At 38.2% G+C, this 71,866-nt stretch overlaps 1 protein-coding gene and 1 pseudogene across 1 annotated transcript; both read right to left on the bottom strand.

Moving 5' to 3' along the window:
• Positions 1–13,836: 13,836 nt before the first annotated feature.
• Positions 13,837–28,244, bottom strand: LOC121967663 (protein fluG-like). The gene is made up of 18 exons (XM_042518017.1): positions 27,945–28,244; positions 26,315–26,566; positions 25,658–25,725; positions 25,427–25,542; positions 25,230–25,335; positions 24,726–24,882; positions 24,550–24,645; positions 22,661–22,709; positions 20,761–21,029; positions 19,626–19,798; positions 19,218–19,338; positions 19,094–19,146; positions 18,892–19,021; positions 16,776–16,921; positions 16,118–16,309; positions 14,996–15,228; positions 14,690–14,832; positions 13,837–14,174 (listed from the first exon to the last, which is right to left on the bottom strand). The coding sequence occupies exons 1-18, from the start codon at positions 28,110–28,112 to the stop codon at positions 14,112–14,114; spliced, it is 2,535 nt and encodes an 844-aa protein (XP_042373951.1). The 5' UTR covers positions 28,113–28,244; the 3' UTR covers positions 13,837–14,111.
• Positions 28,245–38,762: 10,518 nt separating this feature from the next.
• On the bottom strand, positions 38,763–57,760 carry LOC122055217 (annotated as a pseudogene).
• Positions 57,761–71,866: the final 14,106 nt, after the last annotated feature.

Raw genomic sequence — 71,866 nt, 5'->3', positions numbered from 1 at the left:
TGTAATATGGTAAGGGGGTATATTAATGTATTAAAAAATTTATATAAAAAAGTATTAATTTTTTTAATTTAAAATATTAAAAAAATCAAAAAATAAAAAACAAACCATATCATGCACGACACGCACAGTCATGAGTGATAGTTATATATATATATATATATATATATCCTCTATGCACATCTAATAAAATATTTTATATTAATTAATCCTAAAATTTATTATAATAAATATCCATGCATACCAACTATACAAATCCGCGAGAGCACGTTTTATCAAATCTTGAAGTTTATCAAATTGGCCATCCGGAATTTCATAATATCTAAATTTTAAATTTATGAAGGCACAACGTGATTATATTTATTAGAGAAGGCCCTTCACAATTAGAATGCCATTCATTTAAACCCTTCTATCGAATTAATCTCATTCGAAAGCTGCAGAGCGTCAAATTTATTCACCTTCCTCGTCGCCACCCATCTTGTTTTGTGGCAAGGAAACCATAATTTCATTATGTTCAGCTTAATCCTCAGCCATGCTTCCTATTTCCATAATTGCTAGCGTTATTCTTTGACTCATGGCTTGCTAAAATCACTGGACTTCCGGTCTCAGTTTCTGTCGTTGAGAGTATAGTCATACAATAATATAATATAATATAATATAAGATCCCGTTCAAAGCGTGAAGTTAAAATGTCAGAGAGGTGACGACTGTATTGACGGGTAAAGATCTCGCTCCTCTTTGTAAAATAAATTAAAGTAGGGAAGAAGTCCCTGACATTGACCCTTTAACGTTCAAATTAGAAATAAGAGAAGAGAAACTGAAAATAATAGGGATAGACATATTCTTTTATACTTTTCTTAGTAACCCTCCATCTTCCATATTAATCATCAACAGAAGACATCTTTGTCCTAGCTTCTTACATTCATGAAACTAGTATTAATCATCGACAAAAGACTATTATATCTTGGCTTCGTTGCATTTAAAGATGGAATGTTCTCTTTTATTTTTTCTTCTTATTATTAAGTATCTTAACATTTTCCTCTTTTATTATTTTATCGGTTCGTTATTAATACATGCAATGTCATATCCCAAGTCGGACGGATGGCCTGCTCGGCCCGCTCTTCTACCAACCCGGCTTACCAGACACTAGTTCATCCAGACGATCGACCGGACAGTGGTTCCTCTGATCGGCCAATGTAGCCACTTCCTGCTCGAGTCATGCGGACGAGCCTTGCATAAGCCCTTGTGTTGACCGACTTGACTTTGACTTACGCCGTGACAATTGACCCATGCCAGATAGACTCCTCCTTATTACCGCATCAATATATAATTTTAGTATAAAGTTATTATTAGATTTAGATATATCATATTCTTTTAACAACAACAATAACAACATCAATGTATTCCTAAAACTTTTTTGATTTTAATCATGTTAAAAATTTTAAAATTTGAATCTTGTATGTTCATTGATAGTTGTATAGACTTCAAAATCTAAAATTTTTAGTATAGTTGAACTTAGTAGACTCATTTAGTCCTGATTGGAATTGATTATGATGCGTCCAACTTACATTATTCGTGTGGATCATTAAATTGTCAGACTAAATAAAGTTATTTTCAGTCAGAATACAACTTGTGAGTAGGGTCCGAGCTAGGGCGGCTAAATAAGAGATGATAAATCAGGTGCAATGTCAAGTCAAGTTTTGTAGTGTTTAAATTTATTTGATAAAGTAAATAAGTCAAGTCAAATCAAATTTTAAAAAAATCAAGTCGTTAACATAATTATTTAAGTTTAACTTAATTTCTTTGTTCAATAGTGCATTCATGGCTTGAGCTTAATTTGTTTAGATAAAATAAAGCTCTCAATTTAAATTTATTTAATTTTTTAAAATTTTTATATTTTAAAAGTATTTAGTTGACTATTGAGCTTAATAATGTAAACTTATTTGTTCATTTTTAAAGTTTCTTTATTTATTTAGCATGTTAATGAGAATTTTATTGATGAATATTGTTTATGAACATGTTCATGAACATTATTCATGAACATGTTTGCGAATATTAATCAATTACAAATTGATCTTATGTATATTGAACGATCATTACAAACTCTTATCAAGTCAAACATCAAATTTGTTTATAAACATTCAATTTATTTACGGTCTTAGACGCGAGATGAAACATGGTGCACCCAAGTGGATTTTTGAAATATGGATTGGGGTAGGTTAGGAAGTAGACGACGCTAATGTCAACGGTGAGGAGGGTGGCGGCAAGGAGGAGTCTTGCTTTATGAGAATTTGGGGAAACTAATGTTGAAGCACCCGATGACATAGAGAAAAAGAATGTCGCCCACGTGGCACATTAGGATTTACCTAATCACACCATTGATGCATGTCATTCCAACATATTATTATAAATTTGAAATTTGTTATGAAATTATATAAGCAATTGCATACGACAATGAAATATTATTAACCTTTTCTTATTTTTGAAAAGAAGACATACATGAGTATTTATAGGTACATAACCATCTTGAAACTTTTGTGCTCATGCATTTACATAAATTATGAGGTTATGAGAAATGATGAGTTATGGAGCAATGAGGGAAATTATGGAGTATGGGGGGGTTTATGGGCATCTACGTACATATGTTATTTTACAACACTCCCTCTTGGATATCCATAATTAAGGAATCCACCTCCTTAAAAAAATCTTATTAGGAAAAAAACCAAGTGAGAAAAAAGAGCACGTCATTCTGTAACCGTATCATTATAAATTCATCGAAAAACATAATATGATATAATGAGAATTTACTCCCCTATTTGAAATATCATTTGAGATCTCTGTACCACCGCATTCCAATACCATGTACTAATTTCTTAAGTGTTGTAGGTAATGCTTTGGTGAATAAATCTGCCAAGTTATCGCTAGAATGAATGTGTTTAACTCTAATATCGTCATTCTTTTATAGATCGTGAGTGAAGAAGAACTTTGATGAAATATATTTAATTTTATCCCCTTTGATGTACCTTTTCTTTAATTGAGCTATACATGTCGTGTTGTCTTCATACAATATTGTTGGAATTTTCTTATTAGCAGTTAAACCACATTTTTCCTTAATATGTTGAATCATTGATCTCAACCAAACACATTCCTAACTTGCTTCATATATTGTAAGTATTTTTGAATGATTTGATGATATAGCGACTGTTTTATTTGGTAGATTACTAAGATATGGTTGTTCCACCATATGTAAATAAATAACCAGTATAAGATAGACATTTATATGGATCAAATAAATATCCTGCATCTGCATAACTAATTAACTCCAAAGTAGACATATTAGAATAAAACAAGCCTAAATCGATGGTATCTTGAAAATACCTAAATATATGTTTAATTTCATTCCACTGCCTACATGTTCGAGAAGAACTATATCTTACTAATAAATTTATAGCAAATGTTGTATCTGGTCTTGTATTATTAACAAGATACATTAATGCACCAATTGCACTTAAATATGGTACTTCATGACCAAGTAGTTCTTCACCATTTTCACTATATTGAAAAAGGTCTTTTGTTCACATCAAGCAAGCGAACAACCAATGGGGAACTTAATGGATGAGCTTTATCCATATGAAATTGTTTTAAGACCTTTAGTGTATAAGTTGATTGATGGATAAAAATTTCATCTACAAAATATTTGATTTGTAATCCAAGATAAAACTTCATCTTTTCTAGATCTTTCATCTCGAATTCTCTTTTCAAGATATCAACTATATTTAGAAGTTCTTCAAGACTTCTAATGATATTCAAATCATCAACATATACAAGGTCCATCCTTTTTTATAAAAACACATGGACATATTGGATTATTTTGATATTTGTGTTGCATCAAATAATCACTTAGATGTTTATACCGCATACATCTAAATTGCTTCAATTCATACAAAGATCTTTATAATTTAGTGAAATAAATATGTTTAAAATTTGAAGTTGATACTTCTAACATCATGAGTCCTTCAAGGATTTTCATATAAATATCATTATCAAGTTTTTCATACGAATAAGTTGTTACTACATCCATCAAACACATTTCAAGCTTTTCTTGTGCTGTCGTACAAAGAAGATATTGAAATATGATTGCATCCACTACAAGGAAATATGTTTCTTAATAATCAATACCAGGGTTTTGAGAAAAACTTTGTGCCACTAAGTGCGCTTTATATGTTACAATTCATTTTTCTCATTTTGCTTTCATGCAAAAACTCATTTGTGTTGGTGCAGCGAGACCGACAAGAGGGAGGTGAATTGCTTGTTAAAAACAAAGCAAATCTTTCTCGTTCTTTCAACTCTAGTTAGTAGCATAAGTATACTAAACAAAATAATAAAACTGAACAAAAAGTAAGAGGACAATCTATTTACTTGATTACAACCTAGGTGGTTGTTAATCCAAGGTGTTGAAGAAAGCTCCATAGAAAAACTCCTTTGTTGAAGGCGAAGTATCCTCTTACAGACGTTTACAGCTCACAGAATGACTAGGAAGTGAATACAAGACTTGTAGTTTAGTTGTTTATTTTTCCTAGGTCCAGAGGTCTTTTTATAGCTCTTGAAAAAACTTATCCAAGGCTGGAAAACGCCTTCAATAAGTTGGAAGGTGCCTCCAGCGTGGTAAATCCTATCCGTGCAAAGATAAAATTTATCTTTGCAAACGATCACTATTTGAAGGCGCCTTCAAGGGGTTGAAGGCACCTTCCATAGAGGCGCGAAGGCGCCTTCAAGGGTTGAGGGTGCCTTCCTCCCGAAAGGCGCAAGGGCGCCTTCAATACCATTGAAGGTGCCTTCAACAGCTGCTACCGAGCTCCAAACTTCTCCTTTGGCTCTTTCGCTGCTCTGTTCACTTAGGTGATTTCGGCCATTCGAAATAGGGCTCACTTGAACTCATTTTCCGACCTTCTCCTTGAGCATACTTCCTCCCCGGCTTCTTGTCCCTTAAACGTCGCACATGTCTTTCTCATCCATCAGTGTACTCTTCCGCAGCACCTCGTTCCTCGGATGTACCGAGCCCGTCGGCTCCTTTCCCGTGTCATCCTTCTCGCTAACTGCGTCTTCCGCTCGACTTCTTGTGTTCATAAGCTTCTACACACTTAGACACAATGATTAAACACAATAGGACCTAACTGAAATTGGTTGACCACATCAAAACTACCCCGGATACTTACAATTTGTACCCTATAGGGGTTACACCTTTTGATGTTTGGACTACATGTCCCAAGACCTCACATTTTGCAAGTGAGTTTAATCCCTCTTGAATTGCATCTTTTCATTTTAGCAATCATGAATACTACAACATTGTTCAATAGATTTTGGTTCTTGATCCTCATTTTCATAAACAATATCAAGTGCTACACTGTATGCAAATATATTGTCGACAACTAGTTTTGATCGATTCAATTTATTCTCCGTCCTGACATAACTTATTGAGATTTCTTTATTAATTTTCAAGTATCTAGACCTCTTTTGAGGTTTTTTCAATAGTTATGTTAGTTGTCTCTCTAGGAGACTGAGTCACTTCAAAATGAACATCTTGATTAGTTGCTCCTTTTCTTTTTCAGAGATTTTTATCTTTAAAATCAATCCGTTTACCACGCTTCAAGCGAGTAGTAGTCTCATTAATTGATTATCCAATTAGTATATCAATATGAGTCGGAGCATTAATAGCTAGTATATGTGATATAGTCAATCTTTTCAAGTCAATGAAAGCATCAGACAATTAATTTACAATATTTTACAAATGTATTATTCTTTGAACTTTAAGTTCACATTGATTTATACGAGGATCAAATTATGATAATGATGTATGTCAAGTGAATTCTTTGAAAAACTCTTTATTTTCTCCCCTAACTTTGGAAAAAATATTTCATTAAAGTGGCAGTCGACAAATTGTGTCGTAAAGACATCTTCCGTCATTAGTTCCAAATATCTTATAATTGAAGGAGAATCATATCCAACATATATTCCCCAATTTCCTTTAGGTCTCATTTTAGTGCGTTGTAGTGGACTAATTGGCACATATACCGCATATCCAAATATTCTCAAATGGGATATATTAGGCTCTTAACCAAAAGTCAATTGTAAATGAGAGAATATTTGATAACTAATTGACCTAATAAGTATAAGTTCTACTGCATGCAAAATAGCATGTCCCTAAATTAATATAGGGAGTTTAGTTCTCATAATCAATTATTTAGCTATTAATTGGAGGAGTTTAATAAATGATTCAGCTAAACCATTTTTGTGTATGAATATAAATAACAAGATGTTCACCAGCATTATCAAGGCATATTTTCTTGATAAAATATTCTAGAAATTGTGCTCCCAATCGAATTATTTGGGCGAGCAATCTCACAAACGCTAGGTTGTGAATTGATAATAAATATACATCTGACCATTTTGTAGAGGCATCAATAAGAACCATAAAAAATTTAAATGATCCACATGGTGGGTGAATAGGCCCACATATATCACCTTGTATACGTTCCAAAAATACATGAGAATCAATTCTAACTTTAGATGGTGAAGGTCACATAATAAGTTTTCCTTGAGAACAAGCTGTTAGAGTGTATACTAAAAGCCTAACTTTTTGTAAACATTTATATTTGAAATAAAAAGAATCACATTGGTCAATATCTACATTTATATGCTAAGTGTAGTTATTTAATTGATTTATATTGTAGATAACATGGTGTGTGGTGTCACACACAGAAAATCATGTTATCAATTCCTTATAAATTATAAACAATAGCTCACGACTAAGATGGAAAGGAACAAACTATTGGAATAGTTGTAGTGTAATTAAGTATTAGTTTATTTTGACTAATAAATTATACTAGTACACTCTGAGTGTATTGAGCAGGACCATTTAAGGTAAGTTCTTTTATACTGACTTAATAAAAGAACAAGACCTTAGTTATTATGGAAGTGTGTACTCTTAATCCTAATATAATAATAAGCACATATATTTAGTATTTATTTCTTTAACTTATCAAAGGGTGAGATTTAGCTCGATAAATCAATAGGCCAGATAAGTTGAGAAATGATATTACTTATAGTGTGTGTTGTTGATTATAGAAGGAAACCGTGTTCTAGTAATCTAGGTTGAGAATGTCACCAAGAGGAGCTCATAAGGATTGTCATGTTAAACCCTACAGGTGGACTTAGTTCGACATGACGATAAGGTTGAGTGGTACTACTCTTGGATTAAGAAATTAATTATGGTGAGTTGTCAGTAACTCATTTAATTAGTGGACATTCGATATCTTAAACACAGGGAGACTAACACACTCATAATAAGAAGGAGCCCATAATATAATTTGGGATTGGTGCGGTAGTGCAATAATAACTCTCTAGTGGAATGAGTTATTATTGATGAACTTGAGTTGTGTGTTCAGGGTGAACACGGGATACTTAAGCTCGTCGGGAGGCCAAAATCAATTTCTCCTCTAGGTCCCTGTCGTAGCCTCAATAAAGCCTCAAATCCACTCATGAAAAACCCATCTTGGTGTTCAAGAGGGTGCCAACCCATGGCTTGGTGATCAAGCCATAGGGGTCGACCACTTCCTTCTCAAAGGGGTCGGCCCCTTGCTTGGTGCCCAATCAAGAAGGGGGTCGCCCACATAATTCAAAGTTAAGGGGGTGTTTTGAATTTTTTAAAATCTTTTTTTGTAGATATCTTCAAGTTTTAAAAGAGATATTTTAAAATATAAAACTTTCTTTATTTGAATTAGGCCACGTGTTTTAAAAGAAAGTTTAAAAGTTTTAAAACTTTCCTTTTTTAACTATCCTCATGGTTTTAGAAAAAAAAGGAAGGGAGTTTTAAATTTGAAACTTTCTATTTTTGTAAACCATATTAAAAAAATGAAATTTTAGAAGAGAAGTTTTAAATTTTAAAACTTCATTTTAATTTTTAAAACTTTCCTTTTTTAACATCCACTTTAGGGAATTAAAAGAGGGGTTGTAAAACTTTATAAAAACTTTTCTTCATTGCTTATAAATTTTTTACAAAAATTATTTTCTTCCTTTTTAAGGGGCCGGCCACCCTTGCTTGGTGCCCAAGCAAGGGGCCGGCCAATCAATGATTGATCCAATCAATGATTGAACCAACCAAGAGGAAGGAAAAGGAAAAATAAAAGGGAAAAAGGAAAAACAAGAGGAAGATTTTAATTTTTGTAAAAATCTTTCCTTATTTGCCTTAGGCAAGTAATATAAAAGAAGGGGAGGAGAGGCCTCATGGAGCATGCTATTCTTTTCTCTCTTCTCTCTAGTCTTCTCCTAAGAGTCGACCCTTGCTTCTCTTCATGCTAGGGCCGACCACCTCTTGTGGTTGTTTTGTATGGCCGGATACAATGAGAAGGAGAAGAAGAGGAGAAGTAGGGGTTACATCTATTCTTATTCTATTGCTTGTGCTCCCTCTTGTGGTCGGTCCTCTTCCCTTTTCTTTTCCCCTTGCTATCTTTGTTCCTTGGTGGTGGTGGCGGCCGAAACTTAGAGATGGAGGAGGAGCTTTTGCGTGGTGTTCATCTTGAAGGATCGTCGCCCACACGACGTCCAAGAGGAGGCGAGGAATATGGCAAAAGATCTCGAGGTTATTAGCATACAAAGAAGAGGTATAACTAGTAATTATTTTTCGCATCATGCTAGTTCTTCTTTATATGAATTCCAAACATAAGAGACATATGATTCTAGAGTTTCGGATTTGTTTCGAAGTTGTGTTTCTTTTGTTTTATTTTTCGAATTTGTGATTCGATTGTTCTTTTCGGTTAAACCTAATGTTATTTTAGGAAATTAAATATTGAATTTCTATTAAAGGTTTTGTCGAGGCAGTGGTGAATGATCTCATACCCAAGAAGGCCTAGTGCCTCACCATGTTTGACCTGAGAGCCGATTTTAGAAATAAATATTTAATCAACTTTATAACATAGGTGGATTTGGATCAATAGTGTTAAGTTCCACTTGCGATCCAAATCTAAACCATTAAGAACAGATAAGTTAAATTTGGAATCAATAATGTTAAGTTCCGTTTGCGATTCCTAATTTAATTTCTAAAGAACACAATAGATTGTTTAGGAAAGGTTCGACACTTGTACAAAATTTTTATATAGTGGAACCGGTACGATCGTCCTAGGACCAACCAACACAAGCGGCACATGAGAATTCATTAAATTGAAGAATCTTCTGGTTCTTTAATGAGTGTCTGATTAGGTCGCAACTATCACCTACATAAATCAAAATAATAATTTCTAATCAATCGAAGCCCCTTAACCTACACTAAGGCAGTATAGTAGAGGGTTCGGGTCGTCTCTCACATGGAACCAATGGCAGGATGTTTACTTTTAGACAAAATCGAACCAAGGGAGTTTTGTTGGGGGTTGTTTTCTAAACCTAATGCAAAAAAGAAAATTCTAACTAACAAGCAAACTCATAACACAATGTCACCCTGCACTACAAGCATCACATTCTACATAATAAACATACATAAAGAAATTAATCAAATATCCTATTTAATCATTGAAGATTACCCTGCACCGCATTATCACATTACGACAAAAAAAACATCTCTCAATAGGCATAACATGAAAACATAACAAATAATACAAATATGCATAAATGAAACTAAAACCCCAGCTAATTACCGAAGATAAATCTGTCCCGCATTGTCATATTACGACACAAGAATTATTATCAATAGACAATATACGAAAATAAATGGAATCGGAAGACATATAACTAAATTATACAAGTGAACTAAACAACCTTAAACAGCAATAAAAAAAACCTAACTATGCATAATGATAAACCTGTACCAATTATTACCCTATCATACATAATCAAGAATCATGCATAAATGAAACTAACAAAGTGCAATAACAAATAATCTATTATACATAAGAACGTAACTGCAAAAATCAACATGAAAGTAAACTATGTTAACCAAACTACTCTTTCACGATCAACTCCAATCGACTACCTTCCGCCATCACACGAAGGGACTGAAGATAGAACCACTAACGCCGGTGAATAGCAACACCAAGGACTGAAACTCTAATCTACAGCTCCTAATACACGAACCACTCACAATTGACAGCGCAATTCTGGCACAAAAGAAAACAGCATAATTCTAGCACAAAAGGAAATAGCAATCTTGTTCAATTTTCACCAGAATTGATGAAGAATTGAGGTTGAATAGTGAAATGTCTGTTGGAAATTGGGATCGGTTGGATGCTTCTGCCGGAATTTGGTGTAGAACTGAGGTTGAGCTTCCTGCCAAGTGTTGATGAACTGAGGTTGCTGAGTACAGGACAACCTTCGCAACCACGTCCGCAGGGAGTCTGCAGCAGCCTCAGCGTTGGGATTCAGGGAGGAGGCTCTCCGGAGAAGAACTGGACTCACAACCAGCCGGAGAAGATAGAAGAATAGCCGGCTTCCTCTGTTAGAAGCTCCCTGCTTTCGCAACCACGTCCGAAGGAAGCCTTCGGAGGTAAGGAATGGAGAAGGGATGCCTTGCCGGAGCAGAACCACTCCGACAAGGAAGCCTTAATTTGGAGCCGCTGCACTTTGTCAAGAATCGGGAGATCAGAGGACTCACAACGGCGCCGGAGCAGAACCACTCCTCCGGGAAGTGAACCCTAATTGAGGTCGTCGCCTTCAGAGGATCCGCCGATGAAGCCGCCGTCCGTCTCCGGATTGGGGAAGATCGCGAGAAGAAAGGAAAGGGGCATCGCGAATTCAAGGAGGAAGAAACGCATAGAGTGCACAAAAATCCCGAGCCGCTCGTTACTGAACCGGATGCCCCCTTTTAACACTCCATGGAAATCAGACTAGCCTGTGAACCGGACGGAACCAACTGAACCAGAAACCACCATTTAATCTTCACTTGAGCCAAACCATTTCTTGAACCAGAAACCCTCTTTAATCTTCAATTGAATCGGATTTACTTTTAAATCCCCAATCGAACCGGACCGGTCCACTAAACTGGCATAATTGAATCAAACTGGTTCTGATTTGAACTAACACTTCAACCCAAACAAATTATGATTTAGCTTTTCTTCTTGAGACTTTAAATTTAGGCTCTTAATTTAGTCTCCTTCTTCTCCTCTAAACCTATGACGAGTGAGCCCAACCATCACTTGGATCAAACCAGTTCTCTTCTCCTCAATTATTGTCTACCTCAATTCCTGCACAATAAAATAAAATCAAATAATAATCATAATATTCATCAAATGAATAAAACTGAAATGAAGACTAATAGAGATTTGAAATTATTAAAAATGCTAAAAGTACATATTTATATGCATGAAAGTACATATTTATATGCATGAAAGGATAAAAATATCGATAAATCATACTAAAATAATACATCCAAATGATGATTATCAGTATCCATATAAATTCTTGATAATTTTTCAAAATATTATAAAACTAGGATGCCCCAACTAGTCATATCAAAGTATAAAATTATTTGAGTCAGTAAACTTTTTTCATATGCATGTTTCTTACCTAACACTAATTTTGTAATATAGTGATATTCAATATTCTCATCATGTGTCTCAATGATATCTATTTTGGTGAATATCTTTAAAACTTAGTAAATTTCTTTGAGACTTAGAAGAGAACAATGCATTATTAATAACAAATTTTGTTCCTCCAAATAATTATATATTAGCTCTTCCAGAACCTTCAATAATATTTATACTACTAGATATTGTATTAACATTACTTTTTCTCATTTCTAAATAAGAAAAATATTTTTCTTTCTAAATATAGAATGTGTTGTTGCACTATCAACCAGGTATCTCAATTATTGAATCCAAAAATCATTCTTCATTAAAACAAAAGAAGTACATAATAAGAAACAACTAAAATGTTACTAAAAAAACATAATAACAAACGAACTAATTTATTTTAAAATATTTGATCATCTTAGATATTTCCATAAATATCTTCATTTCCAATCGAATTGCCTATTCCTCCATCAGGATCCGCAAAAAAAATCAGAAACATCCAAATGCGTTATCATAAAAGGACTAAGAATTATGTTATTGCCTTGAAAGACAATATTTGTCTCTATAACTTTTGTTTTGCCCTTTAAAGAGGGTTGGTAGAGATCAGTAAGATATTTTGGCGTACGATAACTACGTGGCCAATATCCTTTCATGCTACATCTATAACATGACTTTTCTGATTTCTTTTCATCATTATCTTGTCGACTTTGAACTCTTTTACCATTGTTATTTGTCCACTTCTGATGGATATTATTGTTAACCCACTTCTGGTGAGTTATTGTGTTTCTTTTATTATAACCACCATAATTTTAATGAAATTGATCATTTCCATGTCTACGACCACGACTACGGTAAAATTTTTGTCTTGCTGTAATTTATCATTTTTACAAGTTATCTCATTCAATTTAGGGAATGGACTAGCACCAGTTGAGTAGGTCTCATGATTTTTCATCAAAAACTTATTATTTTACTCAGTTACAAGAAGACATATAATCAACTCAGAATATTTCTTCAAATTTTTCTCTTTATATTATTGTTGCAAGAGCATGCTTGATGTATGAAAGGTAGAATATGTTTTTTTTTTCAACATATCTTCATCGATAATTTTTTTACCACATAATTTTAATTTTGAGCTAGTTCTAAACATAGTCGAGTTATTTTCACTTATAGATTTAAAATATTGCAAATATAAATGAATCCATTCATAACGAGTATTTGGAAGAATAATAATTTTATAGTAATTATATCTTTCCTTCAAATTATTCAATAGCTCAAGTATATCCGTGATCATCAAATATTCGATTTGCAATCCTTCATAAAGATGGTGACGAATGAATATCATTAGTTTTTTATAATTTTGTAAAGATTCTTTATTTCCATCTTTTATATCATTGATTTTTTATAATTTTATAAAGATTCTTTATTTCCATCTTTTATGGTGTCTCTAGGATGCATAGTATCCAAATAAATCTCCATATCTACAATTCAATAATTTTTTTATGAAATGTCAAGAATCACAAATTAACTCTAATTTTAAAAGATTGGACATAGTGAAAATCTAATAACAAAAATTAAATCGTTAATAATAATTATCATGTATCATATATATTTATTAATAAATGATAAAACGTGGTATAATAAAAGATGATTTTGTAACACATTGTAAAATATTTTTGAAACATTATAAGTCATGCAAATAAGTAAATAAATAAAGTATGAAGAAACGATGAATTTAAATTCTGAATAATTTTGATGGATAAAAATAAATATAAACATATCTATACATTTTTTTGATATTACCTATAGTGAATTAAAAAAAAAAAGTAGCACTTTAGTGTTAATAACGTGTTATGAAATTATATAAGCAATTGCATGTAAAAAAAATATTATTAATCTTTTTTTTTTGTCATCTTTGAAAAGAATACATATATGATATATCATATATGAGTTTATATAGTTCTATAACCATCTTAAAATTCTCATGCTTATATATATATATATATATATATATATATATATATATATATATATATATATATATAAATTAGGTGGTTACAGGAGAAGATGTTCACCCATCGCCAATCTGTCCTGCCCATGCAGGACATCTTGTGCAGTCTACTTATCTCGCAATGTCAAAATATATATATATATATATATATATATATATATATATAAATTAGGTGGTTACAGGAGAAGATGTTCACCCATCGCCAATCTGTCCTGCCCATGCAGGACATCTTGTGCAGTCTACTTATCTCGCAATGTCAAAATATAAATAAAGAAAAGTAAAGAAAAAACCGTATTGCAATTTTACTTGATATTTATCTTCCAGTGTTTTAAAAAACAAATAGACTCCATCAAGTCAACCGCGGAAATAACATAAAGACTGCAATTAAATGTTGATATTTATTAGTGCATGACATCAAATAAAACGATTCCAACGTACATAACAACATAAAGGCGTTCCAAAAGGAAAGTTTGAGATAATTGTTTCATTGACAGAGGCCTCAAAGCTCAACGAGAGTTATCGTACATGCACTGCCGCTGGAAGAGTATGCAGACTAGTACTGGTATATAAGCTCCTTGAAGGCATCACTATTTTGAGCATAATATTTAATCTCCGCCTGTGACACCATTCAAATTCCAGCATGAGCCTTCAAGTAATGAAACGGTATACGGGCACCAGAGAAAAGAAAGGATGCACTCTAAATAAACATAAACACTCATACAGGACAGATGCACAATGTGACATGGTATGATGGTAAAGCCACTTGTTAGAGTAAGAATTATCTAATAATTGCTGTAAATTGCAACATATTAACTTGCTGCTGTCACTGAAACAGCAATGAAAATCGAGTTAGGTATTATCCATTAAGAACATGTTTTCCATAATACGGCAAGTATAACAAAACAGGTGAAGTTTGGAACTCTAAGCTGTTGGCTTTAATACGATCTTAGATTTTGATTGGGCTGCCATTATCCAAAACCTTAAATTGTCATTGACTTGATTCGTATATTTAGGACTCCACAAACTAGATCATTATCTAACTTCCCAAGAGGTGATTTTGCCAATAATAGATTCTTATATGAATTATCCCACAAGCTTTATAGTTGAAATGCTCCCTTGAAAGTTAATTACCTGACGGATAGCAGTAACAGCAGTCACAAGATTTTCACCAAGAAATTCAATCAAAACCTTGTCTTGAGAGAGTGCTTCTACAGCTTCAGATAATTTTGTTGGCAGCCTTCCAAGTTCTGAATCATGATCGGAAGGATTTGTTTCTGTACCAAAAAAAACAGTGAATAACCCTCCAATTTTGGAACAAAGAACTGCAATATGAATACAATATTTTCCTCTAACAGATACAAGAAATAGATATTAAAAGAGTCTAAGATAGAACTTGAATAAACATTAAACAGAATCAGAAGACAAATTTGATCATACCAACAGGTTCAGGCAATTTAAGCTTTCTCCGAAGGCCATCAATTCCTGCAGCAATTATAGCAGCTAGGGACAAGTACGGGTTTGCACACCCATCAAATGACTTAATTTCGAAGTTGTTAACAAGGTCAGCAGATACTCCAGGTGGGCATGCAGTCCTTATTGGAGCTTCCCTATTCTCTTTTCCCCAACAGTGGTAAGCTCCACTCCAAGTATTTGGTTGAATCCGATCATAACTACATTAATAAGGGATAAGATTTAAAAATCATGATGAAAGCAACTGAAAGACATTTCTGATGAGAAATAATGGACAGAAACAAGAGATTTATCAATAGCTTTATGCATTAAGATGAACTCCACCTCTTCTTAATATTATTTTTATATGAGACAAAACCAAGCACTTAACTGCAGCCATTAACTCTGCCCTACTAACTATTATCGAGCAGCAGCACAAAATGAGGCATCCTCCTTTTCTCTATGATCTACCTTAATTTTTCATATTTGCATCGAACATTAGAATGTGCTTAGACAATTGCCATGTGAGTTACTATAAATTGTGTTAACTCAGAGAAGTTGGCACTTCTTAAGTGCTATAGAAACATTTAAAAGATTGACATCAATATCTTTTACTTGGCACACCTCTAAATTTAGTTTACAGTAATAGTGATATAAATCTTGAAACAGAAATGGTGCTAGGAAGCAGGAACATGAACGGTACAAAAGCATACTTAAGAGAGGATCTGAATCCTAGTTTGTAGAGAATACCCAACAGAAATATAACCTACTGGAAAAGGTTCAAGCATTTTCTGTCAAAAAGCTACGCAATATCTAGTATAATTTTTCTTGGACTTAGCCTAGCTAGTAGATGAGTTAGCAGTCAGAAATTAATCACTTGACCATTGGAGTATTTTATGAGAGAAACAAAGATGGAAAGCAACAAACAATTCACACTTTGTTGTGTTGTTAGTTGGACAATAACCACACAATTCCTCACTTGAGAGCACATGCATATGATGACAGTACAAGAAAAACTTCTACAGATGAAGCAACATATTAAATAGAAAAGGAATTTGCATGAAACCCAGTGCTTAAAACCTGTATCACAATGTCATGTTGCTGATCTACCTGTTAGGAAGTGGAGCAGTAAATGCCAAAATTGAAGGAAGATGATAATAAATTCCTGCCATGAACTGTTCTCCAAGTTCTGACATTCCATGCCGAGTTTTTGATAAATTCGATCCCATAAACACATTTCTCCCACTCTCCCACAAACTTAAATGAACATGAGAGCCAGAGCCAAAGTCATCTAAGCGGTACCTATACAAAGAAATAATACAAGGTTCAGCAAATATCTCTCATATGCCATAAATATTACCTTTTCATGAAAACATTCAAATATAATTTTTACAAGAAATGAAAAAAATAGTTTGCATTTGCAAAATTCTAAAGCATAGATGTTAATACTCTATACACTAAAACATTCTGCGAAATTCACAAACTGCAATAATCTTCATGCAACAATAATAAGCAAAAGAGTTATCTCCCTCAAGAAAGCAGAAATACCACAACAATTTTTATTTTTGCAATATACAATTGGATACAGTCGATTAACTTTTCTGAGGTCATAAAAATGTTGCTCTCGATCTTACTTTCTCAGACATATTTGATGACCAACACAAAATGCTGCAACTCATTAACCTACTCATTAACAACATACCAATCTCTCTTTGAAAACAATTTCTTCAAGACTATTTGTATTTCATCTGTTAGTTTGTTAACTTACTTTGGAAGAAAGGTTGCTAGCAATCCATGTTTTCTTGCAATAGATCTAACAACTTCACGTACATAAATTAAGTTATCAGCCGCAAGATTAGCATCTTTATGCCCCAGTGATATCTCAAATTGGCCTTGTCCAGCTTCTGCATGAAGCTATCACAACAGAAGGGTTAAGAATAGTTTTGCTCCATAAAGAAACAAGAATTGTAAACTAAATCAAGAAATTAAAACAAACAAAAAAGCCAAAAATAATGATTTTATTTCAAATAAGATACATCCCTGACCAACAAATTAGGTGGAACATAATTACTTTTACCAAGTTCCATGTGAATCCATGAATTGGACATCAGTATCTGTTGGACTCAACAATCTTTTAAAGACTACAAACACTGTGATTCAAACTAACAGAGGAGACAACTGGAATGACCAAACTATCTGAGTATATTAATTGGATCTTAGCCATTCATTGAACTACTCTATGTAAACATAAAATGTAACATTATTAGTCTATGTCAACTTGAGTGTCAAATCTACCCATTAGATGGGCAATAAACTTGCTAGGTTCATGCACAAATAATATCCATGCAAGAGTTTTGAGCAACAAACATCTTTTTATATAAATATATTATCGTAATGCCATGGTTGTATTGAAGCTAAGAAGAATATAAATTAAATGGTATTCGCCACAGTAGCAAGTTATAGTTGAGACTGAACAAAAGTGCATTAACAGACAGGCCTGAATGTTTTGAGCGCAATGCAAACACAACCATAAAATTATTTTTGCTTAAACCGAATTTTTAGTTATAAATTCCACATGCAAAAAACTTAAATCTAGTGTAAGATATACACTATTAATCAATTCAACAAGATGTTATTACAGACTGTTGGTACAGGTTAAGACACTTGCACTTCTTATCTTAACAAAACTCCAAGGGGGTGTTTGGTTGGGGGTTATCGTTGATAACCTTGGTACGTTATCAACAAAAACCTTGTTTGGTTTAAGTAATGAGTGATTCCCGATAATAAGCGATTCCCGCCACATTAGCAAAGTCAGCATGCAAGCCGAAATTGCATTACTTCCGAAATCTAAGATTTTGGATGATTCCGGGATTATCAATTTTTTTTTTAATTACCCTCCACAATTCTCTCCCCTCTCTCCTCTTTGTCCGAAGCCGCCGAAAGAGAACACAATTAATTCTGTTTTCCTTCGTCTTCGACGTTGCTGCCAGAACCACCTTCGTCGTTGGCCGACGCCGCCCATCGGCCATCCGGCCCAACACCGAACAAAGCAAGGAAAATAGCTGCCTTGGTTGGAATAGCAACCTGTCTGGCAACCTTTGTTGTTCGGTTGGCGCAAGGGAGCAGCAGGTCGGCTGGAGCAACTCTTCGGTTGGAGGGAACAAGGAACTGCAACAAGATTGCTACCTCCTATGGTCGGAATAGTCCTTGACGGGAGCAAGCTTGGATGGCAAGCAAGGCTGGCCGACAGCCTTCTTTGGCCGAGGCAGCAAGCTCTGCTAGTCGTCTACACACGGTGGAGCAGTAGCCCTCTTCATTGGCCGGTGAGATCAACAACTTGATAAGTTGGCCAACAAAGTTGAGGAGGAGTAGCAGCTTCTTTAGAAAGCTTTTCTTTGGCCGACGGCTAGAAGAGGACAGCCCCTTCCTTTCCCTGGTGTCGGGTGGCGACGACAACCACGGCTGGTGTGGCTAGTCGGCGGCGATAAGAAGAAAAAGGGGAAGCCCCTTGTCCTTGCTCTATTCGGCGGTGGCAACGAAGAGGGGAAGAAGAGAAGTCACGGGAGAGAGAAGAGAGAAAAAGGTTTTTATTCAATTAAATTAATTCAAAAGGTCAAAGGGTAAATTAGTAAATGTAAAATTAAGTGGTTGCATAACCTAAGTTGAAACAAATACCTAATAGGTTATGTTTTATTCCTCATAACTTTGGTTATGTGATTACCTAGTAATCACATAACTAAGATTATGCATGATAACCTGAACCAAACACATCCTAATTGTTAAATGAATTCATTGGTAGATACGTACACAACACACATCAACAAGAATATCTTTCCTAGATAACAAGATGAGAGGGAGAAGCACTTCATGAGCTCAAATACTACCTGTTCAACTGCAATGCCCAAGGCTTCAAGAGCAGAATTGACTTCTTGCAAAATTGGAGATGCAGCATCAAATGCTGAAGTAGAACAATACCTTGTCTTGTCAAAAGGAACCCACCTTTCTTTGCCATCACTGTAATCTCTTTATTTTAAATTTCAGCAAGTATAAGCATCCATAGCTTTTCAAAGAGTTCAACAAGCATACCTCGTTACATTTTTTAGAAGATAAAATTCATTTTCAAATCCCGCATTCATTGTCTACAGGAAAAAAGATACATCAGTCAGTGTAAAAATTAGATGCTCTGTAGACTTCTAAGTTTACAGCTTACCAAGTTAAACTCATCCATCAATATTCTTGTCAATCTTCGCAGTGCATTTCTTGGACAATATTCCCAAGCTTCAGTAGCATTTATTTTCATGTCACCGAGTACCATTTCTTCTTGGTTTGCCCTAAGTAGATATTTATCAAATCTAAGAGTACATGATAGCTGATAAATTGTCATTCAAAGGACAAGGAGCTAGTTAAATGATAGAAGAGTTGGCAATGGATTGTGCCAGTGGCAAGCATGGCCCATGCAAATTGCAGTGATACGTCAGTGTACCAAGTGATTCTGCACTATTCACATCAATGACTTACTTTATAGCTAGTTTATAAAAGCAACGGAAACCAAAATGTATACCTGCTTAAGTTCAACATTGCCAAAATTTTAAGAAAATGACAGGTAAAGGTTCCATACCAAGGAATCCTATGCTTTGTTGACAGATCAGGTATAAGTCTTATCTCACCAACAGCTGTTAAGTTGGTCCCATCAGCTGGACCATCACAAAATGAGCTCATTCCCATTGATGCCATAGTCAAACCAACTCCTGTATTCTTGACGACTTCATAAAATCTACTGACTGGTATAACCTGAATATACAATATTTTTAGCATATCACAGAAATAAAATTCACGTGCTATATCTGTTTGCAGAGAAAAAAGGATTTAAACAAACTATTTGCATCCCAAGTTATTCAAGAATAAGGGTTCCTTGCTTTTTTTTAATGTACAAATATTGTAGGTTACAACATGTGCAGCAAGAAACATGTTGTCAGCTATAAAATAAATGTGAAATAATTTATATAAGGTTTTTCAATGATCAACCTCCTAGATATTGTGACCAACTTTCCTATTTGCTAGGATATTTTACCAATAGATAATGAGGAATATTTTCTCCCTAAAATCAACTATTTCTTTTTCATCTTCTTTCCTTTTGTAGGGCCAATGGGGATTGCTCATCTAATATTTCTTTTGAACACTATAAGTTGAAGTGTTAAGAGAGAAAGATGACAATCTTTTCTTAATTTCTTCCTGAAACACAACCAAAGGACTATTGAATCAACATTAAAAAAGTAGAACATACAAGGTGACCATAATCATCATCATAAAACTAGAGCATGAGGTAAACATACAAAAAAAAAATACCACAGATGATGGGTACAAGAATATTCATTACCCTGCATCAGTTTGTAACAACATTTATTAGCTAAAGTATCTAACGTCAAGCATTATCATCCTTCTCTATAAGGATAGTCTTTAAGAAAAATTAAGGTCAAATCTAAATATATGACAAGTATAAGGCAACATAAATAACCTGAAGAACTGTTAATTAGCATGAAAATGGGGGAAAGTTTTAATTTGTATCTTACAAATTAAACTAGTATATGGAAAATTGTTCATCATCATTATATAATATGCAAAAAATGTTTTTCATAAGGATTTAACATGAAGTTTGAGAAAAAAATCTTTATCTGCAAGTATCCTTTAGTTTAAAAAATCTTGGCTTTTCATTTCACTACACAAGTAATTATTTATAATTGAAAAACACTTACACGGCATCTGTGTTGAGCTGATGCATCTACCCAAATAATACGAACAAATGCAACACCATCTTTATATGGTGGAATCCTAGAAATCACATTCAGAGAAGCAACACTTTGGCTTTCAATAGAGCCAGCAACACCATTAAAGTTGTATAGCTGCAAAGAATTCCTTCTAAAGATATCCTCTATCGCTTCTAATGACTCAGAAACAGAAAGATCACCATCATCACATGATCTTGCCAGAACATTAAAAACTACTTCACGTGCCCGCTTTGAACCTAATAAATTAAAAATAGACAAGAGCTTCAAAACAAAAACAGAACATTGTAGAATATCAATGTTAAACTAATGCAATGAGAAGCAATAAGGATAACCATAAGCATGTCTATTTAGATCATACGGTGTCCACTCAACTCAACAAATTAATTAGCTATAATCATATGAAAATATGATTGCCCTAAAAAATCCAGTGCATAAGTTCAACTCTTAGTCTTTCACTGCTCAATCTTACTCCATCAAGGGTATTCAGCCCCTGATTACAGATTTTATTAAGCATTTTAATGCATGAACAATAGGCATCTGATAATAGTGCTGGAGTTAAGATTGAATTAGCACTGCTTGTTAAAAACTAAACTCTTCTATAGGATCAAGCCCAATAAAGAAAATAATCTAGTCTTCCATCTCAAGTCGCCTATAAATTGGCAATCATGTACCTAAAATTTGAAAGTAACTTGCATGAGCAACCAAGGAAACTCAGCACACAAGAAAAAGATCAAGAGCTATGAACAGGGATCTATATGACATGTGAGCAAAAGTTGAGAGAAAAAAAATTAGACAAGCCCAAGCTTTAAAATCTCATTCCAAGCAAGAGTTTAAATGGTAGACTGAAACAAGACAATTTCTAAACCTTGTCGGAATGCCAACGCATAATTCTTGTGTTGTAGATTGAAGGAGGAAAAAGATAAAGAAGAAAAAAATAAAATAAAATAAATAAGAGAAGGCAAGGTTTCAAGTATCATTCTATGCTGGAGTTTATCCCCAGCATAAACGGTACAATTATGGCACTATGTTGTGCTTATATTCAACAAAGTTTAGCATACATTGAAGCATGCTATGATGCTAATACTCTCACTTATTTTATTAACTTGCAAAAATAAGAATATAGTAGTCAACTTTGTAATTGAATTAAATTTTATCATACAATGTGACACTGATACACCACACAATTAAATATGGTAAAAGATGTTGAGATAAATTTAGATGAGTTTTACCCATTTAACCACATTTCACTTTAATTTTCTAAATAAGCTTTTGTATTATTTGCTTTTGAATAGCATTTTATTCAAGATCATGCAGAAATAATGCAGAAACTAAGTTGTTACATAACCAAATCTCAACACAGTGCCACAGGTCATGATATTTGTCCCTATGTTTCGCTCTCATTTTGGCCCTTGTTTAATCACCAACCATAGGATTGTTCTTGTCGAATTCATTGTCTTTTGCTGCACTGTCAGACTGTCTTGAAATTTAGGTCAAAGATTCAACTTAGTTTAGCTCTATAAAAATACAGGACGTTACAACATACTTTTCATGAGCTTTGGAAATAGTAGAACAAATCTCAACACAAAAAGAAATAATAACTATCGCACTAGAAATAAAGCACAAAGATACTTTTTTTGGTTCAATGTTATAAAATATACAGAAAAAAATCAAAAGTATCTGATGGTGTAAAAAAAAAGGGTGACTCATTCTAATATTTCGTAGGGGAAACTAAAATCATTATATGTTCTAACATTTCTTGATTTAATTGATACAGTAACTGTAAAACTGAATGGAAATTAAAATATTAAAACTAGGAATAGATGAATTGGGACTGACAATGATTTATATTATAAAATTCAAAGCATACCTAAAAAAAAAGTCTCCGGGAAGGCATACCCATCAGAACTGAACATCACCTACAGGTATATTTCATGTCATTCACAGGACATAGTACCCAACAATCATCAATCTATAACAATATATCAAAAGAAGGAAATTCAACAATTAACATCAGTCCCACTGAACAGTATGTACAAACACAACAATGAAATGTCATTCATGAGTTATGTTGGATAGAATGTGCAATGTATTTAGCAGTGAAAGAGTTATCAGGAGTGCAATAATTTAGTTTTAGGATTACGTCAAGAGAGAATCAACTTTAAATTTCTCTTTTTAACAATACTAGATGAACTAACGTGTCATAATCTATGTGATGATCTAGATTAAAAAAAAAAAAGAGCTTAAGTTGTTGCAAGAAACTTTAAAAATTAAAGGTTTTATGCTAAGTACCACTAATATTCGATATGTAAATAAATAAGAAAAAGGAATAGTTAAATTGGATAGACATCTGCAAGTAAGTGCTTTAGATAGCATTGATCTATCATTCAAGGAAGATATTGATGAAGATAAAATTAGTAGAATGGAGACCGAGTGATTAGAAAACCTTTATAAGAATACCATACAACTAGTTATACTTTATATGTCAATTTGCAGCTCTAGTACTAAACTATTCAACTACTCCCTTAGATTGATTTGGAAGAGTACTAGGTCTAGATTACACTAAGTAATGTTGATGTAGGGACCATGTGTTAGATTAAATCCATTTCAAAAGCTTTCCAAAAAACTTCTTCAAAAATCTTTGCTCATCCCTTGGACCTTTTCAAATTGTGATAAAAATTAGTTCTAATGCAAATGTTATTAACTTACCTACAATTTGAACATTGGTTCAATTTCAATGATGAAAACTTACTTCCATACCAAGGAACATTCAAGTCTTCCTACTTAGTTATTGGTTTGCCTAAAAGTCACACTCCCCCAACGTCTTCTTGTTCTCCCATTCATGACTCAACTCTTTGGATCAAGTGTTGTGGAAACTTGGCTAGCGATAAACCCTCAAAGAAGCATCAAGAGGTATCTAGTTCATTGAATTAATGAGGATTTCATGATATCAATAACACTTGGATTACTGTGTGTGATTTTTGACACCTTCCTCCTAAGCAACCTACAAATATGAAGCAACAACCACCTAATCCATCTATAGAAGCGATTTTGCACTTATGTACAGTGCCAAAAATCCAGATTTAGAAAGTCTCATCTCCTTACTAGATGGAATCAAGTTTCAAGTTATTGGTGGGCACGAATGATGTGAAAAAAAATAGAATATTTGAATTTTGATTTCTAATTTGAGTTATTTGGTAATAATTTGAGATAGTAGATAATTAGTCTATTTTGGTTTGTTATCTTTTATTTTACATAGTCAAACAATGACAGAGTTGTATTTCCTGATTTAGATATTTGTTTCATAGGTTTCATTAGGATTGAGCGTACAAGACATAATTTCCATGTAATTTTCAGCTTTCAATCAATAAGATTTTTTCACTTTCACTTGTTTCAGTTCATACTAACTTAGTCTCCATTCTAAATCAAATAAAAAGTGCATTATGCCATTAGGATGGATACTATTTTACCATGTAATCCAAAGCTAACAATCCATCAAAAGTGAACCAAATGAGAAAATCCCATTAACTATTAGTCATAAAGATAACAAGTTAATTTAATATCAATGCACTACTAGTTGGAACTGCAAGATTAAACTCAATGATTTTAAGCCTTGGTCAAGTGATCCTATTCTGTCATATATGGTGCCCAATGGAGTACATGATGTCACGTAGCTAAGAAAAAAAAACTTACATAGAAGCAATTATTGTAACCATTTTTAAAAAGCATGAAATTGTAACTACAAACAAGAAGACTTGCCTTCTTTATAGGTGCTAGTTCTAAAAGTTCTTTCACGGAAGCAATCATCCCTTGCACACTAAGTTTTGGCACCGCCAATCCAAAGTCAAGATAGATCTATATTGCTACAGAATTAGTAAGAGTAAATATGAATAACCCAACATTAAGATCTCCTTTACATAGATTCATAGTCAGACCTGGGAATAAACTGAAGCAAGATATGAAGCTTCTTTGGAAAATGGATACGATGCATGCAAAAGAACAATTTTCGATTTTGAAAATCTCTTGTCCTCAAGAACCTTCCGCAAGTGCAGGGGGTTGCTTAGTCGTAAATCCAAATCCTTGTCTCCAAAGCTGAAATTTGAAAATAGAGTTTTTTTTAAACAATTATGCTTCTAAGTGTAGGAATTTACTTGGTAACCATTAAAGAGATATTTAGTACAACATACAAATAAAACCTCTCAAATACATGAGCAGACAATTGACTGATATTTGATGAGTGTAGGATGTACCTAAAAGGCTAAAATATACATGAGAGAGACCGTGCACAATATCCAATACAAGATAGACAATAAATTGGTGAATTGTTTTTAATATGCACTAATCTTACAGAGCAATAGGGGTAAGAATTATAAGTGAATTTTAAAAGGACATTTAAGAGATAATGAGAAATTAAACTGTAGCAAGATTTTGCATCTTACCCTGTGTGAATTTGCATAGGTAAGTCATACGACAAAGCAACTTCCAAGCTACATGTAAATAAAAAATCTATGAAGCTCTTATTCTTGATATGGACAGGTCTGCCAGCTGAAAGCAATGGAAAATAGTAGAATCATTAACCTAAATTTCATGGTGCCATCCCAAAGACAAGAATCCAAATAACAGATACCATACCAACCATTTAAGTCTTCCAAAAGACCCTTCTCGGCATCCGATTTGCTAACCTCTGTATCTATTTCTAGACCACTTCTGTAAGCAGCAATGCTTTTCAAGGCTACAATTCTTTTGGCAACCGTAGAGTACAAGCTCAGGAAAACAGAAAAACAAATGGGGCATAGAGTAACAAACATGAAGCAGACAAGACACAGGTCAATGAAAGAACAAGATATCAAGTTCAGAAAAAAGATATAATTTCATCCTTGCTAGAAATTCTTCAATGAATGATTCAATTGTCCACTCTGATGTCCTGTGAGCATCCTGCAAAATAAAGATTGTGAAATTCCAAACCTAACTAAAATCAAGCCTAGAAAAGGCAAAGACAATAGTGAACCAATGATGTAAAAAAAAAAATTACAATATGCAATCTTGATGGTTAGGAAATATTTCTTGTGTACCATTTGCAACTTTGCATTCTATTAATATGATTGTAACTACTGGATTGCAAAACCTAAAATACAGTAAATGATCTGAAGTCTTCTCTTATTTCGGCAGTTCAATCACAGACAAGTTCATCAAAAAATAGGTAAAGGATGGATGTATTTTAATGTCCTACTAAGAAACTGTAGGTGCCAAATTAAGATTATTTCTTGGAATTTAATTCAATTTCAGTGGTTATATAAATTTCATACAAAAACCACAATGTAGTAGCAAACTCAAAACATTTGTGAAAACTCATTTCTTATCAAGTTGAAAAAATATAGCTATTCTGACTAAAAAGACTTCATGTGCATCAAATATTTCTTACTCTTAAGTGATTAAACTCTAACATGGTGACATAGGTTTTCACAAAAAATGGCCACCACAAGGTCAGCAGGATTCATTAAAGAAACAGAACAAAAAAACTCACATCATTAAGAATTGTTTCAGCTAAATGCTCAATTCTCAAAATTCTGCCAACTGCAGGAGCAAAAGACTTGTGCCACTCCCAGTCATTCATTTTATCAAACTGAATTCCATCATCAAGAAATATTGCAGATAGATTGGCAGCTCCAAAACATTTTGCACTGATGGAAAGTAACCCTGAAGATTCTCGGTGATGTTCCAAACTACTCAGCGAAACCTCACAGCCATATAAGGCAGCTAGATCCCTCAAACTCCTCTGCATAAAATTGAAATGATAACACATGCTACTGATGTAGGTAAAAATCATCAGGGGGAAAAAATGGATAATTCAAACATTTAGCATAGATATAGTCAATGAATTAACATTATCACATACCATCTTGGCAGCATTTCACATTGAGAGTGTAGAAAAAGACAATTATAAGTATGTGACAAAACTAGTACTAATGTGGCTACTTTCCTATTCAATCTATATATATATATATATATATATATATATAGAGAGAGAGAGAGAGAGAGAGAGAGAGAGAACCACCCTGTTAGTCGCGTGACCCCGGGAGTCAATCCAGGTGCCTAAATTGACTCCAGAACATTTTTAAAAAATTTTTTTTTAGTATATTATATATATTTAGAGTTCAAAATTTTAGAATTTAGGAGTTGGGTTATAATGGGTTTGAGTTAATAAGATTTCCCTCTAGGGTTCAAGCTTTCCTCTTGGGTTATAGTGTTCAAAATTAAAAATTTTAGATAATCACGAAGTATATTATATGTATTTAGGGCTTAAGATTTTAGGATTTAGAAGTTGAGTTATAATGGGTTTAAGCTAATAAGATTTTCCCTCTAGGGTTCAGGCTTCCCTTTTGGGTTATAATGTTCAAGATTAAAAATTTTAGATGCTCACAGGATATAGTGTTTCTCTTTAAGGAAATGTTTATCAAAAAAATAAATGAATCTAGGTGCTTGGACAGTGGTCCAGCGCTTGGACCACTGTCGCGTATATATATATATATATATATATATATATAATTTCATCATTAGTTTGGATTGATTCAAAAACTTTTTGTTTCAATTTTTATTCTCTTTGCAATTAGAAAATGTAAACTGAAAAAAAAAAATGAAAATTTGGTATGTTTTTATATGAATTTAAATATTTCATGTCATTGTCTATGTTAACTGGATAGCAATTCTTAATTTAGAGCAAGTTAAAATTGTTTAATTTCGTTTAAACAAACTAAACCATTAGCTACTAGCTACTTTAATTCGAAGGAATAATCGAAGATAGCTTTGTATCCACCAGGTAGATTCATTTATTTCTTCCAGTCACTAATACAACTCGTGTTCAATAGAACCTAGATTACTCGAATGCACTCATCGAAGTCCATTCGTCCACAAATGAGAAAGTACCGTCCATATCAATAAGTTTCTTTAGTAACGCTTATAAATGGGGCATACGGAAAATTTTGTCAGCGCAATGATTGTATGAATGATATTTGCAATTTTAGAAGGACATGCTACACAATGAACCAAACAAAGATGTTTGCAATTGTATCCATGATCATTGATCATGCTACACAGTAAACGCTTATGGAATGGAGTGGAAGCACAAAAGATGAATTCAAGAAAGAAAATGGTACCTTGAAGGAGAGAGTATGAGGGGCAAAGGGTAAAGCGTCGCCCTTGGCCTCGGAGAAACAGCGCAGGAAAGGGAAGGAGGAACGGATGTCGACCAGGTTGTGGGCGTGGGCGTCGACCGCCGACACCGCCTCCACGGCCGCCTTCAGTTCCCTATATTTATCCTCCATCGCCGTCGCCCGATTCTCTCTCGATCTCTCTCTCCCTCCTACTTCGTCTTCTCCAGGCGATGCGAGATGCCCAACGTGACTCTGACTCCTAGCCTTCTACCACATACGTCGTCTGTAGATGTTTGACCATACACTTCGAAATGCGTGAAATTTATTTAATCAGAGCAGAGCGAAATTTAGTCCACATTTTATCAAATTGGCCATCCGGAATTTCAAAATATCAAACTTTTAACGATGAACAATGGTTGTGCCTCAAATACAAAAACAATTGGAATAAGAAATACAAACGGAAATAAGGAAAAAAAATTAATTGCCAAAAATTATGAGCTGGAGAAGAATTTTTTTAAAAAACGTAATGAAGATGAATAATAAAAACCGGCAATCATTAATTATTTAATTATTATATACGGTCTCGGTGTAGGTGAAAAAAATAATTTGATTGCCAAAAATTATGAGCTGCAGAAGGATTTTTTTAAAAAACGTAATGAAGATGAATAATAAAAACCGGCAATCATTAATTATTTAATTATTATATACGGTCTCGGTGTAGGGTGTAGGTGAAAAAAAATAATTTGATTGCCAAAAATTATGAGCTGGAGAAGGATTTTTTTAAAAAACGTAATGAAGATGAATAATAAAAACCGGCAATCATTAATTATTTAATTATTATATACGGTCTCGGTGTAGGTGAAAAAAATAATTTGATTGCCAAAAATTATAAGCTGGAGAAGGATTTTTTTAAATGATAAATCTATCTAATCAAAATTTAGTTGGTCAGAATTAAATTGTAATATATATATATATAAATAATATTATTAAAACATCTTTAATAATGACTTATAAAATCTAACCGGCCAGATTGATTTAGCATTATCCTTTTGAAAAAAACGTACAAAAGATGAATAATAAAAACCGGTAATCATTAATTATTTAATTATTATATACTATCTTGGTATTGGTGTAAATTGGGTCAGATGATCAAGTTCTAATTGGCGGTCTAAATTTAAAAAATAAAAAGATTAGTTAAATTGTTGGATTTTTTAAATAACTATTTTTCATCATTTATATTTTTCATTTTTATTTTTAAGAAAAAAAAATAATAAAAAAATATAAATGATCCTATCCGGAATCTAAGTTAAACAGACCGCCGGATGAGATAGATGGAATGTTGATCGAATTACGACATCCCGGAGGAGGGTATGCTGAGATGACTTCTATGTTGACCAAATCGTCAGAAGTCCTTTGGTCAACGCTATTTGTGGTGGTACCCCAAAGTTGTTTTGATGTGATCAAACAAGTTAAGTTAGGTCATGTTGTGTTTAACCTTGCGTCTAAGTGTGCAGGAACTTAGGAGCATATAGTCGAGTAAAAGACGCAGTTAACGAGAAGGACGACACTGGAGAGAACTGACAGGCTCGGTGCATCTAAGGGATACGGTGCTGCGGAAGAGTACGCGGGTGGACGAGAAGGAGGCGCGTGACGTTTCCAAGGGAGCCGGAGCGGAAGCTTGCATGAGGAGAAGGCCGGAAGTTGGGTTCAGGTGAGCCCTATTCCGGATGGCCGAAATCGCCCAAGCGAGCGGAGCCGGAGCAGAAGACCCAGACCGAAGCAAGCGGAGCGGGAGCGGGAGCGGGAGCGGAAGGTCCAGTTTGGAAAAAGTCAACATGGTTGACTTTCCTAGTCCGAGCGCTCAGAACGGAGTTTTATCCGGATCACATTTGGCCACGATCCGTTACGAAGGGGATAAAATTTTATCCCCCGACCAGGCACCTGGAACCTTTCCAGGCGCCCCGACCATGGCTATAAATACAGTCTTGGTCCAAGAAGCTAAATATAACAAGCATCTTGAGAAACAACACTTGTACGCTTTTAGTTTTCGTTTAGCTTCATCTTTTTGTGCAATCATTGCTGTAAAGAGGCTTTTCCTCCAGAAGAAGATATTAGTGTGTTCCACTTCCTTGGATTAACAATATCCTCGATTATAACCAAGTAAAAACTTCCGTGTCTCTGTCTTTTTGGTTTCCTTTTTTTTTTTATGCAAGTGTTTGTTTAAGTTATAAGTTGAGGAAGGTATTTTTTTGTTTTGATTTGTGCATGGGCTATTCACCCCCCTCTAGCCAGCCGCCAAGGGTCCTAACAAGTGGTATCAGAGCAAGGTTCACTTCAGGAGGACTAACCGCCGAACGAAGCACACAAGATGGTCGGACCAAGCATTTACCCACTAAAGTTCGAGGGGAGTTTGTGAGCTGGAAAAAGAAAATAGAGGTATTTTTCAAAACAGACTTCGATTTATTATTAATAATGGAATTCGATTTTGAAGCGCCCGAAGGCAAGCGAAAGTATCAATGGACGAAGAAGGAACAAGCAGACTTCGTGGCAAACGACAAAGCAGAGTTTCATCTGTTGAGCATCCTCTTGCCACAAGAAGTCAACCAGATCAGAGCTTACGGGTCCGCCAAGGAGCTCTGGGAAAAATTCCTGGAACTTCACGAAGGAACCTCGGAGGTAAAACTTACGAGACAGGACTTACTTCATAACCAGATCAGCAACCTCTGATTAGAAGAAGACGAAACCATTGCACACCTTCACTCGAGGATCAAGGAGGTCATCACCGGACTTTCGAATCTCAGATAAAAGGTAAGTAACTGAGATTCGCTAAGGTACGCTCTTAATGTATTCACTAGAAATATGAAATGGGCATCATTAGTAGATGCCTACTATATCTCTAAGGATTTAGAATCTGTTACCTTAGAAGAGTTATTTTCAACCTTTGAAGTCCATGAATCGAGATGTACAGATACAAAGAAGGAGTCGAAGTACGACATTGCCCTTAAGGCAAAGATAAACGAACACAGTTCAGAGTCCTCTCTCGACGACGACGAAACGGTAATGATGGTAAGACGTTTTAAAAAGTTACTTAAATATAGAAAAACTAACCGTCCGCAGAATAGAAAAAGAAGAACGATCAAATGCTACCACTGCAATGAAGAAGGGTATGTTAAAGACAACTGCCCTAAGTTAAAGATCAACAAGAAGGATAAAGGCAAGAACAAGTATAAGATCCTAAAGGTGGCGTGGGATGAAAAGTCGTCTGAATCAGAGGTAGAAGTCTTTTCCAGACTTGCGTTGATGGCAAGTCATCAAGAAGATGAACACGAAGAAAGCTCATCCGAAATGAGCATCGATGAAGGGAGAGTGTCAATAGAAGAAAGCAGCAATTCAGGGAGAGTGTCAATAGAAGAAAGTAACAATTCAGGGGGAGCTACGGACAACGAGATCGACAAGCTAAGTCAGGTATGATCTCTTCCACTTGATAAGTTTTTTAAATGTATTAAATTATTAACTAAAGATTGTTGTAAACTTGAAAAAGAAAATAAAGAGTTGAAATTAATTCTAGCTAAATCTTGTCCATTAGAAGAATTTGATAAAGTAAAATTGGAAAATGATATTTTGCAAAAAGAAATAAAGAACTTGAAAAATCATGCATGCTCATATAATACAGGTAGTAGAAAATTTAATGGTCTAAATTGGTATTTTTATTACCGCAAAGGACAAATTAGAAACAAATTTTAGAAATATATACCAAAGAAATTTCTAGTTAACCGAGTTGGAAGGAACCTATACTGGGTTCCAAAGACTTGTCTAAATTAAAGTTTAATTAGACTTAGGGCTTTCAGAGAGTACATTAAATATTTGATTTCATTATGAGGCTTTGTCTAGAAGTGGTTAATGATCCAATAACCAAGAAGATCCAGTGTCTCGCCACAACTTGGAAACCAATTAATGAAATAAAATGTTTAATTGACTAACTGATAAAATATTTAATTATAGTTAAAATATACTTTAAATAGTTACTCATTTTTTTAATCTTTTTAAATTTAGAAATTTTAACTTAAAAGTTTTTTTTAAAGTATCGGCTTTACTTTTTCTAAAATTATTTCTACAAAATTAGTTTTGCAAACTTAGAGAAATACTGATATTATATCCAAAAAAAAATTTAGGAAATTTTTCTAAAATTATTTTAAGTGCTATCAAAATAAACTTGATAAGTTTTTCAAAATATTGAAAATCATTTTTTTTCTAAAAACTTTCCTATTTTTTTTTTGACAAATTTAACCCTTAGATTTTATTTTAGTACCCTATTTTTTATGTGATCAAATAGAGAGAAGGGAAGATTAAGTCTAAAGGGAGGTAGTTTAGCCTTTTTAAATTTTTGCACTTTAATTATAAATTTATTGCTTTTACTTTATGTTAGTTTACCCTAACTTAACTTGAGTTACTCACATCAAAAGGAGGAGATTGTTGGTACCTTAAAGTTATTTTGATGTGATCAAACAAGTTAAGTTAGGTCCTGTTGTGTTTAACCTTGTGTCTAAGTGTGCAGGAACTTAGGAGCACATGGAGTCGAGCAAAAGACGTAGCTAGCGAGAAGGACGGCACGGGAGAGAGCCGACGAACTCAATGCGTCTGAGGGGCTAGGTGCTGCGGAAGAGTACGCGGGCGGATGAGAAGGAGGCACGCGGCGTTTTTGAGGGGCAAAAAGCTGGAGCAGAAGCTTGCTCGAGGAGAAGGTCGGAAGTTGGGTTCCGATGAGCCCTATTCCAGATGGCCGAAATCACCCAAGCGAGCGGAGCCGGAGCGAAAAACCCGGACCGAAGCAAGTGGAGCCAGAGCAGAAGGCCTGGACTGGAAAAAGCAACATGGTTGACTTTCCTGGTTTTCTTGCCCGGAACAGAGTTTTATCCAGATCATGTTTGACCGTGATCCATTGCGAAGGGGATAAAATTTTATCCTCCTCCAGGTGCCTGAAACCCTTCTAAACGCCTCGACTAAGGTTATAAATATAGTCTTGGTCCAAGAAGCTAAATACAACCAGCATCTTGAGAAACAACGCTTGTACGCTTCTAGTTTTCGTTTAGCTTCATCTTTTTGTGCGATCATTGCTGTAAAAAGGCTTCTCTGCCAGAATGAGATATTAGTGTATTCCGCTTTCTTAAATTAACAACCTCCCCAGTTGTAACCAAATAAAAACTTCTGTGCCTCTATCTGTTTGGTTTCCTTATTTTTTTTATGCAAGTGTTTGTTTAAGTTATAAGTTGAGGAAGGTATTTTTTGTTTTGATTTATGCGGGGGCTATTCACCCCCCTCTAGCCAACCGCCAAGGGTCCTAACAATCTACAGCCAGCGACTGGGTCACCCCAGTCCATGGTACCCCGATATTTAAGGCAGATCCAACGAATATATAAGTAATAAACTAAGACATAAAATAATGAAATGTGTATAGAATATGAATGAAGGGCGTACCCTGGCTCAGGGGGCACCCTCGGATGGATCGGTGAGCTGGTCGGGACGCTGCTCGAGTTGTCATAACCCGGAAGAGCAAGTGACTCTGAGCCGGATAAAGAGCTGGATTTGATGACACTGAGCCGGACGCGGTGGCAAGAAACCCGATGCGATCTCGGTACGTAGACCAGGATATAACATCGGCACGTAGGTCGGGATAAGACATCGTTGCGCAGGCTGAGATAAGACATCGACACGTAGGCTGGGAGATGATAAAAACACAGATCAGGCTGTGACAACGGCACGCAAGTCAGAACATGACACGTAAATCAAATTAGTGCTGTTGGGTGCTACTCGAAGTTCCGTTCTGTTTCCCCTGTATAAAAATTTGTATAAGCACAGAACTTTTCCTAGTAACCCATGTGTTCTTAAACTTGGATTGGAAATGAAACTTACCATTTTTACTCCAAGTTTAAACCATGTGTTCTTCATAAGTTAAACTTGGATTGCAAACGAAACTTAACATTATTAATCCAAGTTTAACTCATGTGTTCTTCAGAAGTTAAATCATATTACAAAAATTGATTAAATATCTATTTCAAGGATTGACTTCCAAGTCATTGGCGAGGCACTCGACCTTCTTAGTTATGAGATCATCCACCACTTCCTAAACAAAGCCTTTCAAAGAAATTGAATATTTAAACTCCTCACAGTAAACGCTAGGTTTAACTAAAGAGACCTCAATCGAAGCACAAAATCGAAATACAAAATCGCTAGCCTCTTGTGTTGGTATTTCAAGATCCATACAAAGAAAAACTAAACTAGTTTCACTGTGGAAACAATTAACTAGTTATACCTTTCTTTGTAGCTTAAAGACCTCTTGATCTTCTGCTGTATTCCTCTCCTCCTCTTAGACGTCGTGTGGGCGACAATCTACCAAGACAACACCACCCGAACCACTTCTATGCCTCCAAGACTTTCGGCCACCAAGGAATGCTAGAATTGTTAGGACCAAAAGTAGCTAGAGGGGGGGGTGAATAGCTCGTCGCGTTCGCTCGATGCGCTTCGTTGCTTGGCGTTGCTTGTTGCTTCTTGGATGTGCAGCGGAAAATACAGAAACAAACACAAGCACGCTAACACTAGGATTTTACTTGGTATCCACCTCACAAGAGGTGACTAATCCAAGGATCCACACCAACGCACACACCCTCCACTATGAATAACACTCCTTTATGGTAACTACCAAAGGCGGAGAAGTCCTACAACACTCTCAATACAAGAAGAAGAAAGGGAAATACAAGTTAAGCAAAAGCTTACAAGATGTGCAGTAAAAACCCTAACCCTAACTTCTTCCTCTTGCAATAGATCCGCCTCTTGACTTGGAAAGCCTCCAAGAACCTTCAAGAACTGGCAATCACGTGCTTGTAGAGAGCTGTGGAGGAGCTGGAATGAATCTGAGAAGAGCTCGTGAAGAGATTGCCGAAGACCACGCTCGCCTGCGGCTTTAAACCCGACGCAACGATCGATCGATCGAAGGGATCGATCAGATCGATCGACCGAATGAAGGGATCAGTCGACCGAACCAGGGTGACTCAGCACGATTCGATCCACATCGATCGCAGAGACGGAAACTACACGATCGGTCGATCGATCCGAGGATCGATCGACCGAAGGATCGATCATCGAAGGCACAGTAATGTGAATCTCGATATCTCGACGAACAGTCGATCCAGCACTTGGTTTTTGCCCAAAACCAAGTCCCAAACCTCCCTAACCAAACTCCGGTCAACCTTGACCTGTTGGTACATCATGCCTCGCATCGGTCACTCCCTTGACTGCTAGGACTCCCCACCAAGTGTCCGGTCAATCCCTTTGACCCACTTGGACTTTTACTCGTCGTGCCAGTATCCGATCACTCCATTGACCTACTTGGACTTCCACGGATGTCTGGTCAACCTTGACCCATCTGGACTTCCTTCCTTGCCAAGTATCGGTCAATCCTTTGACCTACTTGGACTTCCCAACACCGGATGTCCGATCATCCTTGATCCATCTGGATTTCCTTCCTTGCCAAGTATCCGGTCAATCCTTTGACCTACTTGGACTTCCCAACACCGGATGTCCGATCATCCATCCATCTGGATTTCCTTCCTTGCCAAGTATCCCAATCCTTTGACCTACTTGGACTTCCAACACCGGATGTCCGATCATCCTTGATCCATCTGGATTTCCTTCCTTGCTGGCTTCACTCACGGGACTTTCACCTAGCTTCACTCACTAGGGTTTTCCATCGCCTAGTTTCACTCACTAGGACTTTCACCGCTTCACTCACCGGGACTTTCACCTAGCTTCACTCACTAGGATTTCCTTAGCTTCACTCACTAGGACTTTCACCGGCTTCACTCACGGGACTTTCACCTAGCTTCACTCACTAGGGTTTTCCATCGCCTAGCTTCACTCACTAGGACTTTCACCGGCTTCACTCACCGGGACTTTCACCTAGCTTCACTCACTAGGTCCTTCGCCTAGCTTCACTAGGACTTTCACGACTTCACTCAACGGGACTTTCACCTAGCTTCACTCACTAGGATTTCCTAGCTTCACTCACTAGGACTTCCTTCTGCCTAACTTGCCAGTTAGGACTTCCCAGTCAAGTATCCAGTCAACCTTGACCTACTTGACTCTTCTTCAATCAATATCTTATTGTCAAACATCTAAACCCAAACCAAGACTCAGCTTGGTTAACCAGGTCAACCTTGACCTGAGGGATGTTGCACCAACAATCTCCCCCTTTTTGATGTTTGACAATACCACAATAACACTTACAATCCCACATGTAAGTTAGGCTAATCCTATAGCCTCCTTCTTCATGCCACTAGGTAATGAACCCATAAATTAAGCTTTTCATTCTCCCCCTAAGAGGGCAAACTCCCTCTAGGTAATGAAAACCTAACTTACTTCCTTTCATTCTCCCCCTATTGGCACACATCAACCTCCTACTAATAAAACACATCAACCCGTCTTTGGACACACATCAACCTATGCTCCAATTTTGGGCACACTTCAACAACTCCATTTGTTGAAGACTCTCCCCCTGAAGAGTTGCTCATCGTGATCACAATTTCACTCATTGTGATCAACACAATAATGAAGGTCCCATACCCTTCATTTATCCTTAACTTCTTCCTCAATGTAGACAAATACCCAACCTTGAGCATTTTCTAACATCTTGAGTTCCCACTTGAAATGATGAGGATATCCACTCCCCATTTATCCCCATTTCAAGTTTAAATGCTCAACCTTGAGCAAGTTCACAACAGAAGGTTAACCACCTTCCAAGGTTCATGAAAAATAATTTTCATGTCTTTAAAGAGTCCCTCCCCCTAAAGACATGGTGGAAACTTCTGTCATTGCACCAACAATGACTTGGAATCCCTAAACCTTTAGGAAACCCAGATTTAGAAGTTTTGAGGTTCAAATGTTCAAAATTTGAAACAAACCTCAACCTAAACTTCAACTTAGCCTTCCTTTACCATTCCATCCTTGTTTTCAATACGAAAATACCCTTTTTATGTATACAAATGTATTTTAAGGGTTTGGAATGAGTACCTAGACTAAAAATAGGTTCAAAGTGCTGAAATCAGGCTTTCCCAGCCAAAATCAGCAACTTGGATCGATTGGAGTTGGGTTCCAATCGATTGAACCTTTCTGAATCGATCCACTGATCGATTCAGACTACCTGGATCGATCGGCTGATCAATCCAGCGAGCTACTGCTCGCGTGATTTGCCTTCTGAATCGATCCATGGATCGATTCAGGCACTCCAATCGATCCATGGATCGATCGGAGCTCTGATAGTTGCTGAAATTCCATTTCAGTCAACTTCAGAAACCCCTAGAAAATTCTACAAAAATCCAAAAATTATGAAATTTCGTGTAGACATTGTTTAGGGCATATATTATCAAGGAAAAATAGTTTTCTATGAAAATACATCATATTTTCAAAGATTGACACAAACTTGAAAACTTGCAAAAACCTTAGTGTTTTCTTCAAGTTTGTGTCTAACTATCCAATGGTGATTACTATCAAAAGATAGCCTTCACCAAAGTTTTCCAAAAACATTTTAAAAACATTTTCAAAACCAATATCCCATCATGTTCCTTGGGCATAATGCACATGACTTGTACATTAGCTTTCCCAATGATGGGAAAACACATAACTATGTGTTTTGATGAACTTAAAACTCAAAAGAATGCACTAAATCAACATCTTGACACTACTAGAAAAAGCACTTTTTGAGACACAACAAAATATGTCTTAAATTATAAATTTAATGTCTCAAAATGTTTTTGAGACGACTATGAGACAGTAATGTAGCCGTCTCCAATACAAGCGTCTCAAAAAAATATTGTGACAGTTGTACCGTCTCAAATGTTATTTAAGACGGTGATGAGACAGTTGTTCAATTGTCTCAAAAATATTTAAGACAGTTATTTTTTGTCTCAAATGTTATGTCTTATCTTGTGAAAAAAAAACTAAAGACACTAAGTTAAGACGATAATGTGCCGTCTCAAAAAGAAGTGAAGACAGTAAATTGTTGTCTCTAATATTTTAATTTGTTAGATGCATCATTTATAACAAAAATTAATAATCTTAAAAGAACATTTACTATACAAATTAATCTAGATCTGATCCGATATATTGAATTATCATTTCAAAACAAAAGGAAAAACTCTCTCTTCATAAATTAAAAGTGATATACATAAACAAAATTCTAATATTTTTTAACTTACAAGTTAATACATAGGTTTCATGTCAACATTCATCCAATAATAAAAATATCTACATATCCATCATTAATTTGATAAGAAAAAAACTACTATTCTCATGAAAGTTACAGAAGAAAAAACATAAAGAACAACTCCTCGTCATCTGGAGATAACTTCTATAATCCTTCTTCATCATAATCCTGAACATTAAAAAAACTCTTTTTAGAGATAAAGATGATTTAGAATATATATTGTTTAGAAAAATCAATAAACAAAATTGTTCAATAAGAAATTTCATCATCTAACACATAATCCTCTTTTTTGCAACTATATATATATATATATATATATATATATACACAACACAAATAGCCCCAAGTTAAACAAACCTCTTCATCTCGTAATAAGAAATGATGACTCATGTGTTTATCAATATCTTTGTGCCTTTCAAGTTGTTGCACCTGTAAAATAGATTTATTTACAACATAAAAATACGTACACTATATAGCCAAAATTGTTAATAAAACCAAAAAAATCTTGTGAAAATAACTACCAATGTACCTATTGGTTACCCAATTTTTATACATGTAAAATAGTATTATCTACAATCTAAATAAAAAAATAGTGTACGTATATCAAGAGCTTCCTCACCTTCGGCAAGGTCTTCAAACTTTTGGGACCTGACGAAGGCAAACAACATAATCGAGCCTTCAATTAGCAGCCACTTTATGACCAACTTGCACAAATAGGGTCTTAAAGGTCAACTACTTACACTAATCGATAGAAGAGGTCACCTAATCAATGCTTGATGACGCTATAAGTGATCTTTTGACCATCAGAACCTGCTCCTCTCTCGACGGCCTAGTAACAAAATAACAAAATATACAACAATTGTAAATCTTGATCCACGAGATTTAAAACAGGAAGTAGTCTGGAAGTCTTGGACTACTAGTTGAAAAGTGAAACAAGAGACCAATATATGATTGTAATAGAAAATCTTGTGACAATTCAAATTATCTTGTGAGTTGTGGTTTGATAAAAAAAAAAAGCTTCATAAATTTAGATGAGCGAGCTACTATTAATTTTAGCTTAGCTCAAGTATTTTGGACTAGTAGTTAGATATGATAGTTGGTCAGTTCTTTCATGTAAATGGTAAAATATATCATAAGCTGAATTAACTATCCCACAAATGCATGTGAGCCTATTAATGATACGGTCAGCGGAGGGTGAGAAGTGATAGTCAAAACAAAGAGCTTGGGCAAGGTGGCTTCTAATATATTTCTAGTAGGAACAAAACCTAGAACCTAGAACACACAAAAACTAGAAAGGTGGGACTGGTCCATTGGTGTGACATAAGTTAAATGGATTATGTATGTATGCATTCTCTAAAATGACACGTATTTTGGTGGAATTGGTTCATTTCTATATAAGAACTTTCTAGTTATAAGTGTGCTTGGGATGGTACAATTTCAGAATGGGTGATCTCATAGGAAGCTCATCAACTTGGAGTCACATTCCATGTGGTGCAATTTTAGGATGAGTGATCTCTTGGGAGGCTTCTAACCTATATGCCATATTCCATCACAGGATAAAATTGTTAATGATGTAATAAAATGCTGATTAAACTTGACAATACTTCAATGTTGTTAGCACATGAAGTTACATGTTAGTCTGATAATGAAAGGGCACTATTAAACTCGGAGGTTAACTGACTAATGTTGGGGTCTCAATTGAGCATCAAATCAGAGCAACAAGGATAAGCTAATAATCAAAACAATAGATCATAAATTACTACAAATTAGTAGAATAGAGCAGATGAGTACCTGATTCGCCAAAGTGTTGAAGTGAATAATGTTACGCATCATCCAAACTAATTTGTAGAATGGGCAGAACTTGTCATATCTATTGCAGAAGTTGTTGATTGGTACTTGATGAGACAAAAACAGTTATGGTAAAGTTATGCCAATGATTGATTGTGTCAAATACAACTTATGGAGTAAATGCATTCTGGGCAAGATAATCTTCACACAGAAGATTAGCACTCTCCAAGGTAATCTTATCTGTTTTTGCAAATGCATCTTTACCAACTAGCTGCAGTACCAGAGACAAAAATCAAAACAAATTTTTATGTAGTTTGGTCTTTCATAACTAGATAAAGAAACTCCAAAAATCAAAATTTCCAAAACTATGTTAGAGGTTCCAAAAATGCATCATTTTTGGACATTAAAATACCATGTAAATTGATTTATTGTTTCATCTGTAAACATTGTTCCAAGTCCAATATCCTATATCAAAATCCAGAAAAAAAAGCTGTCGGAGGCATAATTTGAGGTTAGAGGCATATATCCTATATAAACATAGAGCCATGATTACCTCTGGATGAATCGGTGCTCTGGCGTGGCCTGATCGGGCAACTCACGGGGTGGGCATGACGAGGTGAGAAGAAGAAGAAGAAGAAGAAAAAAAAAGGCAGTGGAAGCGGTGGTAGCGGCTGGTAGGCACAACAGGGCGAGAAGAAGAAGAAGAGAAGGCAGCAACGGCGGAGGAAACTGCGGTGGAAGCGGCGGCGGTAGCGGCGGGCGAGCACGACAGGGTGAGAAGAAGAAGAAGACGAAGGCGGTGGCAGCAGCGGCGGTAGAAACTACGACAACAACGATGGCTTTTAGGTTTCGACGCGTGAGAAGATGAGAAGATGAGACGTGTTCATAGAAATTTAGGACTTAGTTTTAGTTTTGATTAAAATAATTTATTTTCTAAAATATAATTATTAAAAAATTTAATATAATATAATAAAAATTCATTTTAAATTTTAAAAAAATATTAAAAAAATTCTATATAATCATATAAATTTATTTTCATATTAACTATTAATTATATTATTATTATTTTCCTAAATAAATTTAATTAGATTAAATTTTAATTAATATCATCATCCTCTCTCTCTATATAATAAATTTATTATTTATTCTTATTATTATGGTAGTGTTTTAGACATATCCATAAAAGGTTAGTATGTCATTAAATATTTAATATAATTTATTTTCATAATTCTTAAATTATCAATGTTTAATCACAAATTATAATTAAAAAATTTAATTAAGTTAAATTTGTAAATATTTTTTTCTAATGTTATTATTGTGTGTGTACATCCACATCGCGATCGTTCTATGAAATGATATGAAACTAGAATAGCAGAGTTTGTGACGATCGCAACCGTTCCAATGAATCATATTCAAGATAAATTGAGATAAATATTTTTTACCGTCTTATTTGAATGTCTTATATAATTATATTTTTAACCGTCTTTATTAGGTGTCTTATTAATTGAATTTGAGACAAATCTTAAATACTGTCTTAAATTTAATGTCTCAATATAAAATTTTGAGACATCTATTATTACTGTCTTAATTACTTAGTATTTGAGACAAATTTTGTCACTGTCTTAAACTTTTTGTCTCAAAAGCCTAGTTTTCTAGTAGTGTGAGTTTTGTTCATCATCCTAACATCTCACTTGTATCTAATGTGCACTAAAACACATACAAGTCATCTTATAGGTCTTTGTGAGATGTAGAGATTGATTTTGCCCTAATCTAGGGATCATGCATACTATCTAGGCATTTTGGAGATATTAGACACCCACCTAGGATGTCACTTGTTAATAAGTGTTGTTAAATGCCTTTTGTCCTTGATTACAAGGAATTAAACTTAATGCATGATAATGTTATGACATACATCAAAAAGAAATAATTTTCAAGAGAAAATATCCTATAATTACATGATGTATGAATGTCATGACATGGTATTTTTGTATTTTTCATAATAAGTCATGAATGCAAAAGTAGACATGATGTCATGGCATATGATGGGCAAACAATCATGGCAAGATTTAGCATAAATAAAATATACCTAGATTAACTATCTAAGTGTCCTTAAAACCTTAGCTAAACTTACAACTTAAACCTAGATTGCCCTTAAATGCGTCAAGAAAATGCCAAAACCTAAATTGGCATTTCTAATTCCCTTGATTAATTTATGCCAATTGAAATTAAGCATATTCCTCAAATGTTGGCATATTTCATTTTTCCACAAGAGTAGCACTTTAAAGTTAAGGCCCGGATTGCCTTAAATTTCCTAAGAACATACCAAAATCCCAACTTGGTAGCTCTTATGAATTTCCCAATATGTGCCTTTTAAGATTAAAATCAAATTTTCACCACTAGGCACATTTTACTCTTTCAAGGAGTAAATAATAGTTCCATTTCATTTTCAAAGGTTAACAAAAACCTTGAAAATGCTCCTTGAGTGTCAATTTCCTCAAAGTTGGGTTAACTACCCTTCTAATTGGAGTTGACACTCTCTAACCCATTTATGGGGTAGAGAAGATGCTCCTAGGAACCCAACACCTATTGGTGCTCCTTGGATGCTCTAGGTACTCACTAGGGATAACTTCCCTAGATACCTTCCTAGTGACCTTGTTGGGCTTCTTAGAAGCCTTGGTCACATTTTCTAGGTCAACCCTAGGGATAGCCTCCCTTGTGACCTTGTTAGTGACTTTCTTAGACTTCTTAGAAGTCTTAGTCACTTTGGTTGCAAAAATACTCTTAGGGATGACTTCCCTAGTATTCTTGACTTGACCACTAAACCTAGGGTTTGTTCCATAACTATATGGAACCCTATGATAACTAGGCACATCCTTCTTAGCCTTTGGTTTGTATCCCAAACCTCTATGGCTATTTGATGGCTTTGACTTTCCTAGCCCTAGGTTTTGCTCACTTTGCCCTTTTAGGATATTTTCCATCCTTTTTAGGGTCTTTTCCATTTTATCAAGTCTTGATCTCAAGACTTGATTTTCTATCATTAAATCCTTAGAATTTGGTTTTTCATTAAGTCCATGAGCCTTTTGGTTTCTAGGCTTGTATCTAAAATCCTTAGAGTTATTGCCTAGACTATTACCTACATTCCTAACCCTAGGAGTGATAGTCTTAGCATGTAGGGCCACATGCTTTTCCTTAAAGCCCTCATGCTTTCTATTCTTATGGTAATTGCATTAAAATGATAAAAATTTGAACTATCATGCTTTTTACCATTTTGCAAAGGAATAGGCTCAATGAAAGTTACCTTCTTTTACCTTGGAGGCTCCCCCTTGACTAGTGCCTCCTTGAGCCTTGACCTTCTTCTTCCCCTTGGGGCATTGACTACGATAATGCCCCTTTTGATTGCAAGAGAAGCATATAATATGCTCCTTGCTCTTCTTTGTGTTGGGGATGGTCTCCTTGGGCTTCACCTTGCCCTTTTGTGCCACTTGGCCCTTCTTCTTGGCTAATTTAGGGCACTTGCTCTTGTAGTGTCCATGTTCCCTACATTTAAAGCATATAATATGATTTTTATTATTAATTGAAATATTTATACCTTTGCTTGTAGGGGTGGCATCTTTTTCTTTGGATCCGGAGGTAGAAGCTTCCTCTTGATCGGACCTTGATTCTCCTCCATTTGATTTTTCTTGACTTGTGGAGGTAGAAGCTTCTTCCTCCTCTTCTTCTCTTGACCCGGATGTAGAGGCTTCTCCTTCTTCTTGATCCGGTGTCACCAAGGATTGCTCCCCCTCAATCCTAGAGGTGGAGGCTTCATCATCTTGAATATGAAACAAGGAATATGCTCCCTCCTTGTCCTCTTCGTTGCATTCCCTTGAGGATGAAGCTTCTTCTTGGATTTCTTCTTCGGAGGTTGAGCATCTCTCAACCTCGGAATCCTCCTCTTGGTCTTGCTCCATGAGTCTCCTTCTCTGGATTCTTCTTGATCTCGTACAGTGGAGGGATCTCATGAAGCTTGGCCAATTTGCTCCAAAGCTCCTTGGCATCTTGAATTCTCCAACTTGAGCCAATATGTGGCTAGGCAATAAGTTGACCAAACGCTTGGTCATTTTGTCATTTGCCTCGCCCCTTTGAATTTGCTACGAGCTCCATCTGCTTTTCTTTAGAAGCTTGCCCTTGGAGTTTGTTGGAGCTTGAGCCTTCCATTAGAGCAAACCATTGCTCTATCTCCATCATAAGAAATTTCGATTCTTGATTTCCAAGAATCGAAGCTTGTGGATGTGTATGGTGGAGCCACCCTTGTGTCAAATCCAAGTCCATCTTGGAATTGCATCTTGAAGTTGAGCTTGATAAAATCTTGAACTTGAAGAATTTGCTCCAACTTCTTCACCCTCTAGCTTTTCTTGATATGCTTGACCCTTCCGGCGATGATTCCGATGAAGAGCGGCCTTGCTCTGATACCACTTGTTAGGACCAAAAGTAGCTAGAGGGGTGAATAGCTCGTCGCGTTCGCTCGTTGCTTGGCGTTGCTTGTTGCTTCTGGATGTGCAGCGGAAAATACTGAAACAAACACAAGCACGCTAACACTAGGATTTTACTTGGTATCCACCTCACAAGAGGTGACTAATCCAAGGATCCACACCAACGCACACACCCTCCACTATGAATAACACTCCTTTATGGTAACTACCAAAGGCGGAGAAGCCCTACAACACTCTCAATACAAGAAGAAGAAGGGGAAATACAAGTTAAGCAAAAGCTTACAAGATGTGCAGTAAAAACCCTAACCCTAACTTCTTCCTCTTGCAATAGATCCGCCTCTTGACTTGGAAAGCCTCCAAGAACCTTCAAGAACTGGCGATCACGTGCTTGTAGAGAGCTGTGGAGGAGCTGGAATGAATCTGAGAAGAGCTCGTGAAGAGATGCCGAAGACCACGCTCGCCTGCGGCTTTAAACGACGCCAACGGTCGGATCCCGATCGATTCGAATGTTCCGAATCGATCGTCGGTCGATCGATCCAGAGCGCCTCAGTGCTCTCTGAAGCGGCGCTGGATCGATCCACGGATCGATCCAGCCTATCGCGCGGCGATCGTCCCCGATCGGTCGATCGATTGGAGATCCCAATCGATCAGCGGATCGATCCGGAAGTCCGAATCGATCCGGATAACGATCCGATCCACGATCGATACTAGGTCAATGATCGATCGATCCCACTGTTGCCCAAAACCAAGTCCAACCTCCCCTAACCAACTCGGTCAACCTTGACCTGTTGGTACATCATGCCTAGCATCGGGTCAACTTTGACCTGCTAGGACTCCTTCATCAAGTGTCCGGTCAATCCCTTTGACCCATTTGGACTTTTCTCCTAGTGCCAAGTATCCGGTCAACCATGACCTACTTGGACTTCCACCAGATGTCCAGTTACCCTTGACCCATCTAGATTTCCTCGTGCCAAGTATCCGGTCAATCCTTTAACCTACTTGGACTTCCCAACACCAGGTGTCTGATCAACCTTGACCCACCTGGATTTTCACTTGCCAAGTATCCGGTCAATCCTTTGACCTACTTGGACTTCCCAACACCGGATGTCCGATCATCCTTGATCCATCTGGATTTTCCTCGCTAAGTATCGAATTTACCTACTTGGACTTCCAACACCGGATGTCCGATCATCCTTGATCCATCTGGATTTTCCTTGCCTGGCTTCACTCATCGGGACTTTCACCCTAGCTTCACTCACTAGGGTTTTCCACTGCCTAGTTTCACTCACTAGGACTTTCCACAGCTTCACTCACTGGACTTTCACCTAGCTTCCATCTGCCTAGCTTCACTCACTAGGACTTTCACCGGCTTCACTCACCGGGACTTTCACCTAGCTTCACTCACTAGGGTTTTCCACTGCCTAGCTTCACTCACTAGGACTTTCACCGGCTTCACTCACCAGGACTTTCACCTAGCTTCACTCACTAGGATTTCCTTCGCCTAGCTTCACTCACTAGGACTTTCCCACCACGTGACTTCACCACTCACCCACTTAGATTTTCCTTCTGCCTAGCTTCCCACTAGGACTTCCTTTCCTAACTTCCAGTTAGGACTTCCCAGTCAAGTATCCGGTCAACCTTGACCTACTTGACTCTTCTTCGATCAATATCTTATTGTCAAACATCTAAACCCAAACCAAGACTCAGCTTGGTTAACCAGGTCAACCTTGACCTGAGGGATGTTGCACCAACAATAATAGGGAGCCTCCTTCTCTTCTTCTTCTTCTCCAAGAAATTGGCCACAAGGAGGTGAAGCCTTGATGTGCCGCCGGCCTTAAGGGAAGAAAGCAAAGGGAGAAGAGGAGAAAGAGGGTCGGCCACCAAGGAAAATAGAAGAGGGAACTTTAGGTTGTGTTCTACCATAAGGCACCATCTACCTCTCTTTTATAATCCTTGGTGAATGCTAAAAAGAAAAGTTTTAAACATAATTAAAACTTCATTTTAATTCCGATCATGGTCGGCCATAGCTTGGGCAACAAAAAGGAAAAACTTTAAAATTAAAATCTCTCTTTTAAATCCCTTTGTGGATAGCTATAAAAGGAAAGATTTTAAAATTAAAATTTCTCTTTTAAATCTCTTTGTGGATGGCTATAAAAGGAAAGTTCTAAAATTAAAATCTCTCTTTTAAATAATTATAGATGACTATAAAAAAGGAAAAATTTTAAAATTAAAATATCTCTTTTCAATCCCTTTGTGGATGGCTATAAAAGGAAAGTTTTAAAATTAAAATTTCTCTTTTAAACAATTGTAGATGACTACAAAAAAGGAAATATTTTAAAATTAAAATATCTCTTTTCAATCCCTTTGTGGATGGCTATAAAAGGAAATTTTTAAAATTAAAATCTCTCTTTTAAATAATTATAGATTACTACAAAAAAGGAAAGATTTTAAAATTAAAACTCTCTTTTAATTCCTTGTGGTCGGCCCCTTGCTTGGGCACCAAGCAAGGCTTGGCCGGCCACCCCTTGGGCTCCAAGAAAAGCTTGGTCGGCCCCTTGCTTGGGCACCAAGCAAAGATGTGGCCGGCCCATTACTTGGGTAAGAAGTGGACTTGGATGGATGTGAGACTTTATACATAGAGGCTACAACAGAGACCTAGAGGAGGAATTGGTTTAGGCCTCCTGATGAGCTTGAGCTTCCTGTGTTCGACCCGAACACCCAACTCAAGTTCATCAATAATAACTCATACCACTAAAGAGTTATTATTGAACTACCGCACCAATCTCATATTACATTATGAGCTCTTTCTTATCATATGTGCGTTAATCTTCTTGTGTTTAAGATATTGAATGCCCATTAATTAAATGAGTTCCTGACAACCCTTTAGTGGTATGGACTTGGGTTGGGTGTTCGGGCCGAACACAGGAAGCCCAAGCCCATCAGGAGGTATAAACCAATTCCTCCTCTAGGTCTCTGTTGTAGCATCTATATAAAGTCTTGCATCCACCCATCCATAACTTGGTTTGGTTTAACTTGGTTATAGAAAGGGAGATTTTTTCTAAACAGAATTATGTTATTTTTCTTTCTTTGTAACTGACGACAAAAGTTATAAAAGGAGTAGGTGGTGCCCCCTAAAACCTAATTTTCTAATTCTCTCTAATTCTCTTCTCCTCCTTGTGGTCGGTGCCCCTTCTTCCCTTGCTAAGGCCGACCACATCTCCACCTAGGGTCGGCCACATCTCTTCCTTGTGGCCGGCGCCCCTCCCCCCTTCCTTCTTGCTTAGGGTCGGTGCCCCTTCACCTATTGCTAAGGGTCGGCGCCCCTTCACCTACTGCCAAGGGCGGGTGCCCCTTGGTGGGCGGCAGCTTGAAGAAGAGGAAGAAGAGAAGAGAAGGAAGAAGATGAGAAGGTGCCCCATCCTAGAGCCTCCTTTTGTAGCCGACAGTTTGGAAACCTAGAAGAGAAGGAGAGTGGTGTTGTCTTGGTAGATCGTCGCCCACACGATGTCCAAGAAGAGGAGAGGAATACGGCAGAAGATCAAGAGGTCTTTAGCTACAAAGGAAAGGTACGACTAGTTCTTTAATTCCACTACGTAATTAGTCGAGTTTTCTTTGTACTGATTTTGAATACCAACACAAGAGGCCACCGATCTTGTACTTCGATCAAGGTGTGCTTTGATCCATCAAGAATTTGCTTGATTGATCAAACACATGTCTGATCGAACATGCGGGTTGCTAGGAATAGTTCTATACTTGTACAATTTTTGTACAGGAAAATTTTTGTACAACGAATATATAAGTAACAGACTAAGACATAAAATAATGAAATATGTATAGAATATGAACGAAGGACATACCCTGGCCCAGGGGGCGCCCTCGGATGGATCGGTGAGCTGATCGGGACGTTGTTCAAGTTGTCGTGACCCAAAAGAGCAGGTGACTCTGAGCCGGATGAAGAGCTAGATCTGACAATGCGGAGCCGGATGTGGTGGCACAAAACCGGATGTGACCTTGGCACGTAGACCTAGATATAACATCGACACGTAGGCCAGGATAAGACCTTGTCACGCAGGCTGGGATAAGACAATGGCACACAGGCCTGGAGATGATAAAAACACAGACTGGGTTGTGACAATGACACGTAAGTCGAAACATGCACGAGGTGCTTGCCAAAGACCATATATAGATTTCTAAAGTTGACACAGATATGTTGGAAGTTGCGGATGGATGAATTCAGGTGGTTGCTCCATATAAACAGTTTCTTCAAGGTGTCCATGAAGGAAAGCATTGAAAATATCTAATTGTCGCATCGACCCATTGGAGCTAACAGCTATAGATAGTAGCAATCTGATAGTTGTAATTTTGACCACTGGACTAAAAGTATCATTGAAGTCAATACCTAGTTGTTGATTAAAGTCTTTAGTAACAAGGCGAGCTTTGTAACGTTCACTAGATCCGTATGCATAATACTTAATTTGGTAAACCCATTAAGAACCCACAATATTCATAGATGGAGTACGAGGAACTAAGTTCCAGGTTGCATTGCGAAGAAGATCATTAAATTTCATAGTCATCGCAACACGCCAATTTAGATCTTTGACTGCCTGTTTAAAGCTAGAAGGTTCAACAAAATTTGAAGAAGCAATAAGAGCACATGGAAGAGGATAACGAGTAGAAATTGGTTGACATCGTGTATAGATATCGCTTAGAGGAAGCATTCATTGAGGAGTATCATCATCATAGCTACTCGGAGATGAGTGGTCAAACGGATGAGAATCAGAACTAGAGAGTGGATCACCACTAGTGGCTAAGTCTACAGGAATATGTGGAGATGGAACAGAATCCAAGATACCATCCCCCCTGGTACTTTCAATATGTCTTGATGAATCAATATATGGGGATCCCATATATTACTCAGTGATATTAGATAAGTGCCTTGATTATCTAAAGAAGGATCCGAGGTAGCAACTACAAACGAAAAAAGAGATTCATCAAAAGTAATATGTCAAGAAATATATATCCGTTAGGTTGAAATATGGAGGCAACAGTACCTATGATGCAAATTACTATAACCAAGGAAAACACATTGTAGAGAACGAGGGTTTAACTTGTGTTTAGAGTAAGGTCGTAGCTAAGGATAACATGTGCAACCAAAGATACGAAAGAAAGAGTAATCTGGAAGACGATTATAAAGTCTCTCCAATGGACACTTATTTTGAAGTAATGGAGTGGGTAAATGATTGCTAAGATAGACTACAGTTTGGATGACATCATCCCAAAATTTAAGTGGAACTGGGGTATGATTAAGAAGAGGTAAGGCAGTTTCAACCACATGACGATGTTTTCTCTCGGAGGATCCATTTTGTTTAGGAGTGTGGGGACAAGAGACTCGATAGAGGATGCAAGAGGAAGTAAGATGACGATGAAGCGCTTGATACTCTCCTCCCCAATTAGAATAAAGGGAGAATATTTTACGATCAAAATAACGCTCAACATGTTTTTAAAAACGATAAAAAAATATCAAAGAGATCATATTTTCTTTTCATAGGAAAAATCCAAGTGAACTTGCTAAAGTTATCAATAAAAATAACATACTAAAGAAAACCCTGATTAGAAAGAATAGGAGCAGGACCCCAAACATCGAAGTGAATAATTTCCAAAGAAAAGCTAGAGTTGCGAGTAGAGGATACAAAATGTAGTTTATGAGATTTTACTTTCATACAAGCTTTACATAAATGAGATGATTGTTGGTTGCTACTCGGAATATCGTATCGGTTCTCCTGTATAAAAATTTTGTACAAGTCCTGAACCTTTTCTAACAACCTATTGTGTTCTTTAGAAATTAAATTTGAAATCGCAAACGGAACTTAACATTATTGATTCCAAATTCAACTTATCTGTTCTTAGAGGTTTAGACTTGGATCGCAAACGATGCTTAACATTATTGATCCAAATCCACCCATGTTACAAATTCGATTAAATATTTATTTCAGAGATTGACTTCCATGTTAAACATGGCAAGGCACTAGGCCTTCTTGGTTATGGGAACATCCACCACTTCCTAGATAAAGCCTTTCAACAAAATTCAATATTTAATCTCCTTATAGTAACCTTAGGTTTAACCAATATGAACAATCGAATCACAAGATCGAAAAATAAAAGAAACACAAATTCGAATCATAAATCCGAAACCTAGAATCATAAGCCTCTTGTGTTTGGTATTTCAAGATCTAAACAAAAAGATGAACTAGTTATGATGCGGAAACTAATAACTACTTATACCTTTTGTAGCTTATAGACCTCACGATCTTCTGCCATATTCCTCTTCTTATCTCAGACGTCGTGTGGGCGACGATCTACCGAGACGAGAATCCACTCTAGCCTCCTTCTTCTCCTTGCAAGTTTTGGCCACCAACAATCTCCTAGAGATGAAGAACTTCGGCCACCAACCAAGCTCCAAGGGATGCTAGGAAACAATGTCTCCTATCTCTTCTTCTTCTCCAAGCAAAATCTGGCCACCAAGATCTCTCCAAGAAGATGATGTTGTCGGCCACTTAAGAAGAAGAATAAGGGAAGAGGAAGAAGAGAGGGCCGACCACCACTAAGGAAGAGAAGAGAGGAATACTAGATGATATGTTGTTATAAGGTGAGGCACCTCTACCCTCTCTTTTATATTCCTTGGTCTTAGCAAATAAGGAAAGTTTTAATAAAAACTTCCTTATTCTCCTTGCCAATGAAAGGAAAATTTAATTAAAATTTCCTTTTAACCCTTTTAATGGTCGACCACCTTAATTCCTCCAAACAAGAAAAGTTTTAAACACAAAATTAAAACTTCCTAATTTGTTTTCGAAAATTTTTAAAATAAAAATTTTGTAGGATCGATAAGAATTTAGATATCTCCACAATAGCATGATATTGTCCACTTTGGGCCTAGACCCTCATGGCTTTGCTCTTGGACTCTCCCTAAAAGGCCTCAAGCCAATAGAGATATCTTTTCTCTTATAAACCCATGATCTTTCCCATGTGTTTTCAATATGGAACTATGTTTGCAACCTTGCAACCCCAACAATCCCCCCCTCAAACAAAGGACCATAGGCTTCCCACGTCCGATCCTCGACCCACCAGGTCTTCCTGCCCCTCGGTCCACTCGACCTACTAGGACTTCATTGCCTAGTCGCAACTAGGACTTCCTGCCTAGTGTCTGGTCCTCTTGATCCGAACATAGGAGCCCCTACTTTCTTTGTTCGAGGTCAATATTGTACCCACATGGCTCAATCAGACCATAGCTCTTGTGCACAGTCGGCGGTTAAACCTTCTAGCAGTCTGGGCTCTGATACCAATTATTGGATCGAAAAGAATTTAGATATCTCCATAATAGCATGATATTGTCCACTTTAGGCCTAGACCCTCATGTCTTTGCTCTTGGGCTCTCCCCAAAAGGCCTCAAGCCAATGGAGATATCTTTTTTCTAATAAACCCATGATCTTTCCCATGTGTTTTTAATATGGGACTATGTTTGCAACCTTGCAACCTTGCAACCCCAACAAATTTCTCTTAAAAAAATTCCCTTTATGGTTGGTTATAAAAAGAAACTTTTATAAATTAAGATCTCTCTTTTAAAACATGTGGATGATTAAAATTAAGGAAAGTTTTCTCTAAAATTAAAATATTTCTTTTAACTACAAATAAGGAAAGATATCAAATCTTTCTCTTAATATTTTGTAGAAACTATAAAAGGAAAGATTTAATTTTAAAACTTTCTTTTAAATCATGACTTCCACATATGGAAAGATTTTAAAAAATAAAATCTCTTTTATTTTAATTGTGGTCAGCCATCAACTTGGACTCCAAGTTAGGGTCGACCACCTACTTGATCCATCTTGGCCGACTCTTGCTTGGGCTCCAAGCTTGGCTTGGCCGGCCACCTTAGGATGGATAAGAAGTGGGTATAGGTGGGTATAACACTTTATAAATAAGAGGCTACGATAGGGACCGAGAGGAGGAATTTGTTTTGGTCTCCCGATGAACTTGAGCTTCCTGTGTTCGCCCCGAACACCCAACTCGAATTCATCAATAATAACTCATTCCACTAAAGAGTTATTATTGAACTACCGCACCAATCTCATATTACTATATGAGCTCCTTCTTATCATGAGTGTGTTAATCTCCATGTGTTTAAGATATTGAATGTCTACTAATTAAATGAGTGACTGACAACTCACTTAATTAATATCTTAGTCCAAGAGTAGTACCACTTAACCTTATCGTCATGTCGGACTAAGTCCACTTGCAGGGTTTACATGACAATCCTTATGAGCTCCTCAAGGGGACATCATCAACCTAAATTACTGGGAGACAGTTTCATTCTATAATCAACAACACACCATATAAATAATATCATTTCCCAACTTATCCGGCATATTGATTTATCGAACTAAATCACACCTTTTGATAAATTAAAGAAATGAATATTGAGTATATGTGCTTATTATTATATCATGATTAAGAGCACACACTTCCATAATAACAAAGGTCTTGTTCTTTTATGTAGTTAGTATAAAAAGAACTTACCTTAAATGGTCTTGCTCAATACACTCAGAGTGTACTAGCGTAATTTTATAGTCAAGATAAACTAATACCAAATTATACTACGACTATTCCAATGGTTTGTTCCTATCCATCTTAGCCGTGAGCTACTATTTATAATTTATAAGGAACTGATAACATGATCTTCTGTGTGTGACACCACATACCATATTATCTACAATATAAATTAATTGAACAACTACACTTAGCATGTAGACATTTAACCAATGTGATTTTTTATTTCAAAATAAATGTTTACAAAAAATTAGGCTTTTAATATACACTCTAACAATGATGACGCTAAAGAAGTTGGTAAACCAAAATGATTAATAATGTCCTGAACAAGGCGTAGAGACGGATGACCAATATGTGCATGCTAAGAGAATTTGTCCGTGCATTCTCCAACAAAGGTTTTGAGAGAGGTGGGTTGAAGATAATAAATATTGACGTGATTTGCACTAACGGTCTAATTCAGGTTTTGATGAATGACAAGTGAGTTGAGTTAGGTATTTTTGTAATCTAATTACTTTACCAAGTGTGCAGGAATTGACGAGTCCAACGGACCGTACACCAGGCTGAAATCCAGCTAGGTCCGCAGGTAGGGATGACAATGGGTCTGGTTCGGGTCAGATTCTATATCCTCTGTCCACATACCCATCGGGTATAGGATCTTCGATGGGTATACTCATACTCATTAAAGGATTGGATATCTTCTATAGTTATAATTTTTCTTTTTTCTATCCAACTATTATCATTCAATAAAAATATATTAAAATTAACATCCTATTTATATATATAGATTAAACATCTATATAGTCTCCTCCTAATATCAACAAAAATAGTAAGTTGATTTTAGAAAAAGAAAATTTTCTTTAATATATGTATATATATTATTTAATCGGGTATTGCTGATCCCTCCATACCCTCCTTCATTCGGGTTGGATATATGATCCTCCATCGGGTTTGGGTGAAATTGTCATCCCTATCCGTAGAACCGGATAGCTGATGCAAAATTTAGATAGGTCAACGGACTGACCGGATATCTGGTTGGAAGTGTTGTTGGGTCTGCGGAATCGGACAACCAGCAGAAGTCCAGTTGGGTCTGCGAACTGGACAACTGGCATGAAGACCTGGTGGGTCAGAAGACTAGTCAAACTAACTGCAAGATGGTAAGTGAAGGTAAGTCACTCGAGGAGAGTGACTTTGTGAGGACGCATCCCAATTGAGGGACAATAGGCGTCGATCCAAGTTAGGTCCATTTTGGATCCCTAATCTGAGACTTTGACTAGTTTCTGGTCCCGAGAGGACAGGAACTAATTACTACTTCTTATTTTTTACTGTGTTAACTTTATTTTACATATTAGATGTTTTAGTTTTGAACTAACATAACTTGCAAGGCAAAAGAAGCAAAAAGCCTTCAGATGAACAGTACCTGAAGGTGTCTTCAATGGATATGGAAGACACCTTCGCACTATTCATGGAAGGCGCCATTGATGGCTGAAGGCACCTTCCATAGGATAAAATTCAGACCTCATCGCGGATAGAAGTTGGGTTGTTCAAGATCAGATTTCTCGAGTTAGAGGCGCCTTTAATGGCTATGGAAGGCGCCTTCCAAGCTCTTTTTAAGGATGCTTGCTCAAAGCTTCAAACACAACACTCATACGAGTTTCTACGCATCAAAACAGCTTTCTGACTGCTCCAGGCTCCTACTGCGACTCTGTTGCAAAGCTGCTGCGTTGGACTACTGCTCCGAGGATTTTTTATCGCGCCCGACAGACCAACACACGAGCTCTCTCACATCTAAGTGTTGGTAACGGAATTATTTTCTTGTACTTAATTATTGCAAAAGAACAAGTGCAGTGTGTTGTACTGTTAGTATTAGCCCTAATACCAATTATGAAATGATTGTAAAGGGCTCATTTTGTATCATATATCATTATTAATAAAAGATAAAATTGGTTATTATATTTATTTCAGTTCAATGCCAATTAAATAAGTATAATAATATCCTTGGGTAGTAGGTTCTTATCTACAGTATATTAATTGGTTGAATTGATAGTGAGATATTGTAGAGAACACTACTTTTAACTATTCCTAGTCGAGCATTAATATACAAGGACAATATTAATGCGTTGAGACTAGCATGTAGGTCAACGGATGATTTGATCTCACAAGTCATGGATATGAGATATGAGGTTGACACATGGATATATATTAGAGAATATATACTGAATGACCCGCCATGAGAATGTTTCATGGATCGTTATATGAGTGTCATAAACATTCTTATGTGACTATTGGTATGAATAGTCCTTAGACCTGAAGTCGCTACGGTTCCCTACATAAGGAGTTGTGTACTTTGGTATCGGCAAACGTCACCTATAACAAGGTGGACAATAAAGTCGATCACTGGGTATGCAATGAATTATGCGGAGGGATGTGAGTGATGTAGATAGGACCTATCCCTTTCATATGATGGAAACGATATCTGTGGGCCCCTTAATTAGTAGGACACAAGAAAGCATGACCATGCGTAAATGAGTTAATATGAGATATTAAGCTTATTTGATTGAGTGTGTTTACTTAGAGATCAAAAAACACAAAGGTTGATAAGAGGATGACACGGTCTATGCCTCATTGATCAATCTAGATATTAAGGATAGAGGGACCAAGTCATACAAGATAATAGCCACAGACAGGTTAGGTCGGATCTTGACATTCTCGTCACTTGGGTAGCAATGATGTCTTGCTAGATGCCACTCATTGCTTATGTATCTAAATGTTGATTTGGGTACATTGCCAACGTTACAAGAACCTATTGGGTCACACACAAAGAACAAGTAGATTTAGAGATGAGTTCATATGATGAATCATTGGATTAAGTCTAATCCGAATTGGACTTATTGAGTTGGACTCAATTGGATATAATTGTTGGATTAAGTCCAATTCAAATTAGACTCAAGGAGCCAATTTGAATTAATGAAATAGTGATTCATTAAATTTGAATTGCATGAGGATTAATTGAGTAAGACTCGATTGAATTAGACTTGAGTTAGACTCAAGTGAATTAGACTTGAGTTAGACTCAAGTGAATTAGACTTGAGTTAGACTCAAGTGAGGATTAATGGAGATAATTATTGAATTTCAAAATTTAATTATTCATTTCATTCAATTTTTGAAATTGAATTTGAAATGAGGAGTTACACTCATTTGAAATGAGGAGTTACAAGTGTGATCCTTAATGGTGTGTAAATACTCATTAAGGCCATTAATGCTAATTAAGTGTTTTCATTGGATGAAAATACTTAAGCAATTTTCTCTTCATTTTGGGGAGATCTTCATTCTTATTGCTCCTCTCCTCTCTTGGCCGAAATCCACTCCATAGGTTGCTAGCACAACCTTTCTCCATCTTGTGAGTTTGTGAGACAAATGAACGCTTGTTCGTGTGGATACCGTAGAGGCGCGAACATGAGATCGTGCTGTGATCCGAGCTGTCAGGAGTCCATGAGCACGCTACAAAGGTATACTCTCTCATGCTATGTTAAAAAACTTAGTATATAAAGGAATTTCTCTTTCCCTTCGCATGGATCTTCTAGAGGAAATATGTTTTTCCGCTGCCCGTTTACGTGTTTAGCAACATATTTCCTTACATGCACTTGTTCTAACTTTTCTTGTACTCGATTTCCTCTTCCAGAGGTACCAGAAGAGGTATTTTAGTGGATTACCCATCGATAGGTCCGTGGGACCTGAGACTTGGAATAGGAGTCGCCGAAGGCTCCAAACCAAGTAAATCGATCGTATTTTCTTATGTTCTCTTTTATACTTAATTTTCGCTGTGCATACTTTTGATTTCAAAACCAAAAAGACAAATTCTTAAAACCACGTGATTTACTCATGTGTGACTCGATCCAACAAGTGATATCAGAGCAATTATCATACTGAATTGGTGCAACCACCGATCAGGCAAGGAGGTAATTTTTTTTCTTTCAGATTTTGAGCTTTTTTTCAGTATAGTCCAGACTAGTATAATTACCTTCTTGGATAATTTTTTTCATTGCGAATGACTCTCAATTGGTACAACACCAATCGAGTCTTAATATTTTTTTCTTCTCCCACACTACTAATCCAAGACCTATTCTTAGGATTTTTTTTGCCTTTTCCTCTTTTGTGTGCAAGGTTCATAGCCCAAAACTAGGGATACTCTACCGTACGTCTTTCCCTCTTTAACAATGATGGCTTGCCATATTGGAAGAAACGGATAGAGGTGTACCTGAAGACCGACTTCGATCAATGGTTCAGCATCACCAAACGATATAAGGTGTCCGTCAACAATGCCAGAATTCCAATGGACCTGAAAAATTAGAATTCAGAAATGAAGAAGAAGAACCAGATTAATTTCAAGGCCCTCAGCACAATCAGTGCGAGTTAACAAAGGAGGAGTTGAACCGCGTTGGCCCATATGAAAATATGAAGGAGCTATGGGACAAACTCATAGAACTACGTGAGGAAACCAACGACGCAAAGGTAATGAAAAGAGATCTATACTTAAATAAACTATTTAATATAAAAATGCAGGAAGGTGACATTGCTAGTTAACTGCATATGAGGATAAAAGATATCCTCAATGGACTTCACACAATCGACCACCAGATGGAGAATCGGGATCTTATAAGGTATGCTCTAAACGTATTTCCTCGAAATACACTATGAGCATCCATCGTGGATGCTTATAAGATTTCGAGGAATTTATCCAAGTTAAAGTTAGATGAACTTTTTTGTGAATTGTAGCTACACGAACATACTAATGTCAAACCTGAGAAAGGTGTTACTTTTATTGCAGGAATATCAAAAGAAAAGACCAGAACCAAATCAGAACCTGAAGTTGAGTCTGACCAAGACTCAGATGATGAAAAATACCTGGTGAACTTAGTAAGAAAAATGTTCAGCAAGAGAAAGAAGAATTTCAAAAAAAGGGAGCAAGTGACGAAGAAGAACATCAACCTCAAGAACAACAAACTAGAACCATAAGGGTTAACACAAACCATCCACTTGACCAAGTAATTGGTGACCCAGACCTAAGAGTTCAAACTTGATAAGCTTTTAGAAACTTAAGTCAAATATCTTTAATCTCTAACATCGAACCCAAAACAATAGAAGAATCATTAAGTGATCCAGATTGGATCTTAGCCATGTAAGAGGAACTAGCCCGATTTGAAAGAAATGAAGTATGAGACTTAGTTCCATTACTAGAAAATAAAAGGATAATTAAAACCAAATGGGTCTTTAGAAACAAACTAAATGAAAAAGGAGAAATTGTTAGAAACAATGCCAGATTAGTAGCAAAAGGATTCAACCAAATTGATAGACTTGACTATAATGAAACATATGCACTAGTTGCTAGACTCGAATCAAATGGATGTTAAGTCAGCCTTTCTAAATGGGCTAATTAAGGAAGAGGTGTATATAGGTCAACCCCTGGGTTTAAAGGCTTAGAATGCCTGAATTATGTGTTCAAATTAAAGAAAGCCTTTTATGATCTAAGAAAACCCCCAGAGCTTGGTATGAAAGGTTGCCCACATACTTAATCTCAAAAAGCTTCAAACAAGGTCAAATAGACCCAACCCTTTTTGTAAAAGTAATTAATCAAGATCTATTTATAGCTCAAGTCTATGTGGACGATATAATATTTAGATCAACTAACTCAAAAATGTTAGAAGAATTCATAACGCTAATAGAACAGGAGTTTGAAATGAGTCTAGTAGAACAACTAACATTCTTCCTAGGTCTACAAATCAAACAAACAAATGAAGGTAACTATGTTTATCAACAAAATTATACACTTGAATTACTTAAAAAATTTGGAATGGAAAACTCCAAAGACATTAAAACTCCAATGGCTACTATACAACCCTAGATAGTGACCCAAGTGGAAAACCTATAGACCTCAAATATTATAGAAGTGTCATAGGAAACCTACCATACCTAACTACAAGTCGACTAGATATCTCATTTGCAGTCAGTATATGTGCTAGGTACCAAACTTGTGCCAAGGAATCACACTTAGCTTGTGTTAAAAGAATTTTTTTATACTTAAAAGGTACGCCAACATAGGAATGTGGTACCTACCCTCGGGTAGAAAATTTTGAACTCTTAGGATACTCTAACTCTAATTATGTCGGCTATAAACTTGATCAGAAAAGAACAAGTGGTGGTTGTCAACTACTTGGATCATCACTTGTTAGCTGGTTTAGTAGAAAGCAGCATTGTGTTGCTTTATCTACTACTGTGGTAGAGTATATTACAATAGGAGAATGCGTTGCACAACTATTATGGATGATGTACACCTTAAAAGACTACAATCTAAATTTTAAACATACAAAAGTGTTAATTGATAATATTAGTTCAATCAACTTAACAAAAAATCTAGTGCATCATTCAAGAACTAAATATATTGAAATAAAACACCATTTTACCAGAGATCATATCGCTAAAGGAGATTGATCCTGTCCGAAGGCTGAATCAACGGACGCTGGGCACGTGACGCTCCCCGGCTGCTGACGTGGGTCTTCGATTGGTTGCACGAACCTCCGGCGAACCTGCACAGAAGTCGGGCCGAGAAGGGGTTCCCGGCGGCGACCCTCCGACGCTCAAGTCAGGCAAGCAAGCAACAGAAAAGAGTGGCTCCAAAGGTCTTGAACGCGTACCTCCGGCGAAGTATGAGGCTCTTTATATAGAGTGGTGAGAGAGCTCCTGCACGTCCACCAAGGCGCATACATGTCCGCAGCCCATACCTCGGTATGTGTCTGTCAGAAAGCTTACCTGACGCCATACTGCTACAGTCCAAGTATGTCCTCGATGGGACAACATAACACCTCGTTGTCAGACTTGGAGTATGGCCTAGCCATAGGACTTGATAGCTGTCATAAGATGTTCTTGTCCTTCTCTACCGACCACATGCCGGGGCGTCCGGCAGGCCGGTTGGACGGGGAGTCCGTCCGGCAGGCCGGCTGGACGGGGAGTCCGTCCGACAGGCCGGCTGGACGGGGAGTCCGTCCGGCCAGCCCTCATCTTACGCGCCGGACGACACTCACATCCCGTCCGGCCTGCCGTTGGTATCGATATGCTGGGGATATTTTTGGTAGGGTACTATGTAGGGACTGTTAGCAGTATGTCACCTTCTCTTAGGCCTTCCGCTCGACTCCTTGTTACTGTAACATTGAGCGTCGGAACCTCGAGTTCTGTCGGGGCGCCTTTTACCTTCGGCTATTCACCGGTCGGCCGGCCGGGGCCGGTCGGGAGGTCAGCCCCTCCTTCTCCGGTCGGCCCCTCGGCCTTTTGACTCCAGCGTGGCATTGACCCCTCAAAATGGGGGTCCCCTGTTCTAACCGCCGGATCAATTGCCTCCCCCTCAAGTTTAGTTGAAGGAGGCGAAGTCCGACTGACTGGACTGCCGATCTGACTGAGTAACGACCGCTACATTAGTCCGCTCGGCCAGGCTTAGGGATGCTCATCCGTTCGACGGTATCTTGTTCGTGCCTTGTATTCTCTTGGAATCCATGCCCAATTCTCTCCCCTACTACCCATCACGTGTGCTGCACACGGTAAGGGGCGCTCATTAAATGCGACCAGTACCCTGCTGACACATGGCGATCATGCGCTTGTCAGCGTATGGTGGTGGCGTCACTTCCGATGGGACAGCCGCCGTTTGAAATGAACGGCTGGATGATGGCCTCGTTCTTTACGACCTGGATCGGACGGTGGAGATTGCTCCTGGGCGGCGATATAAAGCCCGCGACTCCTTTTCTGCCGCATTGTTGCTTCACCCTCCTCCAGCGCCCCTCGGTTCGTTTCCTTCTCCGGCGACCTTGCCCCTCAACTCTTCGGCAACCCCCAGGCCCCAGTCGATCATCTCTTTTGCTCGTAAGACCCTTTTTCTCACTCCCTACGTTTTCTTCTTTCTGTTAATCGTTTCATTCAGTCGGTTTCCCTCCATTCCTTGCTCGAACCTTCCCTTTTGGTCCCGCATTCTTGTCTTTCGACCATGACTAGCACCTCGCAGTCGACCGGCGGCGCTCCTGGTCTATGGTACACGACCATGGAGAGCCATTTTGACGAGGAGGACGCGTTGCGTCTCGCTCGGACTTACGACATTCCTTTCGACCACCACATAGTACTAGCCACACCGGCCGATCGGCCTCATGAACCGCCGCCCGACACCATTCTTTTTTTCCGAGACCAATTTTTGGCCGGGCTACGCTTTCCACCCCATAAGTTTTTCTTGCAAGTCTGTAAATACTTCCGCATCCCGCTCGGCGAGCTAGTTCCGAATTCCATAAGGTTGCTGAGCGGGGTGATAATTCTATTCAAACTGAACGGCATTCCCCTAGACCCCAAAGTTTTCCATTACTTCTACTACCCCAAGCAGGCCGAGTGGGGAACTTTTGTTTTTCAATCTAGGATATGTTTCGTTCTTTTTGATAACATGTCGAGCTCCAATAAACATTGGAAGGAGCGCTTTTTCTATGTGCGTTTCCCCGAGCCGCCGACCTTCCGTATCAAATGGCAGACGGCGATGCCAGCGCAACCAGAGCTCGGCAAGTTTAGAGGCGATGCGGCCTACCTTCATGCAGCCGATCGGCTGGTCGGCCAGCGCTATCACATCGACAAGCTACTCCTCCCGGGAGTAATGTATATATTCGGCTTGTTTTCTACCCCGGCCGATCTGCCCTGCAGTATGAGTAAGTTCCCTTATCGTCCCGTTTGTTTTGTTCTAACTGATTTATTTTTTACTTCTGCAGCTGAAGTCATGTGGCGGGCCAAGGCTACCGAGCGACTGAAACTGCGAGCTGCCGAGATTGAAGCGGCAAAGAATAGGGAGGTCGCCGAGCGGGGCTCGGCTTCAGCTGGTCCGGCCAGCGAAGAGGATGAGGGGACGCAAACCGTCCCTGAAGCCTTAGACACTCTTGCTTCTCACGACGAGGCCGCGGGCAACATAGAACCCTCTACTCAAGCCGAGGTAGAGGGCCGTTCGGCCGACGACGTTCCTCTGGCAACTCGGAAGCGCAAACAGCCGGAGTCAGCATCTATACCAACTCCATCTGATGAGCCACAGTCCGAGCGGGGCGATGAAGCTCTGGTGTTATCCGGGACGGTCTCTATAGAGAGTACCCCTACGCCACTCGGCTCTCCAAGGGCTACCTCTGAGGTGCCGCACTCCAGTCCTCCCCGAACCCTGCGGCGTCTCAAGCGATTGGGCGACCGTCCTTCTTCCTCCACCGGTGAGCCGTCCGGTAAGGCCACTGCTTCGAAGGGTGATCCGAGCGGTCCAAAACTGATAAAAACCATCCTGCGCCTCCCGTCTGAAGAATACATGGCGGCCGCTGATCGGCCGGTGATCCCCGAACAGCAAATCACACTCACGGGTCCCCTCGCCAAAGCTTGGGAGGATGCTCGTCTCCGAATCACCATGATGACTCCTGGTCAGCTCAGCGATAGCAATATTCAACAGGCAACCGGGGTATGTTGCTTTGCCTTGTTGGTTTTTTTTTTTTTTTTGGATCGAGCCTCTAACTTGCTTATATTCATTCGCAAAACTGGGTGGAGCAGATTGCCATCAGCAATCGCCTATCCGAACTGGAGGACGAGCTGAAGAAGCTCAAGGCCGCGGGGGACAGCAGACAATCGACGGCCGCTCTGGAGAAGGCCAAAAGGTTGTTGGAAGCCGAACGGGGTAAATCCTCTGGCTTGACGAGCGAAGTGGCCCGCCTAGAAGCCTTGGTCAAACAGCGGGATAAGGAAGTAAAGACCGCGACCACCCGGAAGCTTAAAGCCATCGAGGACATGGACCGGATGAAGGTGGAGAATCGGGGACTAGAGTTACATGTTAAGGAGCTGGACGCCTCGTTGACTGCCGAACGGGAAGGCCGCTCCGCCGACCAGGCTAAAGCAGAGGGGGCTTTGAAGGACCTTCAAGATGCTCTTGACGCTTCCAAGGTTACTCTCAAAGAGTATCAAGATGGGGAGCCAGGCCGGGCGGCGGAAGCGTGCAAAGCATACGTCCGCTCGGATGAATTTGGCGAAAAGTTCAGCGACAAGCTGTCCTTAACCTTTGAAGAGGCGATCAAAGTGGCGGTGGACTATATGAAGACCAAGGGCCACATACCCGCCGAGCTGTCCGTCCCTCCCGAAGATCTAGCGACCATGATGGGCTCCATCCCCGACTCTCTTTTTAATTTCGATGACTGAATGAGAGTCTGTTGAGTTTCTTTTAAGTATCTCCGCTCTTCTGTACGCTTGCCGCTCGGGGCAGATGTTTATAAATTTTGTCTGTCCGTCGCTTGGCTTGAATGGATTTTTTCTTTTGTTATTCGTTTGTTTGACCAGCGTCCAATCTCTATCTTTCGTCTTGGTCATAATTTTTCCGCGTCAGAGTACATTTAGCAAAGGAGCCGCCCGGCCATACGATGGCTTCATTCTCGCTATCACAGCCGACCCGATCACCGTTCGGCCCTTTCAACCGAGGACCTCGCATAGAGCCATTCGTCCGACGACCTTACCGGCTCCGGTTGCCCATCTTTTAACATCGATTTTTATCATCGGATCCCGACTATCTTCCGGTCGGAAGGCTTATAGACGCCGATCCGTCTCTCGATTTTTAACGTCGGAGCTCGACGGTCTTCCACTCGGAGGGTTTATAGACGCCGGCTCGTCTCTCGATTTTTAACGTCGGAGCTCGACGGTCTTCCGCTCGGGAGTTTATAGACGCCGGCGCGTCTCTCGATTTTTAACGTCGGAGCTCCACGGTCTTCCACTCGGGAGTTTATAGACGCCGGCTCGTCTCTTGATTTTTAATGTCGGAGCTCGACGGTCTTCCGCTGGGGAGTTTATAGACGTCGGCTCGTCTCTCGATATTTAACGTCGGAGCTCGATGGTCTTCCGCTCGGAGGTTTATAGACGCCGACTCGTCTCTTGATTTTTAACGTCGGAGCTCGACAGTCTTCCGCTCGGAGGGTTTATAGACGCCGGCTCGTCTCTCGATATTTAACGTCGAAGCTCGACGGTCTTCCGCTCGGGAGTTTATAGATGCCGGCTCGTCTCTTGATATTTAACGTCGGAGCTCGACGGTCTTCCGCTCGGGGGTTTATAGACGCCGGCTCGTCTCTCGATATTTAACGTCGAAGCTCGACGGTCTTCCGCTCGGAGGTTTATAGACACCGGCTCGTCTCTCGATATTTAACGTCGGAGCTCGACGGTCTTCCGTTCGGGGGTTTATAGACGCCGGCTCGTCTCTCGATATTTAACGTCGGAGCTCGACGGTCTTCCGCTCGGGGGTTTATAGATGCCGGCTCGTCCCTCGATATTTAACGTCGGAGCTCGACGGTCTTCCGCTCGGGAGTTTATAGACGCTGGCTCGTCTCTCGATATTTAACGTCGGAGCTCGACGGTCTTCCGCTCGGGAGTTTATAGACGACGGCTCGTCTCTCGATATTTAACGTCGGAGCTCGACGATCTTCCGCTCAGCAATAGGAGCCCGCTCGGTTGGTGTTTCTTTTTTCCGGGCTGCTTGGGCTTCCTCTACGTTGATGTATTCGTTGGCCCGGTGTAGCATGTTGTCGTAGTCTCGGGGTGGCTTGCGAATGAGTGACCGGAAGAAATCCCCATCCACTAGGCCTTGTGTGAAGGTGTGAAGGCATTCATCATTGTCTCCGAGGTGGCCGTTGGAATATCCATGGCCACTCGGTTGAACCGCTGGATATAGGCTCTGAGCGGCTCTCTGGGCTCTTGCTTGATTGCGAACAAGCTGACACTCGTCTTCTGATAACGCCGACTGCTTGCAAAATGATGGAGGAAGGCCGTTCGGAAGTCCTTGAAGTTTGTGATGGACCCATCTGGCAGCCTCCGAAACCATCGTTGAGCCGATCCAGAGAGGGTGGTTAGAAAGACTCGACACTTCACCCCATCCGTATATTGGTGAAGGGTAGCAGTGTTGTCGAATTTACCCAGATGATCATCCAGATCGGTGGTCCCATTGTATTCGCCGATCGTCGGGGGCACGTAGTGCTTTGGCAGAGGATCCTTCAAGATGGCTTCTGAGAATTGGCGATTAATCCGCTCGGGCGATGCGTCCGCTCGGGGAGCTTTCCCTTTTCTGTCTTCTCGTCTCGACCTTTCATCAGAAGAAGATCCCCGATCTCTATGGGTTGCTGCAGCTTCGGGGCTGCGGAATAGGGCCCGATGAAATGCAACGGTGGCCTGCGATGCTTCCGCTCGGCCACCAGACGCAGACGTTGCTTGCTGCTCCGGCCGCTCAGCTGCTGCTTTCTGTTTTTGCTCCACAAGCTTGGCGGCCCTCAACTCGACCAGAGCGTCGAGTTCCTCCGTAGAGAGCGTCACCGTGTGTTGTCGTCCAGTCTCGTCCATTGCTTCCACTCTGATGCAGGAGCGTTCCCACAGACGGCGCCAAATTGATCATGTCCAAAGGCTGAATCAACGCACGCTGGGCACGTGGCGCTCCCCGGCTGCTGACGTGGGTCTTCGATTGGTTCCACGAACCTCCGACGAACCTGCACAGAAGTCGGGCCGGGAAGGGGTTCCCGACGGCGACCCTCCGACGCTCAAGTCAGGCAAGCAAGCAACAGAAAAGAGTGGCTCCAAAGGTCTTGAACGCGTACCTCCGGCGAAGTATGAGGCTCTTTATATAGAGTGGTGAGAGAGCTCCTGCACGTCCACTGAGGCACATACATGTCCGCAGCTCATACCTCGTTATGTGTCTGTCAGAAAGCTTACCTGACGCCATACTGCTATAGTCCAAGTATGTCCTCGATGGGACAACAGAACACCTCGTTGTCAGACTTGGAGTATGACCTAGCCATAGGACTTGACAGCTGTCATAAGATGTTCTTGTCCTTCTCTACCGACCACAGGCCGGGGCGTCCTGCAGGCCGGCTAGACGGGGAGTCCGTCCGGCCAGCCCTCATCTTACGCGCCGGACGGCACTCACTTCCCGTCCGGCCTGCCGTTGGTATCGATATGCTGGGGATATTTTCGGTAGGGTACTATGTAGGGACTGTTAGCAGTATGTCACCTTCTCTTAGGCCTTCCGCTCGGCTCCTTGTTACTGTTCCATTGAGCGTCAGAACCCCGAGTTCTGTCGGGGCGCCTTTTGCCTTCGGCTATTCACCGGTCGGCCGGCCGGGGCCGGTCGGGAGGTCGACCCCTCCTTCTCCGGTCGGCCCCTTGGCCTTTTGACTCCAGCGTGGCATTGACCCCTCAAAATGGGGGTCCCCTGTTCTAACCGCCGGATCAGAGATATTGAACTCAATTATATTGAGTCTAAATCTAATTTAACTGACATCTTCACCAAGTCACTCCCTGAAAGTGAATTTATCAACTTACGATGACAATTAGGAATGTGTTGTTAGGACCTTCGGATGCGGCTAGAGAGGGGGGTGTGAATAGCCGACCCCAAATTTTCGTTTCTTCCTACAATTTAGGTTAGCACACAGGAAATACAATGTAGAAACGAAAGTGGAGAAGATCAAACCTCAAACACGATGATGTAACGAGGTTCGGAGATGATACTCCTACTCCTCGGCGTGTCCGTTGTTGGAGTGTATACTGAAAGCCTAAGCTTTGTAAACATTCATTATGAATAAAGAATCACATTTGGTCTAATTATCTACATTTGTTTGTAGTTGTTCATTTAATTTATATTGTAGATAACATAGTATGTGGTGTCACATACAGAAGATGATGTTATCAGTACCTTATAAATTATAAACAGTAGCTCACGACCAGAATGGAAAGGAACAAACCATTAGAAGGTCGTAGTGTAATTAGGTATTAGTTTATCTTGACTATATAATTACACTAGTACACTCAGAGTGTATTGAGTAGGACCATTTGAGGTCGTTTCTTTATACTGACTTTATAAAGGAACAAAGACCTCGGTTATTATGGAAGTGTGTGCTCTTAATCCTAATATAATAACAAGCACATATATTTGATATTTATTTCTTTAATTTATCAATGGGTGAGATTTAGTTCGATGAATCAATAAGCCCGATAAATTGGGAAATGATATCACTTATAGTGTGTGTTGTTGATTATAGAAGGAAACTGTGTCCTAGAGATACTAGGTTGATAATGTCCCCAAGAGGAGCTCATAAGGATTGTCATGTTAAACCCTGCAGGTGGACTTAGTCCGACATGACGATAAGGTTGAGTGGTACTACTCTTGGACTTAGACATTAATTAAATGAGTTGTCAGTAACTCACTTAATTAGTGGACATTCGATATCTTAAACACAGGGAGACTAACACACTCATAATAAGAAGGAGCCCAAAAATGTAATTTGGGATTGGTGCGGTAGTTCAATAATAGTTCTCTAGTGGAATGAATTATCATTGATAAAATTAAGTTGTGTGTTCGGGGCGAACACGGGATGCTTAATTTTATCGGGAGACCAAAACCAATTCCTCCTCTCGGTCCCTATCGTAGCCTCTTATTTATAGAGTTCTATACCCACCTATACCCACCTTCTATACCCACCAATAGGGGCCGGCCAAGCTAGCTTGGGAATCAAGCTAGGGCCGGCCTAGGTATAAAATTGGGTGGCCGACCCTAGCTTGAACCCAAGCTAGTAGGGCCGGCCAAAATAAATTAAAAAAGAAATTTAATTTTAATTTTTATTATTATGTGGAAGATATATTTTAAAGAGAATTAAAATTAAAATATCTCTCTTGTAAAAGATCTACAAAAGATTAAAGAAAGAGATTAGATCTCTTTCCTTATTTGTAGATTGGAGAGATGTTTTATTTTTTCTTTAAAATTATTCACATGTTGATAAAATTAAAATTATAGAAATTTCCTTTATCAACCATGAAGAGATTTTAAAGAAATTTTATTTTTTAAAATTTCCGGAAACAAATTAGGAAGTTTTAATTGTTGATTAAAACTTGTCCTCTTTTGTTATCCAATGATGGCCGGCCACTTGAAATTAATTGGGGAAATTTTATTTTATTTCTCTCAATTAAATCATGTCAAGGAAATTAAGGAAAATTTATTGTAATTAAATTTCCTAATTTGCCTAGGCCAAGGAATATAAAAGAAGGGGTGAGGGTGCCTTCACAAGACACAACATCTATTATTCCTCTCCCTCTTTTGTTCCTTGGTGTGGCCGGCCAACCTCTCCCTCTCTTCCTCTTGTGGTGGCCGAACCCTACCCTTCTATTGGAGCTCTTGTGGTGGCCGGATACTACTCGGAGAAGAAGAAGAAGAAGGAGAGAAAGCTAGCATCTCTTGGAGCTTGGTTAGTATTTTGTTTTTCTTCCTTGGTGAAGCTTCCTCTTTGTTGGCCGAACCTAGCTAGGAGGAGAAGAAGGTGATTGGTGGTTTCTCGTCTCGGAAGATCGTTGCCCACACAACGTCCGAGGTTAGAAGAGGAATACGGTAGAAGATCAAGAGGTTTTCTACAAGGTATAACTAGTAATTTCTATTTCCGCATCATGCTAGTTATTTATGGAAATAATACCAAATACAAGAGGCTTACGTTCTAGAATTTCGAATATGTTTTTTCGAAGTTGTGTTCTTTTGTTTCTTTCTTTTCCTTGTGATTTGATTGTTCTCTTTGGTTAACCTAAAGTTATTTTAGGAAATTAAATATTAGCTTTCTATTAAAGGTTTTGTCTAGTCGGTGGTGGTTGCTCCCATATCCAAGAAGGCCATGTGCCTCGCCACGTCAGTACTGGGAACCTTTTATGGAAATTAATATTTAATGGAATTAATAACTTAAGGAGACTTGGGTCGAACGTGTTAAGTTCCGCAGGAGATCCAAGTCAAAACCTAAAAGAACAAATAGATTAAGTTTTGGATCAAACGTGTTAAGTTCCGCAGGCGATCCAAAATTTAATTTAAAAAGAACACATGGTAGCTAGGAAAAGGTTCAGACCTTTGTACAAATTTTTTGTACAGTGGAACCTATAGGTTTTCCGAGTAGCAACCAACCGTAAGGTGGACGAAGCCTATCAATCCGTCGGTGGATGAGACCCCAAAAAATCGGCTAATAGAAACTCCTTCTGGGTGGAGAAACCTCACCACAAACTTCTTACAACAGCAAGATAGGAGTACAAAGATACAACACAATACAAAGGCAGTAAGAATGTAAAAACACAGCTTGCCTTCTCGTCGACTGGATGAAGCAGCAACTTCACGAAACACCTACAACAGCAGGAACTAGCTGAAGGAAGCTTCCACGAAGCTTCAGGAAGATGAGAGCTCAGCAAAGCTCTGATTGCAGTAAGATCAGAAAGAAAAGAGAGGCAGCTCCTGTAGCCCTCGACATGTTATATAACCTGCGAAGAAGAAGACACATAAACTAGCCGTTGTGTCGCAACAGCTAGGGCCTGGACCGATCAAGCTCCACCCTGATCGGTCCAGACCTTCTCTGATCGGTCTTGGGACCGATCAGGACCTATCTTGATCGGTCCCGGACCGATCGTCGCGTTGCAACGGCTGAACTCTGATCGGTCTGTGGACCGATCGGGACTCAGTGGATCGGTCCACGGACGATCCCCTCTTCTCTCGATCTTCTTCGGCACGTGATTCGATCGGTCACGGGCCGATCGGTAATCCTGAAACACACTATTTGTTCTTGATCGGTCACCGCCGATCGATCAACCGTATCCTGGATCGGTCACGGACCGATCCGGTTTAAACTCGACCCTAAACCCTACGGTCACGAGCGAGCTACAAGGCCCTCTCGACCTAGTCCGGAGAGCAGTGCCGAGCCCTCTCCGACTTCGTCCGGTCCAGAGAACGAGCTACCGAGCCCTCTCTGACCTAGTCCGGAGAACGAGTTGCCGAGCCCTCTCCGACTTCGTCCGGAGAATGAGCTGCCGAGCCCTCTCCGACTTCCCATGCCAAGTCTCCATACTTGGACTTTTCCCGTGCCAAGCTCCCTGCTTGGACTTTTCCGTGCCAAGTCTCCATACTTGGACTTTTCCGTGCCAAGTCTCCATACTTGGACTTTTCCGTGCCAAGCTCCCTGCTTGGACTTTTTCGTGCCAAGTCTCCATACTTGGACTTTACTCGTGCCAAGCTCCCTGCTTGGACTTTTCACCAGATGTCTGGTCAACCTTGACCTATCTGGATTTCCCTTGCCTGACTTCACTCATCAGGACTTTTCAACTGCCTGGCTTCACTCACCAGGACTTTCCCTTGCCTGGCTTCACTCACCAGGACTTTCACCTGGCTTCACTCACCAGGATTTCCCGAATCAGGTCGACTCACCTTGGGTCAACTAGGTCAACCTTGACCAAAGATTGCACCCACAATCTCCCAAGTTTGTATTCTGTCAAACATCAGAATACAACTTTTCTACTCTCGTCAAACATCAGAATAGAACTTTTCTATTCTCGTCAAACATCAAAATACAACTCGAGTCAGGTCAACTCGAGTCAGGTCAACCAGGTCAACCTTGACCTAAGGTTGCACCAACAATCTCCCCCTTTTTGATGTTTGACAAAAACCATAATCAAGTTAGGTTAACCCGATAACCTAACTTAGGTTTTCCAATGTTCTTCCTTGAACATTCTCCCCAAACTCTAATGTTCTTCCTTGAACATTCTTTGGACATTCTCCCATTCTCCCCCTTTTTGACACACATCAAAAAGAGTGAATCAAGGTCAAGAGTTTCTTCCTAATGAAAGTCTCATACCTTTCATTGAAACCCTTAAATTCCCCCTTGATACTAAAGTCAACAATCAACTTAGTGATAATCTCATATCACTCAAGTCTTTAGAGTAAAAACTCCCCCTAAAAGTCAACTCCCCCTTGACTAATAGGTAAAACTCCCCCTTGACCATTGCACCAACAATGTCTTGGAGAGTTTCAAACCTTTAGAAATCTAAAATACCAACTTCCAGCTGAAATTTCAGAAATTTCAGACAGAATTTGGCACGCCCGATCGGTCACCAGACCGATCAGGATCTCCCTGGATCGGTCCAGTGACCGATCCAGCATCCCCTGGACCGATCAGGGAACCTCCTGATCGGTCACACATGTCTGATTTCTGAATTTCTTCCTCCCGAAATTCAGAAACCCCTACAAAATTACAGAAAATTCCAAAAATTATAAAATTTTGAGGATACATTCCTCATAACATATACTATCATGGAAAAATAGTTTTCTATGAAAATAACTTCCATTTTCAAATCTTGATACAAAGTTTAAAAAACTTTGAAATAGTTCAAATTTACCTCAACTTTGTATCAACTTGCTCAATGATGAATGCTATCACTAGAAAAGCTTCATCAAGGTTTTTCAAATCAATTTTGAAATGATTTTAAACCATTCAATTTAGGACCACAATCTTAGGGCTAAATGTACATGACTTGTACACAAGCTTTCCCTATGATCCTCACTTTAGAATTAGGCTCATCTAGGTACAAGACCTATGCACCTTGATCCTAACTCATAATCCTAATATCTCACACACATCTAAGGTGTATCAAACACATCCAAGTCAATTTTGATGTGAGATATGGTTTAGGTCATCTTAATCTAAGTTCTCATGCATTTTCTAAACAACAATTTGATTTCCATATCAAATTATGTTTTTGTCCTTAAATCAAATTAATTGATTATAAATGTAAAAGATGATGACATGGCATAAAATAATATCATAAGTGAAAACATGTGCCAATGTCATGATGTCATGTCATAAAGTAATGAAACTTAAATAAGGCATGACATATAACTAACCTAAGCATTATCATGACATTTCAAATGATAGTAAATTAGATATGATGTCATGACATGACAT

The sequence above is a fragment of the Zingiber officinale genome, chromosome 3B, assembly GCF_018446385.1.
Source record: "Zingiber officinale cultivar Zhangliang chromosome 3B, Zo_v1.1, whole genome shotgun sequence".
Classification (NCBI taxonomy): Eukaryota; Viridiplantae; Streptophyta; class Magnoliopsida; order Zingiberales; family Zingiberaceae; genus Zingiber; species Zingiber officinale.
This window is presented reverse-complemented; position numbering and strand designations above follow the sequence as displayed.

Excerpts from the sequence above, each read along its gene's own strand:
- LOC121967663 (XM_042518017.1), bottom strand. The coding sequence starts at position 28,112 with ATGGAGGATAAATATAGGGAACTGAAGGCGGCCGTGGAGGCGGTGTCG. Across the intron at positions 21,030-22,660 it reads CCCGGAGACTTTTTTTTTAG|GTTCAAAGCGGGCACGTGAA; the intron begins GTATGCTTTGAA and ends TTAATTTATTAG. Across the intron at positions 19,799-20,760 it reads CAGCTCAACACAGATGCCGT|GTTATACCAGTCAGTAGATT; the intron begins GTAAGTGTTTTT and ends TTGTATATTCAG.